Here is a 72,089-nt window from a genome sequence, read left to right on the forward strand (position 1 = left end):
GTTTGTATAGACGTTTTTTTTGACCAATTCAGATAGTGATTAAAGCCCATCAGTTAAATATTCATGAACCTAAAACTTTTTTTCTTCTATTTACAATTTATGAATTCATCTTTCTCTACACCAGTATCTACAAGTTTTCATACACATACACGCCTACCAATTTACTATGGACAATTTCTTTAACTACCACCCCCCCCCTCCCCTCTTCTTCCATCAGTGGCCCAGCCTTGTCATTAATTGTGTCAAAACACGATGCGAAAATGTCACATTTTTCTGCTCCTCTTTCTCCCGAGTCTCAAAACTTATATGATTTACACGTCTGTCTGTCTGTCAATGTGCTTTACTTTTATAATATATTTTATAATTCTTAATCTCTTTCAGTTTATGCACATTTACCTCTCTCCATCAGTTTGTCTATCTTTCTATCTCTGTCTGTTATCTATCATCCTCCCTCCCTCTCTCTTTCTGCAACATCGGAGATATACAAACAAAGATATTATGAGGATCAAGACGATTACGTAATCCCACATACAGTCTTTACTGCTGAGATGGGCATCAATTAAAAAAAAAACGACGACGTCTGCAATAAGGTATTGCATAGGTTTAGCAAGGATCGAAACACGTTCCATATGCTTACAGTCCATTGATCAATAACTGTTGCGTAATATTAGGCAACTTTCAATGTTCCCCTTACCCCCTCCCGTATACTCCGATTCACCCATCCATGGAGGGATACACTGTGGATCTTTCTCTGTTTATACATCATTACGACGGCAGAAAAGGGCCCTAAAGTCCTAAACGCAATTAACGTCTTTATACCAGTTTGAAGTTACAAGCAAATTTGTATAGTAAAAACAACCATCATCGATAGATCACATAAGTCAAAGGAACTTCTTTCAGACTTAATTATGTGGCGTTGTGTATAATGAGTAAAATATGAAACACAAGTCATGTACATAAGAATTTTGCACTACAAAGAACAGCTCGGGTTTCCATTGTTATTCTTTTGTTTTCTATGACCTTGCCTGATATATTAGGTGAAAAATCTATGGCCATCGGCGAACCACATCTGTAGCTAAGAAAAATATTTCGAAGAAGATTGTTTAACAATTATGCGTTAATGCTTTATTTGGTTGTTTGATTGTATGATATTTTATGTTAAAGGTAATACAAAGTTTTGGTATGGGGTCATGAATTTGGTTCAAATAAAAATATTGGAAGCATATGCGATCCGACATATTTAGTGATCATTGTCGCGATTGCAATCGAGTCTAAATTTATGAAAATGTCAATAATCAACTCTTTATGCTGTATAGCACCCTCTCAAGGTCAAGATATAATTAACCTATAAAACAATATTTCTTGACTGAAATTTACCGAGAGCACCGGTAAATTTAATATTCCATTCTTCTCAAAAGCAGAAGTGTTTTAGGGGCTAAAAATTGTTGTGCTTATAATTCATCCACAGGGGCATCCAAATATATAAAAATTGTAAAGAATCACTATCCACCCAATTTTCAAAATTTACCAAAACTTTGTATTACCTTTAATCATGACAATGATGTAGTATGTTGATCGTGGTATATGCCTTGTTCTTTGGAAAACAGACTATGGATAAATTTCATTTGCAGCTACGACGCGACTCTATGAGAAGTCGGATGAAAAAGGAAGATGAAAAGGGGGGGGGGATTTGAAAAAAAAATCATGCTTTTAATTAGTCATGACGTTTGATCGAATAAGATAAATATTTATTATTGGCATCAGCGAGTAATATATAGGCCAAAGTGGGCTAGCAAATTTGTGGTGCATTCTCACTCTATGCGTGGACTTTTGTTTCGAACGTTTGTGAATATTCAAGTTTGATTATTTGTCAAAGTGTTTTATCATTGATTGTTTTAATACGTCGGCCTTTAACGCCACAATGCCACATTTATTTGTAAATAGACCCTTGCAATAGTGGTGTAGCATGTACTAGTTTCTGAACGAGTTTTCATATCTTGCACAAGGTCTATGATAAGACCTATTTTGTTTATTATTATCATTCATTGGTGGACAGAAAATGGAAGGCAATATATTATAGTGACGGGAGGAGAAGGGGAAGTTAAAAATGAATTCAAAATATAAGCACAAAATGAATTCTATAGGATGGAGAACAATGTCGAAATTACGGAAACCTAATCACATGATTAACACCTACTTTTATTTTTGCATAATGTTGTGCGATTACGTAAGAACAGCATTAAAATGTAGGACTTGTTAGAAGCGTTACATAAACTTGAATAACAGCAGTGACGTAATGAATATCAACGACCACTTCCCTTCCAATCAATTATTTTGTAAAGAAAATGTAGATTTTTATCTTGTTAAACAGCCAAACAAAAACACAACCGTCGTTTTCAAAATAGTCTTTTCAGTGTGCCCCCTTTCCCCCTTCTCTTTCTCTTTCTCTCTCTCTCTCTCTCTCTCTGTCTCTCTCTCTCTCTCTGTCTCTCCTTCTTTCTCTTGTTACGAGAATATTCAGTGCACAAAACGATACATTTACTTTTCTACTCTTCAGGTTTTTTTCTCCACATGTATGTATGTTTGTTTTCTACAAAGCAGCGCATTCTGATATCAAATATCCATGGGTCTAAAAGCCAAATATTGTTTATACTAATGTAATGATACAAATCCTTATCTCCATATAACACGATACTTAAATAACAGAGATTGAGCGAAAGTATTTGAGTACAATTATTTGAAATTGGCTTCTGTGGGGCTTGTGACGAAATTTTTCATCCGACTCGCGTCTCGAACATCAACATAACAAAATACACGCTTGTAATTATGTATTCAAACAATATCTTATCCAGTGACTCTTTATCAAAAAATATATTTTCAATGTAAAAACTGTCACAACTTTTGATCATTTGCTCGATCGCAAAATTTAGAACTATGTAAAGGTGATATTTGGGCAAGAGACGTAAGCCCTGAATTTGAATTGTTCTCGTTCACATATGCCTAAGAAAATGTATCTTTCTGCCATAGGACTAACCAATCTGGGTAGACTTTCATGCGATTAAATTGATTAAAACTCTTCATCAATTCAATAATACTGCTACAATACTGTATAGTCATGCGTAATGAAAATTGCTAAGAAAAATGATCGCATCTCTTGGCCACTTTCTCATTACCTGTTTACGCCCTTCCCCTACCCCACGTTAAAGGTCTGAATGTTAATTTTGCTTCTCTATACACCTCGAATGTATGTAGTATGTGAAAAATTGTCGGTATAAAACTGTAAAGCATGTGGTTATTTCATCAACAACAAAAACAATCAAAAGGAGTGCTCCTCGTAAGAAGTACCGCTTACTTTCGTCATTTATCTGCCTTCAATATCACCAACGTTGACAAAGGCTATCAAAAACTTAATAATTTCATTAGCCTTATCTACTCCGTTTTTAAAGCGCTTACATTAGAATGACATATTACGTAATCTGACTGAAGGCAATGCGATGGGCTAATATCTTTAAAATAAGCGCCTTCGTGATCGCGTTTGAAGTATTTTTATTTATTTTGATTGTGCAGTTCTTGATAATATTCGGTCGTTTTCATGTGAATAAGATAAGTAAAAACAGAATAAGAGGCAAACTAGGAACCAGGCCAATGCAATGAATGTTTGAATATCATGATACAATCATATGGTCAGCTGACGGCATTGCCACAGATTTTATTTGATAACAAAATTACTCTATTACGTAATATAACGTAAACCTTTGTCCGATTTGGTAGATAGTAATATATGCTCCTGCTTTCTCAAATAAACGTTTAAACAATTAGAGCGGAATACTCTTCATGATTGTTTAAGTCGATTTAGGGTTGTCACATGTGTTCGACTATATTTCACCCCCCCCCCTCTCTCTCTCTCATATCACACACACACACACACTTTCTCTGCACAAGGCGAATAATATAATATGCACAAAAATAAACATGGGTATCCATATTTTAGTGACCGGATTCAAAGCATATCAGTATTGTTAACATTCGGCATTACCTCAATCCACAATCGTCGTCACCATCATAATCATGACGATCGTCACCACCACATTCATGACGATCGTCACCACCACATTCATGACGATCGTCGTAATCATCATCCTCATCATTCTTAGCATCAACTTCTTTTTCGATATACCACAATGAGCACCACATCCCCACTGGTAATCATCCTTATCCATCATCTACATAACTATTCTCCTTTCCTCATCATTATCACCCTCATCATTTTCGTCGTCGTAGAAAGCATCCATCTTCACCATCACCATGATCGCCCCATCCTAATCATCTTTATTACTCTCCTCCTCCTCATCATCATCATCATTATCATATCCATCACCATCATCATGACCACTATCATTCTTATATCGTCTCACGACTCTCACCATGCATGTCGCGATACTCACGTCACCACCATCACTAAAAACGATGCACTCTAGCAATGGACCCAGTCATCTCTAAACAAAAACATTGTAGATCGTCGTATTTAAATATGCTTTATCTTGATTATTTACGATTTGTGTAATCTACGTACTGTAATACATGTGGTCATCAAGAGAATATACAATGGGTAAACCAGCCCATCCCTTCCCTAATCAACGTCATCAGACCAAAGAGTTATAGGAGAGCTAAGAAGAATTGGAATTTCAACTGATTCTATTGTCTTGTGATGCAGAGTCAAATTGCATCCATTATCATCCTACCAAGTTACGTCACATTACATCAAATCAAACGCGAGAGGGAGAGGAAAAAAAAGTCCCGAAGTCGAGAGACAACTTATTATTTAGCATGCCTATCGACCTTGGACTGGTCTAGCCTAACCTCAATCAACCTCCCTCGTTATCCCTATCACGAGCAAAAGACGCTCAAACTCAAACTACCCTACCCTTGTTACGTAATAGTTTCTTTACTTCTTTGGCCGCAGTGAGAGAGGACAGATACCATTCAAGGGAACATTAGAACTTACATAACATTGCGCAACGCGCGACCAGCGGTTTGTGGATGGGGGACACAATCTTATGTAAGAGTGTAATCATCATCTCTGGAATCCAATAAACCAGGCTTTGTTTTTCCAAGACTTTCCACGTACGTTACAATTCTTTTGTCATGTCGTGGCATTCCATTAGCTATAACGCACAACATTAAACGAACATAGGACATAAACAAAGTAAATTAAAGTCAGACAATCATCACATCCATCTACACACAACCATATAACAGCTACACACAATCAAACAGTACATGATCCTTGACTATTGCAAGTGTGGTACAATAATTATGTCACAAAAAGGAAGATCATTTGCGTAAAGTCACATTCCGAGAGGAATTCATTTTAATCTACAAATCTTGTTTGGTGCCATGAGTGTTTACGAAAATAAAAGATTTACAATGAACAATGCAGAAGCGAATGAAGAATGTTCTTTTCCACAATAATGATAAGTTATCCAAAATCTAGAGCTGCATGTACATTTTATGATTTTCAGTCCACCAATGCACAATAAGAGGCAAAATAGGTTATATCATAGACCTTGTGCAAGACATGAAAACCCGTTCAAAACTAGTAGTACATGTTCAAATCTAAACAAATCAGCCGCAAAGATTAAAAACGTTTATAAGGTTACGATATTCTATAATTACAGTCAGGAGATGGATTTATTCAACTGCTATAGCAATCATCTGAGGAGTTATTTTCCTAGAACTTCAATTTTGCACAATAATCAACTTGTATCTTCAATCAAAATTTGGCACATTCATGATTCAAAAACATGAAACAGAGGCATTCGTTTTAATGAAGCAAATTATGTTCATTGTGTCAAAAGTCTGGATGCTGATCAGTTTTTGCCGGATTACATATTCATCGATGAAGGAAAAAAACTAGATGGAATTTTGACTGCGCGCAGTCGAAAATGATGCCTCCGCCATAGAGCAATTTAAACAAGTTTGGAGTTTAAATCTCCAGTGGTTCTTGAGATATCATGATAACAATCTCAATGTATGGAATTTCATAAGTTGACCTCTGTGACCCTTGACCTTTGACCTACGTGCTCCAAAATCTAATCAGATTGTCTTCCTATGGTGATACACACTATCATTAAGTTTGAAGTTTAAATCTCCAGTGGTTCTTGAGATATTATGATATGGTGATACATACTATCATTAAGTTTGAAGTGAAAATTCTCCAGTGGTTCTTGAGATATCGCGATAACGATCTCAATGTATGGAATTTCATAAGTTGACCTCTGTGACCCTTGACCTACGTGCTCCAAAATCTAATCAGATTGTCTTCCTATGGTGATACACACTATCATTAAGTTTGAAGTTTAAATCTCCAGTGGTTCTTGAGATATTATGATAACAATCTCAATGTATGGAATTTCATAAGTTGACCTCTATGACCCTTGACCTTTGACCTACGTGCTCCAAAATGTAATCAGATTGTTTTCCTATAGTGATACACACTATCACTAAGTTTGAAGTTTAAATCTCCAGTGGTTCTTGAGATATCATGATAACAATCTCAATGTATGGAATTTCATAAGTTGACCTCTGTGACCCTTGACCTTTGACATACGTGCTCCAAAATCTAATCAGATCGTCTTCCTATGGTGATACATACTATCCTTAAGTTTGAAGTTTAAATCTCAAATGGTTCTTGAGATATCGCGCTAACAAACTCAATACAAGGAATTTCATAAGTTGACCTCTGTGACCTGTGACCTTTGACCTACGTACTCCAAAATCTAATCAGATCGTCTTCCTATGGTGATAAATACTATTCTCGAGTCTTAAGTTTAAATCTTAAATGGTTCTTGAGATATTGTGATAACGGTCAAACGGGACGGACGTACGGACGTACGGACGGACAACCCGAAAACATGATGCCTCGGCACCACCTTCGGTGGCGGAGGCATAAAAATCGTCTATATCTCGAAAATTCGAATGATAAAAAGAAGATATACCCAAATTCATGCAGTGTTTCCGATCTGAAATAGTTTGCGGGAATGTAACATTAGACTTGAAAAATTGCAGCTGTATACATACAATATTATTGTTTGAAATTGTTAAAAATAATTTACCTTGTCAAATCATTTAACCAAGTAAAAATGAAATATTATCAAAAAATAATTAAACATTTCTGGGGTACAATGTAGCATTATATTCTGATTTCTCAGTTACCAAAACGGATCTTTCAAAGTACATAATAGTGACTTGAATAATATTATGGACGTAATATCTTTGAATTGTTCAATTTGCTAGGCCATTTCATAGTATTCCAAATAAATAGGAGTAAAAAACGAAATATGAGATAAATAATGCAGTTATGTAACCAATAAGACAGACATATGATGGAAGCCAAGCAAACGTTAACGCAAAACTGCATTACTCTACAATCCTTAATGTTCTAAGAACTCAAGGAATTTGTACGATGACATGGAGTTGACAATGAGCTAATAAAAATAGATATTTACAGATGCACAAGTAAATACATGATGAAGTTCTTGGAGAACATCGCGGAATAAAGATGAGAAAAATGTTATTATTCACAATGACAACAATGATGACAATAACAGTAGCATAGAAAATAGCAAATGAAAATGCCAATAAAAGAGTTCAGTCGGTAAGCTAGCAAACCAACTGAACTAGATGAAGCCCTAAACTATCATGCAAATAATAAACGTTGCTAAAGAGACGTTAACACGAGCAATGTTTGCAGCAATATTACATGATTCAAGGAGTATCTCCCTCTAGCTCTGTCTACATCTAGCCTGGCTCTTGTGCCAGTACTACACATAAGAGAGCAAGTTAAGGCAATAGTTTGTACTATTTACAAAATACAAAAACGTTTCACATCATCACGCTTACTTATATCGTTGATATCGAAACACATGGTGCAGTATAAATTCAGAAATTTAGACTTTGGTTGCGATTTTTAAAAATGTCAACACATTGTCACCTGCCTCACACCATTGGGGTAAAATTCTGAAAAATGTGTAGCAATAAATTTTTCCAAGAGCGGGTTCAATTGATTTAGAAAAAACAAAACAAATGCAGCATTGATAAAAATGTCCCAACAAAGAATGAATCAATTTAATGTTCGCTCGAATGTGATCGTGAAATTTCCATTTAGTTCATGACTCGATCTTTCTTGAACCAAAGCTGAAGGATGGCTAGTTTACAGGAGGATGAACAGTCATGAATATGCAGCGAAGAAGCACAACTATAATATACAAAGTGTTTAACTGTTGTTGTTTGCGTAGAGCATAGATCGAAGTTTAACGGTTTCTTCTTTGAGAGCCGAGACTTCGATTTTGAGGCGAATATTTTCTTGTTCAAGCAGGGCAGCCCTGATGGCGATTTGGTCCTCCTTCGCCCGACGTGCATCACGGGATCGCTTCGCAGCCTCGTTATTTTTCCTTCTCCGCTCCCAGTATGAAATGTCTTTCAGCGTCTCAGGGAGAGTCATCCGCTTTTTCTTGTTTTTTGGTGGGTTCGCGACGGACTGGTGGGCTTCAACGGCTCGCTTCTGAATGAAACTGAAAGTTAGGGGGTCCACGTCCATGTCCATCGCCTTCCCAGCCAGAGTAGGAATTCTGAGAACTTCCCCAGCAAGCAGTGCATTGTCTTCCAAGCCGCTGCTGCTGTAATTGTCGACGGTGTTCGCCTCCATGTCTGAGCCAGCACCCGTGGACGATTCCTCCGAGGCATGCCTCTCCCTTAGGATCTTGTCTGCTTCTGTCGCCAGCGTCATCAGATGAGCATCGGTGGTCGACGAGGTAGTTTTTGCACCCACGGTGGTGGTAGTAGAGGAGGTAGATGAGGTGCACGATGGTGTCGAACCAGCGCCCGTCGAAACAATCGACGAGGCAGCCGAGGTAGTAGAAGAAGGAGATGTACATGGGATCATTGGTACGCCTGATACTAAGGGCAGGGAGGCGAAGGCAAGGGGCGCTGCTCCCGGCACGGCTGTCAGAGCTAAGGGAACGGAATAAGTCGCAAGAGAAGGAGCTCCTTGAGTTGTTATTCCAGAAAGAAGATCACGATTTGAAGTATAAATTTTGAATGGCCGAGCAGATTTTCCTTTGGACGATTGAGGGAAAAGCGGTAGACCTGCGACTGGGCTTAGTGGCTGTCCGTTAGAGTCTATGACGATCTGCTCCTCAGCGTTGCCCTCAATAACTGAGGCTTGATTGCTTGAATGACTTCCTCGTTTGTTCACGCTCATGTCGTCTGCTCCAGTTTGCCGATCTGCTTCACATTCATCACTAGGGGGCGCATTATCGTTTGACAGCTCCTCTTCCCCAACCACGCTACTCATGTTTTCTGAGTTTATTCCCTCGTCGCTATTCCCCACATCGTTATCCTCATCGGGTGGCTCCATTTTGATTTTCTTCATGCTCAGATCGAGGGTCCCATCACTGCTGAGCCTGTCGTCCAAGTCTTCCTCGCCATGGTAGACGGAGTAGCTTGGAACTCGCTCAATCTTGGTGGTATGAGCACATTTCCTCCTGGACGGCATGGTGATGCTGGTATGTGTTGTCTGGCGACCAGGGTTAGATCAAGTGAATGACCGTCTCGTCCTCGCCTGTCTGTCTGCCTGCCTACCCACAGGTCCAACAATCCTCTCAACCAGTCGTGTCCTCGTGGTGTCTCTGTACAACAGGGAGAGCAACAAAATAATACTTGGTCAAATAATGCAGTTGATCCAATTATCAAGTCAGGCACACTTGAACGGCTTTTTCCCCCCTTATGATTTTTAACAAAGACCGATAATATTTTAGGTCGTAACATTTCACTCTCAACCCGCATGAAAATATTTTGTAGAAAATTCAAATTCCTAAATTTAAATTCGGTTGAGGTATAATAAGAGAGAGTAATCCACAGACTTTCATTTTAAATAATTTATAATGGATAATAATATACATAACATCTGTGTGAATCATTATGTGGGCTTCATCAGCAAGTTCATGTATCGTAGTCTAATATAGATAGTCTCCGATTGTAAAGACTTTGAAGACGATCTTGAAAATCAAATACTGAGGCCATTAAAAAAAAATGGTTGTCCATCAAGTTTGAACGTGTGAACATTACAATGAAATGGTATGTAATCCGAACATGATAGCCTATAGAGTAGACACTTATGTTTTGAAACTTTCCCTGAGTTGATTTCTGGGAAGCCCTTGCGTCGTGTACGACCCGGGGGGGGGGGGGTACACACATATTAAGACATACGGGGATGTACTGCTCTATAAAATGGGTCGCTTCTTCACAAAAAAAATCCCTAAACATGGGTTCAATTTTCCACAAAAATATCAGAACATGGGGCTGTTTTTTCCAAAATTGTAAAAAAAAAAAATGGGCCTAAATGTATATTTCTAGAAAAATTTGTCAAAATGACACTTAAACATGGGTAGAGGTTTCGAGGCTTGAGCAGCATTACCCCGTCCAAATAAAATCTGAGTACCCCCGCCCGCCCCCCCCCCCCCCCGTGGAAGACATAATTTTCAAGAATCATTATGTACATGTATGTGAAATGGAACTGAAATATTCTCATAAAACAATTCTTTAACAAACATTTATTTGTTTTAGAACACCACCAAATATCCCAATTTCCAACATATTCTACACAAACACACCAAACTTTTCATACAAAATGAAGTAATGTTACCCAGGGAATTTTTTTTTTTACACGTGGTATGAAAAAAAAAGATGGCTTGAACATTAAACACGATAAATGACGTGGATAATATTCATCAATTGCTACGTGGTTATTCACTTCAATGGAAGATCAATTATGTTCCTACAAAATTATGAATAATTCTTAAAAGAAACAAACAAAGGAAGTTCATGATGTGTAAATACATTACGAGTTCAAAGGTATATGCAACAATTTGTACCGTTATTTGTTTCAATAACAAAAATAATAAAATTCAGGCTTAAACAAATACAACAATATGGGTAACCCTGCTCGTTAGAATTTTATATCCAATATAGATAAAGCTTTTTATATTTTAAAGCCGGGTGTCAAAAGCCAATCAAATAATATATCAGTCGTTTCGATAAGGCTTCAACACAGAAAGACCATCAATAATTTACAGCCATGCATGATGAACATTGTATGGACATCACATATCAGTGTTCAATCAGAGCTAGTATAGCGCCCCCTAGGTACTGACACATTTTAGTGAACCTCAGTACTCCATAATCCCAGGCAGCATAATGGCACTATGTTTGTATTGCATTGCTGCTCGATTGCCCATTGTATGTGACCAGATTTGACTCATTCATTCTCTCTTATCATAAGTGAGTGGGTGAGAGAGAGAGAGAGAGAGAGAGAGAGAGAGAGAGAGAGAGAGAGAGAGAAGGGGTGGGCGGCGGAGGTATGAGCATAACTTACTGTTTTATTTTGTTCTGTAGAAAAAGCCATGCACCAAATAAAATGTCAGTGTAATGAATTAAAACTGCAGTGACTTAGCAAATGGGCGGAATCACCTTATTAAAGTTATAATACATGTAATGATATATGACACCTGTCCAATGTCTACATACGAGCCGTTCTATATTGGTTTTAAAAATAGGTATGATATTCCATTATCGGAGTCCATTCTAATATATAGCTTAGATATTTATTACGTGGATGGTATAAGACCAGTCCAAGTGTTCTGTCGTCATATTATGTACTGATCACGTCTATGTTGTCAGTATCTGCATGATGATTGTATTAATTTGATAGCCGTATTGTAGCTCGAATCACACACACAGCAAATAAAAATTATATTCTAAAGTGAATTTAATGTTCACAATTCCATAATACAATTCAATTATTGGTAATGTATGGGACATTACCGTGGACTTACCCATAACACAAACAAAGAGGGTCAATAATGGTACATTGATTAAAATCCTTTCTAAAAGCAAAGTAACCGAAAATAATACTAATAATAAAACAATTGTTGATCAGGAAGAGAAAAAAAATCAAAAAAGGATATTTCTCTAATACTAAACGCTGAAGATCCGTGATGTGGAGTAAAAAAAAGTTATTTATGAAGGATCTCGTTTAGATGGAAGAAGGTGTTTATGTTTGAAAGGGCCGGGGGGGGGGGGGGGAGAGGATTCAGGAAATAAGCACTCTTTAATATCGTTGTTATTAAAATACATTTTAAAACACAAATGGGACAATCAACAAAATGTATTCCAAGGGTAAAATGGAAAATTTGAATTTCTAATTACATTTCATTTCAACTGCACTATAATGTAAATTGAACAAAGCAATTAAAAATACTGCACACTGTTTTAATTAACCTTGTGTTTGTGCATATACAAGTTTGAAATGTGAAAAACAGTAGGCCGACAGTAATCTGAACACGATTAATGTATGCAATACTGAAAAATAGTCTTCCACAAGAAAGTCTATAATTATAGTTCCATTAACTAGCCATTTTTCTATAGGCTAAACAAATAATTAAGGGACGGATAAAAATGCGTTTCGTTCGTATACATTGTGTTATGCTGGAGCAAAAATAAATGATTCTCTAGACCTCTAAATGATACAAATCGAGTATAGATATTGGCAGTATGTTATGGTTTGTTTTGTTTGTGTGAATAATTATGACCCATTCTGTATAATTACAATTATAGCAATGATAATAATAATAATAATAGTAATAATTATTAATAATGATAAACACTATATGTGTACATCATCATCTGAGACAGCTCTATTGCCACCCCCCCCCCCCCTCTCTCTCTGTCTCTCTGTCTCTCTTCGCTCGGTCCCCTGTCGCTACATCAAAATATTACAAATATCTTGCCATCATTTTTTGGTAACCGTTCCAGGGGCGGATCTAGCCTTTTGCAAAGGGGGGGGGGGGGGGGTGAGACCAAACATGTTTCCAAAAATCGCGCCGTTTTACTGTTTCACTTTTTTTTTCTTTTTCACTTGGCCGCCCAAAAGGGGTTGGGGTGTTTAAACCGCCGAAACAACCCCCCCCCCCCCACCCTCCCAGATCCGCCCCTGCGTTCTTTGATTTGGGTGACGGTCTTGATAATAATGATTGAGCGCAGTGCGATATTTCGAATACCGTTTGCCTCTCCACTGATAACAATTCACAGGATTGCTCTCATTTCTCGATGAGCATCGGGTCATGTTTACAAAAGGTGTCCTTCCACTTTATCAAATGAAGCGAGAAAAGAGTCGTGACCTCACAATGGGTGACCTGAAAATCTATAGCATTTGCAGACAGCAGAGACTAGGGTTGTGTACAAAACATGATATTATTGTTCATTAATAATTCAGTTTGTTCATGAGAGAGAGAGAGAGAGAGAGAGAGAGAGAGGAAAAAAAAACACACAGACATAGAGGGGGGACATGAGCACCCTAAAAAGGTGATTAATGGCAGGATTTTTCGATAGCTGTTTGGCTTCAAGGCCAGGTAAAATTAATTTCTAGTTTCTCGTCCTTTCTTTTTTTTTCGAAAATGAGGAGGAGTTCCAAGGGATTTGATATTTGTCTCTTTTTGGGGGTCAATTTAAACACAAATTTTGTTAACTTCATGTTCCATTTATACAGTCATTTACTACAAAGGCTAAATACAAAAATAAATTGCATTTAATAAATAATTTTGCTGACCCCATTGTCTAGATGTCATCAGATTGTTACTTATTCATTTTCACGATAAAGTTATCAAAGAAAACAGTACTATTATACTAAAAAAAGGTCGAACCGAAAAAAAGGAAAGGGACGGGAAGCTAGTAATTAATTGTATTTGATCGAATGGGTATTCACAAATCAATGTGCAGGTACACCCAAATGTGATCCTATATATCCAAAATCAATATTCAACCCCTTTCCTTTGTTTCTAATATCGCAAAAATATTAATTTGGGGGATTGCCTGCAATATGTTTAGTTCCTATTCACATCTGTGTATCATTATCATTTTTAGGGGGGGGGGGGCATTTGCAGGCCAAAAAATGAAAAGGTTAAATTCCAACGGCATTTGAAAGATAATACTAATTTAGAAATTCCCTGAAAAAGGGGGGGGGGGGGGCTTGAAAATGTCTTTAAGTGGAAAAATAACGACTATTAGTTGTCAAATCGACTTACGAGCTATAGAGCCAGTAAGTAATAGTGTGATTTTCAGACCATAGTACCAAATGGTCGTATACGATATATGCTGCGCAAAGATTCAATCAGTTTAATTTTGGACATTACAATGTAATGCTAATGTACCCTTTACATCTCATTTTATGTATGTTATTCCCAAAGAGAAAAAAAGGCCAGTCAGTCGCTCAATAGTGTCTGACTGTGAAGTCTAGCAAGTAAACGGGTTTCCTTGCATAATTTGAATACTAGGACACTGCTAACGTTTAGATTTCACAGATAGGACATACATTATTATTCATAATTCCTGCAAAGTTCTACAGAATTTGATGTTGGCTGCAAAAGGGACATAGTATCTTTATAAGGTAGTGGAACTCATATTTCACATTTGATGTTGTTTTCACTTAATTTTTCTGTAAAATATAACTGTCCAAGAATTTAATAAATTATTGATTCAATTCAAATGTCATTTGGCCTACTGTCTTTGATCCAGATTGCAATTCGACTTGCCAAACAAATCAAACAATCATCTTTACTTCTGTGGTTGTATGTTTGTTCAAACGTCCCCAAAAGGATGACTGAATAAAACAAGTATGAATTAAAGCAATAAAGGCGTTTTAAAATGATATTGATATCTGAAAGCAACATGCCTCACAGCATGGACCTATATACTAGGTTCATGCTCACAGGCAAAGACTATCAGTCAAAGTGAGTTATTGCGTCCGAAGTATTACTAACACTAACAGTAAGCCTAGTTATGCAATTACATTTTCAATATTATTTCCTCTATTCCACAAAATTCCAACAAATTCCAACAAAATATTACTATTTTTTGTTAGTTGACTGATGAATATCATGTTGTATTTTCTATTTTTTCTTTTCTTTTTTTCCCTCATAACTGCACAACCCTTCAAACTGGGAAATAAAAGTGAACTCAAATTGTTTTCGATTGTTTATTTGCTTTTTAGTGGAGATAATAGCTAATTGCCTATATATATCCACAGATCTACAGCTCTGCCTTCGAATTTCATCAAAAATGTGTGGGCTATAGTTGTCTACGGCTATATACTATGATATGGCTCTGGAAAATCTTTTCAAGTCAGGATGAATATTTTCGTAGAATCTCCTTAACATATTATGCTAAATGATGGCAAAATCCCACTCAAAATATATAGTTATGTAATTGAGTCTTTCCTGAAAAGTCTTTCCTGGTAATGGTATGGCATTTCATAATTTCCAAGTCTTGTCAACATAATAGTTTGCATATGACATCAACGTGAACTTCCCCGCCAAAAAGGAGGGTGATAATATTTTTCCAACAAAGAGATGAAAACGAGACGACTCGGAGAGCCAGTCTCCCAACAAAATGGACGAATGGCGAGTGAGTAATTCACCGCACATTATGTATGCAAATGAGGCAGCTATATGGCTGGTCGCCGCGTACATACGAATACGTGTGTACGTCACCGCACCAAAGTATGGCTACAGCGAATCGCCAATAACGGTACCGACGTATTACACAATGTTACGTAACCCATAATATCGTTCCTTGACCAATTGACCACCAATAAGATTGAAGCAAAGTTACTTGCAGATAAGTTAGCGCGGGAAATTCATGTCGGGCGGCTATGGTTTGGCATTTAGAAAGGGCTAAAATCGACACACCCTTACGTAACTATATGGGTTAAAATATGATTCCCTGTGTGTAGGTATACGTACATGCACAATCATACACACAAAATCCGTTGTGTGTGAATATGATTTCTTACCTCGCGCCGAACAAAGTCTCCCAAACCTGCCAAAGCGATGATTAGTTGAGGATCCCTCTCAATATGTATTTATGGAGAGACAATTTGCAGGAAAAACAGATAATTCCGTAGATTATATCCTGAGGATCGTATAAAAACGATAGATGTGGTAAATCCTTGTTTGACACTCTTTGTAGTAAAGATTGCCTGGTACAGCGTGCGAGCTGTTTAGCCCTTGACACCGTCGACTGAACAACGAGTCTTTTTCCTATTCGATGACCTGAACGTGAACTAGGCTGTATACAAGGACTACGTTGTGGGGGCCTTGAGCTTGACGCGTAGCCAATCGCGGCCATCGTACTAAACGGTCGGGTCTGGCGGTCGTATGTAAGGAGGTAGATCATTGGACATACCAGAGTGATTGCGTAATGTATTTCAGGACAACGATCTGGGGTGACCTAAGGACATGGAGCGTCTCGACGCGACTGTAGGAGCTAACTCGGCTTGTGTTCTGTAATCATACGTAATATACACACAGACTGGGCATATTGTGCCAGTGTGCCTACGTGTACAGTCAATGGTGGCATATTCTTATTACTACATGTATGTACACTCAGTCTCCTCTTGAGTATCGCCCATGGTCGTGGGACGTTTGGACCAGTCATTGGTGATTCAATATTAGAATGAGTAGGCCTATTATGCAATAATGAGTCATTTCTATTAATAATGACTGCACTCATCTGGGCATATCATATTTCTATATGTATTCATTTCACATCATTACCTGATGGAGTAGCTTGTTCAGAATATACAAGGTAAAAATTTACCACAAACTCGAAGAGGAACTCAACTGAAATAAAACGATACTTCATTTACTTTTCTTCATAAAAATAGCTCCGCGTTAACGCATATTACATGTAGGCCTAAATAATGATACACACTTTATACAAGTGACAGAGTCGAATAACTGGCCCAGTGGACCTAATTTTTACACCATAGACCAATACCATCATTATGCACAGAACAGTTCGGGTTTTTTTTTCAAATCAGGGGCTCAATCATAATATATGATGACTTGTATTATTATGATACTAAAATGGAACCTACACTATAGGGTCTACACTATGGTAGACCCTATAGTGTAGGTTCCATTTTAGTGACCACCATCTTTCAAACAATGATGACGAGTCTGCATTTATTATTATTTATGTATGTCAAAAAGAACCTCATGAGAATGCAAGTTGTGTGTCTAAAATCGGTCAACATAGCTGAATATAAAATAGAATGAAAATAAACGTGTAGATCAATGATTAAGATTTCGATATGATTACAAATTTATTTTTTAAGTTCTGTTGTGAATCGCCGTCATAATAGTTCATTATATTTTGATCAAACATGATTGAATTATATTAATCGTTTATGCTGTAAAATGTTGAACGTCAACATCCTGCTTCAAAATGTTGCAGCCCCTTACCCCCCCCCCCCCACTCTCTCTCAAAGCAAAGAACCACAACATGTGACTTTCTCGTAGTAGAACATAAGGCTTATAAAGATTATTTAGACCATATAGGCAAACCTATTTCTGAGAAACGGTGTATTAACATATTGAACTATAGGGCCAATAATTTTTGTTTTGCCCCGAAAATTTGCAAATCGCTCAGTGGGGGGGGGGGGGGGGGGGGGGGGGGGGGGGGGGGGGGGGGGGGGGTAGTGAGCACTAATTTTTTTTCCTCGAAAATTTAAAAATCGTACCCCCCCCCCCTTGAGCACCAGGAGAGGGGGCCCGTCTCCAAAGAAAGGTAACATTACTTGTTTTTACCTGTTTTTTCCCCAGGGGTGGGCCCCCCCCTCCCCTGTATCCGCACAACCCTCCCTTGCATTGCCCCATTTTGACATAAACAGGGGTATACTTTATTTAATTACACAGAGAAAAATATCGTGCCTCCTAGTAAAATCCCTTTCAAATTTTAGACCCAAGGAATTCTGAATTTTTTTTGGTTGACTCCCTGATGAATGATTTTTTTTCCCGGCGGAATTGTTGCCCCATCCCATGAATTGCTGACAATAATAATTGTCCCGAATATTTTCCGCGAACGTCTCATCTTATACGGACTGAAGCCAAAGACTATAATAATCAGGTCAGGTTGGGGTCGAACCGAAGTTTCAAATGACATGCTTGACGTAATATATCCTGCAGTTGAGAACAAGAAATGAAAGTAGTTCAGGGAAGTAGATCACAATTTATTAAAAAGGAAAAAATAAGATGAGAGGAAAATGACCACTTCCCTGGATATGAATTGATTTTCCCGTTGCTTGACTTAAAGGGGTGGATCTTGGTTTTTGTAAAAGGGAAGGGGCACAATGTAAAATTTTGTTTACATTAGTTGGGTGGTGATTTAACACACTCCCACACACATACACAATCTCTGACCAGGCAAGTAAAAAAGAAGGGGGGGGGGGGGTTGGTGAAAGGGGGTGCGATGATTATGTCATCATATTGAAGTGCCTTTTATGGCTCTATCTATCTATGATGTTGTGGTCCAAAATAGTATTGAACAGGGCTACAGGAATGGAGCTAAAGGTTTGACAAATTCGGGCTCTTATTATAATTGCATGCAATACCTTGATATTATTATAATATCATCATCATTTTTTTCTTTACAAAGTCATAATGTTCTTCACCAGACTACTACTATTTCGGTTCATCCCATTTAAGGAGGTTGATCATAGGTGCCATAAAAAATTATGATACCTTCATCGCATTGACCTTATGAATATAATTTTACTAATCATTTATTGTTTTATAATATATACGGGCAGCTTTAAAAAAAAAATCCATCTCCGGCAAGTACTGCAGCTGCGGGCAGGCGCACTCTAAAAGTGGAGTATTTTTCACAACCGCAATCATGCTCTCGACAGATCTGTGTATACGGCCATTGTACGGGCATGGTATGGTATGGACTCAACAACCCGGGTCAGTCTGGTAGCAGGGGATTCGAAATCAGAAAATAGATTGTTGAGGTCAGGGTCATAACACGAGGACAACGGGCATATAAGAAAACCGCAATAAACCCGACCTAAATACACGACCTCTCTCTTTCTCTTTCTGTCTGTCTGTCTCTCACTCTCTCTTTCTCTCTTTCTTTCTCCGAATTCAGTGACTAGTCTAGTTTTCAAACCTGGTTGGTATCGATTAGTGTGTTCGCATGATATAGGGGGGGGGGGGGGGGGGGGGTTGATAAATGAATACCATGACGGAGGTTTATCCAAATTTAATTTTGTAGAGATGATAATGATATGTAAAATTATGTGTATTTATATTATATCACCCCCTTCCTTCTCATTGAGAGAGCCCGGAGAGGATAGGCGGGATTCCCGAAATGAATATGAAAAAAAAAAAAAAAAAATTCGGGAAAAGTTTTGCAACCCCCCCCCCCCCCCCCCCCCCCCCTTTGGCAATCATCGAAACGTTCCTGTGTCCATCTGTATGAACGAATATCCCACTGCTGGAATAATTATGATATTGTGTTCTTGATTAATTTTAATCGGAAAAATAATAGTGAGGGAGGGGGAAGTAAATGAAAATGTTAATTTGAGTTTTTTTTCCGAAATTCCCAATCAGTTTCATCGGAATTTCAAATTGACAATTTGCAGCTCGGTGTATCATGATTTGACCATGAAAACTTAAAACTTAAAAAAGAACATTCTTTTTTACAGTGACCTGTCTAGACCTTGATGAAACCGCAAAACCATTCAACTGCAGTTTGTACGGTTATATTCTTGACGATTAGGGGACTTTGGCTTTGTATAATTCATCATTCAGATTATTTTAATGACCCATGGATTTGGTTACTTTACAGTTTTCATCCGTGTCAAGGGAAATGCGCTCTTTTTGTTGTGCATTATGTAATACCTAGACGCCATTTCTTTACCTTGCCCTGGTGTCTGTTTTGCTCCACCTCGCGAAAAGTGCAATGCTTTGTTCAAATTATTTATTCCCATGGTCATTTGATAACAACGACAAATATTCACTCTCAGTTCAAAACTGTAGGCCTACCCGATAAAGGAAATGCATCTTTATAATTGATGACCACCTTCTGAGGCATAACCTTCGATGCCCCCCCCCCCCTCAAAATCCATTGTTGCACAAAAAAAAAGTAAAATGCGCCACATACATTTATTCTTTAATCCCAGAAGGCACCTGGAAATATATCAACTAATTTCCAATCATTTTTCTGGTTTCTTCTCCCTAGAACTGCATTTGTCTAAGACTCAAAGAAAAGATTTTTTTGTTGTTGTTGAATTTATAGAGGAGTGAATTTTGTAGTAGCAATATTCCTTCGATTGATAGAAAAAAATGTCCCCTCCCCCCCCCCCCCAAAAAAAAAGGTATATAAACAGTAGGCCTATACGAAAATCTAACGGTTCGAAACCAGAAAATGTGTGGAATTTATTCCATTCATACTAAGTTCACCCCTCAAACCTTGAAATCATGATCTAACAGAGTTTATCTTAAACAGCGCCACCGACGGTATTTTTTTTGGTTAATATATTAAAATGAAATATAAAAAAAAGTTCGACTCTCTTGCTGACTTTACTTTAAATTTGTTCTTCTTCATACAATTGTTTGTACTTTCAATTTCTAACTTATTAAACATATAATGTTCTGATTTCTGCTTAGAAATTTCCTAAGGATTTTCATTCAATACCCTTCTAAGAAGTTATTCATATTAACTTATCCACAAAATCCTTTGGTTTCCTCTCTAGATTACATCTTTTAGTCTTTCTCGACATTCTCCATCACTCTTCCTTTCTCTCACTCTGACCTTCTTGTTTGACTTATTGATTCATATTCATTTTTTTAAAATTTAATTTATTATTATATCATTTATATCCATTTATGTGATGTCTGTCATATATTTATTTATGTATCATATCGTTTTTAATTTATCTATTCATCCATTCATTTATTTATCCATTTATCTTTTATGTATTTCTTCATGTATTCTTTAAAAAAAGAAATTATTTATTTGTTTATTCTTTCACTCATTCATTCATTCATTCATTTCTTATTAATCTATCTTTTCATCTATTTATCTATTCATTCGTTTATAAATTGTCTATTTGTTTAATATATCTATTAATTTCTTATATTTTGTAATTGCTGGAATCGTATTCATCACAACTCTAACAACTAATCCGATTGTCAGTATTTTCTTAGTTACAAGTAATAAACTTTACATGTACTTAACAATCTACCATACACGCAGTATGTTCTGGAAGTAATTTATTCATTCATAAAAATGCCATGATACACATCGTACACGACTTATTGCAATACTAGATCATTAATGACAAGAATAATATCACTCAAGTTAGTGGTTCAGTATAATCCTCAAAATCTTTAGGTAACAAACACCATTGCATGATGATAATGTTGTTAATCAAAACTTGCATGAACGGTTTCTTTTTATCACTTATATACGGGTACATATAGTATGTAATGTATGTTACATACACATGTAAACTAACATGTACCCGTATATTAAATTCGTTTTGATATGAAACATAAAAGGCTAAATGAATTGGACAGCTCAAAGGGTCTCAAGCACAGGTTGAATATCTTGTCAGACATATTGAATAATGCCAAGTCTAAACAAAGGACCTGTCTAAACTATTCACTTGCAGTTGAACCATCAAAGAACCATCAAAGAGATGCTATAGTGTCTCATCATTAACTGACAAGAGTACAGTTGAAACATTTTACAAAGCCTTGAATACAACCATCTAAGCTCAGAAATTATTGCTTTCACAACAGAGTTCAATATGACATATGATCAGATCCCTCTTTATATCCACAAAGCAAAACTACTCAAATATTTGTAGGGGGCATTTTTGTTGGAAACAACTTTCGACAGTTTCACACTTCCAGGGTCGCAACCCAACAGAGAACCATCAAAGAACCAAAGAGATGCTGTAGTGTAAATTCAATAGAGCATTGCTATCAGGGCCCCAAAATATCATGTGAAAAAAAATTCTACAGTACATTGAGTTGCCACCCCTCATTATTTTAAGACAAGCTTAATTTACGTATCTTGAACCCGATTTTAATTTGAAGCTTTGTCCGACTATATAATCGGATTTGGGCAGAGCAATTGCAGAAAAAGGAAATAAATACAATGTTTGTATGCGGATCAAAGCCTGTAAAGTACCTCAAAGGCAGCTATTTAGGGCTCATATGCAGAAGTTCAAACTTCAGCTCAATAGCATTTTTTACTCATTGTTAGAGAAGACCGACACAAGTGAGAAAAAAAATATTCTGGCCTCTTTTTAGCTAACACAACAAAGTCTTGGTACACTGAGGAAAGCTGCTTTAACAAATGGTCCTAGCACCAAACCTTGATTCAAAATTAATTCTGAATCATCATACAAAACAAGGACTTTTGAGTCTTGATAGTGATCACACAGCTAAAGCACATCTCACATAATGACGAGCACAATTAGAGAGTATGAGTCGACATCTCTAGACTGATTATCTCATAACATGTCTCCTATACTGGTTTCCATTAAAGATAGGTGAATTGTTCAATTTAATACAGGGATTAATTAATGTCATGTAATTTGTGTCACATTACACTACTCATTCAAACTTCTTGGAATATAGTGTAATTAATAAATTACTAATGCAATTTTTCGAATAAATTTGAAACTACATGTATTCAAATCAGTACAAACATCTTGTCAGGTATGATTGATATTACAAGCGTCATATGATCCATACACACCCTTTATGCCAAGTCTGAGATATAAATATCAAAATGTATCAGTGGTATCAACCCTATTTAGGGCTTGGAGAGCTTAAATTCATGTTCATATGAGAGAGACACTCTGCATGAGGTATACAATTACCCCCAGCCACTTATTGGCATTATTGCCCAAGTGTACCCCTAACGCTTCAACTGCTTGATCTTTCCTTGTCCTTCTGTGCATAGGAAATTTGATCCAACTTTCAACACATTGATACTCTTTCCTTGTGTCCGAACATGCTGTAAAGTCCACTACACTAGATGGTGGATTGTTCATTTCTTCTTGATAACATGTCCACAGTCATACTTTCCCCTGATGACGGTATGTTTGACACCAGGCAAGTCCTGCGTCCTGCCACCTTCCACCAAGACGATGTTGTGTTCCTGGAGGTTATGCCCTTCCCCTGGGATGAAGGCCACCACCTCCCGACCATTGCTTAGCCTCACCTTGGCACACTTCCTGTTGGCAGAGTTAGGCTTTTTGGGCTTGCGGATGAGGGTCTTCAGTACCACCCCCTTCATCTGAGGGCGCTTGTCCATCGCAAAAGTCATATTGGGGTTTGGCTTCCTGCGGAAGGGACCCCGTCTATGAAGCTGATTGATAGTGATACTGCGCACGGACTGAAGTGTGGGCTTGAAGAGGGAGGCCTGTAGTGAGCTGGCCATGGATCCAAAGAAAGAAACTCCTGTAGTATGGTGAAAGATACATGTACAAATGGAATTAACACATGTGGATCTTGTAAGGATACTATTCAATTATTCATATTAGTCCAAACAGTTATGATTATACCAAGGTAAGAAAATCACATCTCATGAAAATTTACTCCTCTAATAACATGAAATATCTGCAGCTTTTGGAAGTAATTCCTTAACTGATTAGGAATTATTTTTTACCTTCAAAATCAAGATCTTTGACAGTTTATTAGCATTTTCTGATATTCTTTCTCTCTTTAAATTCTAAGAGAGAATTTTTGGTGATCATGGTAGTAGGTTTAACCCCTCTCAGGTTAATTGATTCACTTTGTGATATATATTTGTGATTTCTTGTAATTTTCTACTGCTGGTACAGTACTATACTGACTATGTGTTATATAGATTGAACAAACACATTACATATTGCTATTTGACAGTGGCCCATCCAGATACAGAATACTCTCTGTTGTGAAATCTTTTCATGCTTATTTCCCTGAGTTTTGGAGGTACATTACCTTTGACAGCAGAATGGTGATGACACATCCGGCAAGCTGATGACAGAAGGGGTCTCATTCTTGTAAAGATCTCAAACATGATGGAAATCTTTGGTAGAGTCTGTATTAGACCAAAAGAGATTAAAAAAACAAAGAGAACGTTTATGTTTCAAAATATTCATTGTATATAGCAGTGGCAAATCCGGGGGGGGGGGGGGGGGGGGGGGGGGGGGGGGGGGGGGGGGGGGGGGGGGGCACCGAGAACATAGAACACACAACGTGGCAAAAATCATTTTTTGATTTCTGTCTGCTCAGCGAGGAATTGGACCCAAGCGCATGATGAAAGTCATGTCTCATGAGAGAGAGAGTCTGAGATTAGTGAGAGCCAGATGATGATCCGAATACTACATACATGCACTTCGGGTGTCTGAACGAGTTTTCAATTTTCCCTTTGGATTGTTTTTAACCATCATGGTTGGATAATGGAAAAAATCAACTACTCAGAAAAACACATTTCAAATTCCAAGGCTCACCGATGTTTCTATCAAAAGATACAGCCACCCAAAAAATCTAGGCAATATTCTTACAATTTTTGTCCAGAATGGACAAAAAAGTGGTACACGCCCAGTTATAATTTTTGCTCGACAGCTTCACAGCGCGATATGAAAAGCTTGGGGTAATGGTATTTTCAAACTGTAACTGCTCATAATCCGTTGGGACTAGAGAATAAATAAGCGCACTAATATATTCCTTTCAGCTGGCCCAACTTACCCGTCGGGGGCTCAATTCATAAAAAATTGGTAAATCTCCTAGTTACCATGAAACAGGCGCATAGCCAGAGGGGCCGGTGGGGGCGATCGCCCCCCAAAAAAACGCCGGCCAAAAAAAAAAAAAAAAAAAGAGAAAGAAGAAAGGATTAAGAGTCGAGAACGGTACAACGAATCATTTCTTTCTCTAATAATTTAATGAAACGTCAAAGCTTTCGCGCTTCGCGCGGAAGGAGCGGGGGGAAACTGAATTCAGATAAGGATTAAGAGTCGAGAATGGTACAACGAATCGTCTTCTTTCTCTAATAATTTAATGAAACGTCAAAGCTTTCGTGCTACTGTATGCGCGGGAGGAGTGGGGGGAAACTGAATTCAGATAAGGATTAAGAGTCGAGAATGGTACAATGAATCGTCTTCTTTCTCAAATAATTTGATGAAACGTCAAAGCTTCTGCGCAGGGGGGCAAGCTGAATTCAGATAATGATTAAGAGTCGAGAATGGTACAAAGAATCGTCTTCTTTCTTTATTAATTTAATGAAACGTCAGTTACTTCCGCGCTATGCGCGGAGGAAGGGAACTTGATTCAAACAAGGATTAAGATTCGAGAGCGGTACAACGAATCGTTTTTTAATAATTCAATGAACGTCAATAGAAACTGAATTTAGACAAGGATTAAGAGTCAAGAACGGTACAACGAATCGCCTTCTTTCTCTAGTAATCTAATGAAACGTCAAAGCTTTCGCGCTTCACCCCCCCTCCCTGCTACGCACTTGCCATGAAAACAATGTTTAAGCTCACGCACGCCAGCTATACTCCACTCCTGACGACGGATAGTCAACCTTATTCGAAACGTCGAGCCAGTCCTGCCACTCGTCATCTCCAAGCGCTATAGTTCTCCTTAGAACTATAAGGTAAGAAAGATTACCAACAGGCAACAGTCTTTTTTAAGACTACACAAAACAGTCCTTTTCAGGACTACACAATACACATCCTCTCTCTCTCTCTAACATGGTGCACCCGCAAGCCTACTGTATAAATGTTTATATCGCCGTTTTGATCAAGATATTTGTAGAGTTCAGCGTTGAGCCCCTGGAGAAAAAAAGCTGCTCTTTCATATGACACCTCACTTAATGAGTATCCCTTCAAGATCATGTGAGCAGTATTGGTATTGGTCAAACCATGTCATTGACCAATTTGCATGAGCGCCCAATGCAAATGGACTGCATAGGGTTGTGTGCAATCTTTATGGGAAGGATTTTAGCACACAAAACCGGGCCGAGTGCACGATCAGACACCTACATCATGTACATCATGGCTAAAAATTGCTAGTTAGTGTAGTGCTATGAACAAATCCAAAGTCACAAGCAAAAGAGACGCTTTCATATTTTTAAATTAACTTACGCGTGCGGCACACAACCGCGACATATCCTGATATATTACAACGAATCCCGGACAACTCGCCACAAAGACAACCCGCCCCAAGACAACCCGCCACAATACCCTGGACATCCCGCCACAATACCTGGACAACCCGCCACAATACCCTGGACAACTCGCCACAGCCTTTTCGGACAACTCGCCACACTTTTTCCCCTCATGATTTCTAGATCTAAAATCCCTCATCTTAGATGAAATTGTCATTTTTCATGATTTTCGTGCTTTTATAAACACAGTTATGACAGGAAACATGGAAATTGTGAGTATTTTGAGAGCTGTTCTAAAGAATAAAGATGATTTTCCTTGCGCTTGCAACAAGAATCTATTTTGGACGAACCCAAGCCAGGCGTACTACGACTACGAGTTACGACTACGATTTTTAAGTTCATGTCTCAGGAAACTTTTCATGGTAGGAATATGCTGCTATGTATCTTTGGCGTATCTTTACATTCTAATATTACCTCCCCCCCCCCACCCCCCCCCCCCATCAGTACGCCAGTGCTTCCAGTATCCTACCATAAAAAAATTCTGGGACAGAAAAATGCAGCTGTTATAGACCTCTAGATCAAAAGTATATTATTGTTACAAGGGAAATCAACCTTATTCTTTTTAATGACTGTTTATAAAAGCACGAAAATCATGAAAAATGACAATTTCATTTCAATATATATTATTATTACATTAGGGAAATCAACTTTATTCTTTATTCTTTGTAATGACTGTGTTTATAAAAGCACGAAAATCATGAAAAATGACAATTTCATTTCATTTTAGATCTAGAAATCATGATGGGAAAAAGTGTGTGCGCGATTGTCCGAAAAGGCTGTGGCGTTGTCCAGGGTATTGTGGCGGATTGTCCAGGGTATTGTGGCGGGATGTCCAGGGTATTGTGGCGGTTGTCTTGGGGCGGGTTGTCTTGGGGCGGGTTGTCTTTGTGGCGAGTTGTCTGGACCCCATTACAACCCATGAATTGTTGGCCGCGCCGTGGGCTTCAGGCCTCGTCTCTGATGACGGGACCTGCGCTGGCAGAGGCCGGGCAGAGCACCGAGAGGGTTATTACCATACCGTCCCGCTGCGTAGAGAGCATGCCAACTCGTCTATAATTTTGTATAAAGACTAGAATCTACCGGTATATCGGCTATGCCTAAACGGGAGAAATCACCTCACAATCAACAACCACCTCATTTATTCCATAAAACCGTTTTTATTTCGAATAGACTGGAATGAAACGAAAATATATTTACCTTTTTCAACAAAAAGAGAAATCGGTGATCACAGCATTTAAGGTTGCGCTTGCATGTGGCTGAACGATAGATGGCAGTATACCATTTCGGATCTCGACTGAGCATAATCAGAATGCATCACTTGGATAGTTGGAAGTATAGGCATCTATTGCCTCTCGTTGACATTAGGATGAAGAATCCATATTGGGACCAGGGGCGGCGATTTCTTTTCATGACCGGGGGGACGAAATGACAAAAACTTTTTTTTTTTGGGGGGGGGGGGGGGGGGAGTGCCCCAATCTCGAGTGAGTGAGCAAAGTGAATGAGAGGGGTGAAGGTGACGAAAGTGACTACCCACGCACAGGTTTTGAAGTTCTGTTGTATTACAAAATTATATTCCTTAGCAAAACTATAGTATGAAAACAAACAATGTACTTTTTTCACACTTCACTTTTCTTTTCACTTGTACATTTTGAAGGATATTATGCGAAGGAGCATAAGATTTTCGCATTTTATTTGTCTAAAACGCTGCACTTTTGGGCCCTCCAAACCCTAAAAGTGTGTTGCAGTCTATAGTCAGTATTTGCTGTACATTATTTGTTTGCAATTTTTCAAATTTTCCGGGAGGGGGGGGGGGGGGGGGACGATGATCCCCTACAAAAATCGAGGGGGGACGTTTCCCCCCCCCCCCCCCCCCCCCCCCCCCCCCCCCCCCCCCCCCCCACCCCCCCCCCCCCCCCCCCCCCCCCCCCCCCCCCCCCCCCCCCCCCCCCCCCCCCCCCCCCCCCCACCCGCCCCCCCCCCCCCCCCCCCCCCCCCCCCCCCCCCCTCCCCCCCCCCCCCCCCCCCCCCCTGGGATCGCCGCCCTGATTGGGAATCAAAGTTTAGTTGCGCTGTTGACGAACATGGACAAACGAAGGACTCTTCTGGGTCAGATTGATCTTTTCTTGACGACCAAAATTTCAACAAATTGGATTTAAAGCTATGATCTCCCTTGTTCCATTCATTGATACATCTCTGAGAAAAGGAGCCACGTCTAAGCTTTGAGTGGACTTGCTTCTTAGCGATCTTGTTAGCGATAGCCACGGGTTCTACTATCTGTTGGCTGGTCAAAGAAGTGTGCATGCTGGATACAGTTCATCTAGGCCATGCATTAATAAAACAAGTCAAATAAAACAGTGGGGAGGGGCTGCAGCCCGACCCTCCTAGTTCCGCGACCGTTCTATATTATCTGGGCCATACACATATTGTTATCGACCTTGAGAAAAAGGGAGAAAGGGAGAAAAAAGGAGGGGGAAAGAAAAAGGAGATGAAAAGAAAGAAAAGGGAGAGAGAAAGAAGAAGAAAAGAGGGAGGAGGAAAAGGGGGAGGAGAAAGGGAGGGGGAAGGAAGAAAGGGGAAGAGAGAGGAGAGAAAAAGGCGGAAAAGGAAGAAAGGTGGAAGACGGGGAAGCGAAAGGGGAATAATGAGAAGGGAAAAGAAAGAAAGTGGGATGATATTATAAGAAGGTGATTTTTTTATCGGGAAAGGGGCGGGGAAGGGGGCACGCACTTTTGCAGTTTGCATAATATGGGGTCCCTCTTGCTAGGCGTGTTGCCCCTCCCCCCCCCCCCAAAAAAAGGAACAAGAAGAACAACAAAAGAAGAGATGGGAAAAGGGGGAAGGAGAATTTAACAACGAGAGCATGAGGAATTGCATTTATTTTAAAAGAATAATGGGATAACAACCAGGGGGTCGCTAAGGGGGGGGGGGGGGTGGGTGGATGGGGATGCGACGCCCCCACCTGTCAGGATATTGTCGGTAAAATTGCGCTGCTGTCGGGAAAATGAAAAAAAGGGGAAAGGGAAAATGAGTGGGAAAGGGAGAGAAAAGAAAGGAAAAAAGGGAAAAGAAAGGAAAGAAAGGAAAGAGAAGGAAGAAAGAATGAGAAAAAAGAAAAAGAGGAAGGAGAGGAAAGAAAGGAAAAGAAAAAAGAAAGAAAGAAAAGGAACAAAAGAAGAGAAAAAGGAAACAAAAGAAACGGGAGATGAACGAGAGAGAGGGTAAGAGCCTGAGAGAAGAAGGGTGGGAGTAAGAGAGAGAGGGGGATATTGGGTGGAGTCACCACGTCGAGGGGGCAAGAAAAATACGCATAGATAATTATGTTGCTGTGTTGGGTCCGCTGTGTCGGGTAAACTGAATTCAGACATTTAGGATTAAGAGTCAAAAGCGGTACAACGAATCGTCTTCTTTCTGTAATGATTTAATGAAACGTCATAGCTTCTGCGCTTCGCGCGGGAGGGGCGAAAGAAGAATTAAGAGTCGGGAACGGGACAACGAATCGTCTTCTTTCTCTAATAATTTAATGAAGTGTCAAAGCTTCCGCGCTTTGCGCGGGAGGGGAAACACTGAAAAATAACTTAGTTCCTGGCCCAGGCCCATTTTTTCCTATTTGCAAAATTATGAAATTTGGTTGACATGGTTATCGTTATATCATGTATTCATTACATCCATTTTCAGCTATATCTTTTAAACAACCTAAGTGTATTAGTTAAAGAGCAATTGTTAATATGTATATAACAATATTTATTTTGGTATCCCGTGCGTTAAGCTTTATTTAGATTATTAAATGAACGTTTTAAAAATTGTATTTAATTTGAAAAATCCATTTACCTATTTCTTGTAAATGATCAAGGATGATTCTTGAATGATCAGTTATTTCAAGGGGATACCAATTAATTTGTATTTTACCTGTTTATATGCTTGTGTATTTATCTATTTTGTTTTTGATGCTGTTATTTTTTTTATTATTACCAAACAGGGCCTCATTGAAGACCACCAAATTGGTGATATGTGCCACCCTGTATAAATATCAGAAATAAATTTAAAAAAATAAAACAAAAAATTTGTCGGTAATTGGTGGCTAGTTTTGTCGGTAATCGGTGGTTTATACACCCCCCCCCCCGCCACTGAAAAAGGTCTAACGACGCCCCTGATAACAACACAGTTTATATATATACACTAGATAACATTTTCGCAAGTACTGGTGAAGTACCAGACCACCGTCTATATTGTGCATGCAGCAACGCAGCATATACAACGTCTCGCGACGTGACAGATCACTTTTCTCTATCTTCTAACCTATCAGAAGGCCTTGTTTTTTTCCCCAGGAAGTGCCGGTGGACATTGGGGAGGTGGACATTAATGCGCAAAATGTGGTTCTCAAAATTAATGATGCGCCTGAAAATGCGCCTAATGTGGTTCTAAAATTGCAAATGCTTCCTACTCAGGGAGGGGGTTCTGATCCCCTCCCAGACCCACCCCCGCTTAGTCACTCCGTTCCATCGTTTTCCATATATTCAACCCCCATGCAATTTTGTGCCCCCCCCCCCGATAAGAAACTCCTGGATCCGCCACTGGACGTAATTGTTATGATACAGATTTTGAAATCCCTATATATATGGTCTACTCTTAATTTTGCATTCCTTCATGAAATTGTATTTTCAGTTATCATCATCTCCCCCAGAACACACACGCACACATACACATGACAAGTGGAAAAAACGGTGGGAGAAAGATAGGAAGGCAAGTCCAACGGTATGCACCGGCCAGACATTTAAGTAGGCATATTATTATAATGCACTGTCCAATCCAAGTAGGCCTATCATGGAATTATATGAACACAAACCGAAGTAAAGATCAGTTTTATCTGATGTTTTGGCTTCGGATTCAACCTCTAGTAAAAAAGGAAAAAAATATTTGATGGGGGGGGGGGGGGAAAGAGAATGAATGAGGAGTGACGATGAGAGCCTCGGTGAGGCGAAGGAAGTCCTTTTCAGACAAAAATGATGGGGGGGGGGGGTGGAGCGAGAGTCAGTGTTGTTAATATGTTTTCTTCTTTCGGTCATTGAATGAAGGTGGGGTATGGGTTTTAAAAAATAATATAGAATGGAAACACACTACCCGACCCCCCCCCCCACACACACACACAGGGGCGTAGACAACGGGGGGGATGAGGGGGATGCATCCCCCCCACCTCACAAGGTGGGGGGGATGGCATGTACAATCATCCCCCCCAGGTTTTGGGGAATGATATTTGCTTACTTAATAAGTCATAATGATGATAATAATAGTAATAATAATAATGAAAACAATTATAATATTAATAATAATAATAATTATGATGATGATAATAATAATCCTCATCATTATTGTAATTGTGTTTATTGTTATTAGCCGCATTCACACGGTGAAAGCCAATTCAGACGGTAAAAAAAAGAAAATCTTACAAGTATTTTGTGGTTATCTTGTGGTTTGGAAACCACAAGATAACCACAAGATTAAACAGGCGCGGATCTACGGAGGGGGGGGGGGGGGGGGGTTAGGGGGTTTAAACCCCCCCTTGGGCGGACCAAAAAACAAACAAAAAAAAAAAGAAGAAAAAAAAAAGAAAAAAAAAGAAAAAAAAGAACGCACGCTGGAGAGAAACCCTTTCAAGTGCAAATATTGTGAGAAGATATTCAACTCATCTGGTAACTTAACCAAACACATGATAACTCTGGATATAACTGTGTATTTAACTGTTACTTGATTTAAAAAGACGTTATCATGCACTGCTTTTTATGGTCTCCATTGTGTTAATAAATGCCAGGAAAACATCACTTACGGGGTTCAAATAAACACCCCAAAAAAAATCGGCTCGCCGCTTCGCGGCTCGTGGACTGCATCGTCATTATTTTGGTCAACCCCCCCCCCCTTAGCAAAAAGCTAGATCCGCCCCTGAGTCATCCCCCCCAGGTGTACGAACCTGTCTACGCCACTGCACACACACAACTCTACACTCTCTATATAGCGGCCCGCCCCATGAGCTCCTAATTCGATGTTCTTCTACTTTTAGAAAGTACCGCCATCCTTTTCCTCACGAGTGCCCCACGGTCGTGGGATTAGTAGGGATACCATCCCATTATGATTATTACCATTATTTAATCCATTATATCGCCAACGTCGCCATATTTTTCCCATTTGTACCATAATCATCTTGACCATATTCTAGTTCATTTATCCATGATTCACTCATGCATGCATTCATTTATATCATTCATTCATCCCGATCCCCCGTAAGTGAGACGCAGCGAGAGAGACGAGCGGAACTTTGACCTCACTGCACTACACTTGTGCACCATGACAACGTGAAGCCGCGTTCATGCTTTGTTTACAATACCGGGCACAGCTAGTGTTGTATAATATTGGTGAATGTCCGATCAGAGATATTGTGTTATCCTGTGTTACATTTGTTTATATCTCGCATAAATCATGGCAGAAAAGAAGCAGAACGGGACAAGTTACCAAAGGTATTATTACATTTCATGTTTGATAGTGAAAACGTAGGGCTAAATACAAGTACAACCCCAACCGGCCACGGCCACGGACTTTGGAAGTTGGAGGTCGCTCCAACAGCCGGCAGCCACAGGGCTCCGGGAGTTTCCCGTGCACGGCCATGTCCGTGTTCGGTGACTTGGGTCGTTAATCTTACTCTCAGTCTCAGTGTAGAGTCTATGCCTTTGTCTTTTAAGACCTAGACTATGTTAGATAATATAATGAAGGATGGATATCTATGACAGTTAGTTTGGAGCTACTTCAGAAGTGTATCAGTTTTTCTTTTACTTAAAGGTAAAGACCAGTTATGGTCATGCGTTTGCATTGTGAAAGAAACGTTGTGGAATTGATCAGAAAAGGTTGATCATCTAGCATCTAGCATCTGCAAGGTTCTGGAATCATCAAAATGATAAGAAATTTGGCACATTCTTTGTAAAGTTACAAGCACTAACTTATACACAGAAAGATGTATATGGGACTACCCTATATCTCTCACAGACCATGAGAGAAACAAATTTACCAAATATATGAATTAGTAGGCGGTTTCCCGGCAAATTTTTTATCATCATGTATTAGTCAAAACATATTCTTTCACATGATTGGTAATGAGAGCTTCCATTTCATTTTTTGAAATTGGGGCGTTTCCAATACTGGTCTTTACCTTTAATGCATAGATCTAGACCTAGATCTATCTAGATCTAGATCGATCCAGACTACTCTTTCGTTTAAATCCAATGGCAAAAGTTACAACTCTATTTTTGTTATGCACTCCAGGAGGCAGGACATATATTAGATTGTCGTAGTCGAAGTAAATATACACATCTTTCGTTTGTTGATTTTCGAAGGTGTTACCTATTAAACTGGTTTGTGCATAGACTAGGTCTAGATCTAATTCTAGAGATTTTTTTTATATTTCTTGTTGTTCTTATCCAAAAGTATAGTCTAGATCTCGTCCTAGACTCTATACTAAAGATTTATACAATATACTGCTACTATGCTAGTCTATATGGCCATATATTTTGTAGCTAGACTTGGTTTTGCAGGGCTAGGGAAATGTGAGATTTCTCTTATTTCTAATTAATATATTATTAGGGTGTCTGAACGATTTTTCAATTTTCAATTTTGGATCGTTTTTCACCATTTTTGTTTTATATTTGAATTGAAAAATATAATCAGAATAATACATTTCAAATTTCAAGACTCACCGATGTTTCTATCAAAAGATACAGCCCCTCAAAAACTCATAGCATTTTGGTCAGAATGGACAAAAAAGTGGTTCATGCCGAGTTATCATTTTTTGCTCAACAGCTGCATTCTAATGCATTAATTAGGCCTAGAATCTATATGCAAAAAGTGGGGGAAGGGTATTTTCAAACTTAAATCGTACATCATCTACATGATCCCTAGGGGCTAGCAAAAAAAAAGAAAATCAACATATTCCTTAATACTTGAACTAATTATCCCTCGGGGGGTCGATTCTCAAAAGTTGGAAATCTCCCGAGTTGCCATGGAAACACATTTAAATCACTGTTTGACCAAGATATTTTTAGAAATTTGAAATGACCCCCCCTTTAGAAATATGGGAATTAATCTGCCCTTTCATATGACATCTCATTTATTGAGTATCACCTTCAGGATTACAACAGATTAAGGTTTGAATCTCAATTTATTTTTAAAAACTTGACCAATTTTGCAATGCAATAGACTCAATAGGGATGTGTGCAATGTCTATGGGAAGGGTTTTAGCACACAAAACCTGGTGCGCGATCAGACACCCTATTAATATTAGCAAAATAGATAACTGAATATTATTCCTGAAAAACGCGAATTAATTAAGGAAAACTTGAAAAAATGGTAACACCAATATGGTTACAGAATTGTGAATCTTCGGAACTGCAAACCCCTTAGAAGAATAAACCACCTCTGGAATAACAAGTGATAACTTGTAATTTTAATACGGATAATGGGTGGAGTGCAATATTGAGTAATGATTATAGAAACTGACGCACATTTTTTGGACTCAAGTGGAGAAAGTCATATGCAAAGTACAAAATGACGAGATTTTTATGTTTGCTGTCCTTCTCTGTATTCCTGTTATTTTATCCAGCATACCAAGATTTTCAAAGTTGCATCCTGTAATTCCAAGAAGATACGTACCAGAGTGGAAGAATGATATGAAGAACAGAGAGTTACTTGTTAAGGTAAGTGAAATATGGCAGCAAAATCTCTAGATTTACCAATAAAAAACACAAATTCTTATTTAACATTAACATCCTATACTACTTTAAAAACAGATGAGGGGGTCATATTAATTTGATGGCTATGATTAGTGAAGCTTAATTGGCAGTATTAGTGTTGCCCCAAAACAGGCATTCATATTTTTTTAGAAAATGTGTTTGCTAACTGTCATTAGTATGAGAGTTGGTCTATGTCAACTCTAAAGCAGTGTATTGTAAAGTAAAAAATAATTGTTTAATTCTTTATCTGTCTTCAAATTTCATGTCTGTAATATATTTTTATGAACACATTTAACTAAATGCAGTACTTTGCCTATTGCGTTGTCTTACCCCCTTGAAACAGTGTTTCTACATTGTTTTTCAAACATGAATGAAATGAACCGGACCACCTTACCCCCTGACCCTAAAGCAAATAGGACTTTTATTGTCTCTGTTCCATGTTGGTTTTCACTGTTTTTTTTATTTATTTATTTATTAAGTTTTATTTCAGTAGGGTGGTTCCATTCAGTTAATTTATTGTAGATCCATATGTAGTGAATGTAATTCACAACTATTTATCCACTTTATTATACAGAACTGTGAAATGAGTGGCATCATTCCAAAAGGACCTCATGACGAGAGTCTCTTCCTGGACAAGCGAGAACGCATGAACGAAGTAGAACCAAGAGTAAGGGTGGAGGCAAAACATCCAAACTTTGAACGCTACGACGGTCTTAGGCCAGAGTTTCATACCGCTCAGTCCAAGTACCAGAGCAGTCTCATGTTCCGCAAGGACAACACAGTGGGACAGGACTTTCAATGATAAACATTTTTAACCTTGGAAGGACATTTGCACAATGTATAGCAACTTTAACTATCATCACAAGGAGGCTCCATTTGGACACGCTTGCTTTAGTTTGGTCATTTTTCCATATAAATTTGTAGTTATGACATAGAATGGCCAGTAGTCCATGTATATATTTTGTAAGAACCTTAAGAATCTATAGTGAATATGATAAAGATCGTCATCTTTATAAAGTTTTAGCATACATGTACTTGAATTAAGCCTTAACTTCTATGTACATACACCTTTACGATGTTGTTGTTGGGGTTTTTTTTTTGTCCTGGTAAAAACAATATTTATGATATTATGCAACTCTTTCTTTTTGTCTAATTACACATTGAAGTGGACAATGAAAGCCATGTCTTGTAGCATTTAAATGTCATTGAAACACAAAAGAGATGATTTTAATGAATTATTCCTACCCAACACGCACCAAATCATTGAAGTACACAAATGATGGTGGCAATTGTAGACTGGTCCTACAATTAACCCACGTTTCTTTCTTGAGGAAGACAAAATATCTTGCCTTTACTGTACATGTATATATATAGAGAGAGAGAGAGGTGACCGCTAAGACAGGTTTGACTGTATCTCTATATTTCTTGCTCTTATGGGGACTTTATAGCTAAAATCCGTTATGAACAGTTTCTGTGAGGAAGTAAACTCAAATAAATAGAGAGGGTACATGCATATGGCAATGAATTAAGATTATATTGTAAGAAATGCTGATCAACTTAACATGTTATATGTATACAGTAGGCTTGCGAGTGCACCATGTGAGAGAGAGGGAGGATTGAGGAGTCCTGAAAAGGACTCTCTGTAATCTTTCTTGAGGGTTTGTAGTCCTGAAAAGGACTGTTTGGTATAGTCTTGAAAAAGACTGTTGGTTTTCTTTCTTAGCTTATATCTAAGGAGAACTATAGCGCTTGGAGAGGATGAGTGGCTCGACGTTTTGAACAGGTCGACTATCCGTCGTCAGGAGACTGTTATATGTAGTTTTTTATCCTTTGTACCAGGTACTAATAGACCAGTTCACGGTTAGCACCTTACTGCAATGACCCCGAGTATCCACAGAACTTTAAAACATGAAGAGGTCCCAAATTGTACATTTTGAAAAAATCACTCCTACAGTGATGGATGTGCTATATAAATAGCCTTTGTTCCCCCTTTTCAAAGAATACCTCCACCTGTGTACCATGGATTGCACTGAGAGCACGTATCCAGTATTTCGTCTCCGTGTGTTTCAAAATTTGTTCTGCAATGACCTTTATCTGCTCATGCTCAGACTGCAACCGTGAACTGGCTTGTGAGGTACTAAAAACCCTAATCTAGGATAATTCATGGCTAAATGAACCGAACTCATTGAAAATTAAATTCTACACTGTATGTGAAGTAATAAGAAAAATTCATACATCAAACCTATCAACCTCCAAACCAAGGCCTTGTTTATAATAATAATATTCGGTCCTGGAATAGCGCATATGACATTTAAACGTCTCTATGCACTTCCAAATTTGGAAATGATTACCCCGGCTTTAGCCTAGCTGCCATTACGAGGCTCTAGCATTTCAAGGAATTAATTTCTGCCAGGTACCCATTCACCTCACCTGGGTCGAGATAAATTAAATTGTTTAACTGATTATGATATTTGTATATTAGATCATGACTGACATATGCACAATCTATTGTAATTATATTATATGCATAAATAATAACGGAAAAGGACTAAATCATGTGTGTTTTTATATTTTGTATTGTTTCTTTATTATTAGTAGGGCCTACAATCTTTCTATTATAACGCATACTTATCTAAAGTCTATGGCCCGAATTCACAAAGGAGGTTTAAATTTAACCCATGGTTTAAACCCTCATTTCCATAACCCATGATTTTGCGCTTGTTTTAAACCATGGGTTATGTAAATGAGGGTTTAAACCATGGGTTAAATGTAAACCTCCTTTGTGAATTCAGGCCTATGACATTACACATCAGCCCAGAATGAAATGGCAAGATTTCTTTTGAAAAACAAATTGGGTAAAATATTTCTATGAGAAGGTGAAAGATAGAATGCCCAGTTCCACTTTAATGATATTTCTGTGTAAAGGTATTATTTACCAATTTTCTTCTCTAAAGTTTGCAAACCTCTATATAATGTAAAGAGTTATATATAAGGTATGACAAATTAACATAATAATGATATTGCTTGAAATTTTAATATTTGGAATAACAATATATAAAGTGTAACTTTGAAGAAGAAAATTTGTAAATAATACCTTTAATAAAAGGGATAATAATATATGGTGGGAATGGTCGATGTGAAAGAATTCAGTGGGAAGAGAACCAGGAAGAGCCAAGTAATGATATAACGGTCTTTTACATGCATCCTCAACATCAAGACTCTGCACAGTTGAAATTGAAGTCATTCATACCTTATTTTATATTTATTCTATTTACAGGAAGTATCAACAAATCTACACAAATCTTCAATTCTGAGATTAGATAACATATCTTTTCAAAGAAAGTGTAAACAAATAAATGAAAAACAATCTGAAAAGTTGTGAAATGTGGATCAACAGAATGAACATGGATGGAATTTAAAATAAAAACTTATCTTATGTGCTTCTGTTTAAGGTGGTGTTTGTGTGGCAGGGGATTTAGCCTTCTACCCAACAAACATACAGAAGGTTTATACTTCCAAAACAATATCAGGACATGGTTTCAGAAAGCTGTTTAGTATTTTGAAAACTTTTTTTCCCCCTGTCTTTATTACCAGAACAATCATTTTCAAATAGATAGCAGGGGCAATTCAACCATTTACTGTTGATAAAACTATTCCTCTTTCTTACAGAACTATGATAAGCTCTGTTTACACTATCAAAATAATCACATGTGATAAATGGAAGTCCTTTAAAAAAAAAAATGTGAATAACAAAGACTGTCAAGTCCCATGATTTGCATATTCTTCTTTCTTTTTTTAAATTTTTATAGTTATTCTGCCAGACTATATAATGCATATGCATTCTCTTTGTTATCATTAACAGATTAATATCTATTCATCAGTGAAACTTTGAAATACAGCAGGTACAAATTAAAATGTATTTTGTAAGCAGTCAAAGCCATAATTGTATTTACAAATAAGCAACTTTACATGTACAAAATAATATACAAGCAATTAATTAAAATCATAAAAGTAAACAATTAACAAAAATGTTTTGTATATTAGCTCAATGACTAATTAGGATGCATAGTATTGACAAAACATAGCTGAGCTATAAATGTCAAAAACAAAATGCTAGGACGTAAGGGCAAAACAAAATATATACACAAAAAGGCCGACAAATGAGGACAAATCTTAAACTGCTTGGCTTTATGGGTGACTTAATGGGTGACGGCTGAAGCAAATACAATTCCTTCATTCACCAGATGACAATCACTGTTACATGTTTACCCAATGAATGTCACTGTTATATCCCAAATTTAAATATATGTATATTAGGAGGAAAACTATGGAAACATCTCTGATCAAATCTACAATGGCATTACTACATAATACAACTTTATATCACACAGAAACATAGTATGTTCCTACAAACATTCAACGTGGTATTTGTGTAATGTACACAAATGTATTCATGCTTCACCATGGCATTTTTTTTAAATCCGAAATTCTCCAGTTCCAGGTTAAGTTTCTTTCCTTTTTCCCCCAAAGAGAATATAATATTAAAGAATTAAAGTTAGTAAGTCATGAGCACAACACAACAATAATTTAAGTCATCTCTCTCCCATGATCAACAAAAAAGTCTAAAATATCAACATTTTACAGTTTGGAGTAATAGAGTGCACAGTGGATACCAAAATATCAGAATTCTGATTCTTAATTTGCAAATGGCAAACTAGGTTTTTACCAATCTACGATTTATCATATGTATCTCTACATTTAATATCAAATTAATTTCTTATCAAAAGCTAATCAAATGTGTACACCTAATAATAGTAATCATGAATGCCATTTATTTACATAATGCCAAACCTATACATTTATTTACACAGAGATAGATATGATTTTCATATGTTTCATTATCTACATTGGTTATCGATAGAGTACTCTATTCATTCATCTAGTACATAGGTAATGTTTTTTTTTTACATTCACGCCACAAAATACAAAAAGTTAAATACAGTGCAATGTCGGTTCTAATTGACGACATACAATCCCCGGATAAAATCATTAATAGCAGGGTACTTATTGTTTGATTTTTCTTTTTATTCAAACAACATTTATATAGAACCACTACTCTAGCAATGCTGGTTCTTAGCTAAAGTACCTAAATACAGACCCCGATATGGACTTTCACAATGAGTGCATATGAAGGAGCTGTTCAATAGCTTTGGTGATTCTTGTGACGTAACTCCATCCGGGTTGCACTGTGTCAATGGTAGCATTGATGGACTCCTCACTGAAGAATAAAATGAGAGAGAGATATCCTCTTTGACATTGGCAGCCTTTTAATTTTTTTAAATTAATGGTGAGCATCTGCTTTATAGTGATGTAACAGATTCAGAGAGTCTTGACGCAGCATATTGTCATCTCAAATGTACAGTTAGGGGGGGGGGGGTATTCTAATTTTATACAACTTTAAAAATGCCATAAATCATCTTACAAAGATTCTCAAAAATATATGATTTATACTAATCACAAGTGAAGAAGAAGTTATTGTTAAGTATGCATACTGCTTATTTCATCTTAATATGCCATACAGGCATTTTGAGAGGTGGTTTTAGTACTGCCTTACATATATGTGGGAATAAGCCCCTATGTGTAAATCAGCATCAAAAAGATATTTTCTGAATTAAAAGTTATGCATTTGGATGAGCACACATACTTAAGAGACTTAAACAACAATGCTTCTTTCATCCTGAATTTTAAGCTGTCTGTTAGACAACATCAAGCCAAAAACTAATGGGCTATCGCGGTAACGGTGACCCGATCTATTACTAAAATCTGTGATTTTTGCCATGAGAGCAATTTAACGCAAGGAAGGTTTTCATAGTTCAACACTGCAACCACAGTTATTTGGTCAAACTGGTGTGTTCTAATAGTTCTTACCTGATTTTGCCAATCTTGATAACACAGCTGTGTGGAATGGCTGTCAATGGATACTGGCCTGGTACAACGTCCAGGTGGATGCAGAACATAGAATGGGCTTCAATGCTGGAAAACTCAATGGATAGTCTAGGAAAACAAGATGGATCAATAAAGACAGCTCTTGTTATTAATGTCTGTACCTACCGTATACTAGACGGCATCATCACCTAACAATTCACAGATTCACATACCTGACACATCAATGCAGTAAGGTAATCAACAGATTAAAAGATTGACAGACCTGATCTACCCAAGCCATGGGGCCAGTATTTATGCAACATTCTGTTTCTTTCGCAATATTCTATTTAAAAGCACATTTCCTGAAAATGTAAAACCTCATTATTCTTTTGTTTGATTGGAAATAAAACTTCTCTGAGATCCCACAGATAAGTATGTACACAACTATCTGTTAGGGAGACGATTAGCTACTTTAAGGACGAAACATAATGTGCTCTATTTCAAATACTTGATCTCAAAATGATACATTTAGCTGTTACTGCTCTTAGAACCCTTGATTACTCTTACATGAAAGTGATGGAGTATACAAACATTTCAGTGTTGTTTTTACATTGCAGTCGAAACAGAAAGTCAATAGTGATTAATATTTCTTATAGGTTAAATATATACTGTAAGCAGAGTTGCATCAACGTGAATAGACACAGGCAGACAAATCTAACGTAGTCTTACCTGTTATGTGCTGTAGTAACTGGATGCCAGAAATCTATTCTACTGACCTCGGCCTCTAGCAACCTGGCCTGACCAGCCAACTCTGAAAGATGCTGCATCATCTGGAAAAGGTAAAATAGAAGTGATGTAAAGAACACCAGAGTCTTGCAATGCTAGTTTGGAACTTTAATATTGGTCACAAATCAATGTGTTATCGGCATATTCTTCTTTTTTTCCTCCTTTTTTTTGGTGGGAGGGGATTGCTATGATGCAAAATCTACCCAAAAAGTCTTATGAACAACAATTTACTAATAAATACAAACACTGAGTGGATAAAGAATTACCAACATCGACAGTCTTGAAATAATATTACAAACAAAATAACAGCATCTTTTTTATCCAACAAAAGCTTTCATTATTTCACTTATATCTCCATTTTTTGTTCAAGAATTTCATTTTAATTCACCACTTTTATTTCTTACTTGAGATACATTTTACATTTGTGGTGTAAACAGAACCAATATGATTTCTTGGACATGTATGAATGATATTTGTTATAAGAAATGCTGTACTTCTTGGAGAAACATCTAAAAGGTCAAGAGCAACACATACCTGTGGAAGGGCAGCTAATGTAGGATAGAGTGTCTTCAACTTGTCTGCACTTACACTGCTGAAGAAGAGTGAATGGGCTAGTTTGGCTGAGCTACAGGCATCATCTACAAGAATATAAAAACAGGACCATGATACACATCTCAAGAATACATTTTGAATCATTATGCATAACTAACAGCATGGTTAATGTCCAAAACGATTTGTAAAACATTGTTTATGTGACTAACAAAAAAAAAAAAAAAAATTGTACTGCTTTTAGTTGATCTTTAAAATTAGATTTACTCAAGATACTTACCTGCAAGCACACTACGTAATGTGAGATCATTCAACTTGGCACCACTTTCTGTGTCACCTATAAAAGGAAAAAATGGAAGAAAGAAAAAAGACCAATCATATATTTTGTGAAAGTTGTTAAAAGTGAGACTTTACACATGAATCAGTGCTTTCAAACAAAGAATTAATTAAAAAAGGGAACAAACTGTGACAAGATGTAAATATGGTTGATGTGGAAGTCTAGATAAAAAATCATTTTGAGACTCGACATGGCTTCTACTCACCAATAGTTCGGCATGTAGTTTTGATATTTTCTGTTGTTCTATACTATAAGTTGTAGGAAGAGAACCTGGGAATATGGACCAGGATTGTAGGAAAACACACAAACAAACAAACAAACACAAACAAGAACAAGATACAACTTATGGGATATCATCTCACTCTATTACAAGTTACTGAGTGAAATAAAGAAACTCACCAAATTGTATGTTGAGTAGGATTGATTTGTTTAAGAATGAAAACTTGTAGTTGTTCTCAAGGAAAGCTTGTAGTCTCCATTCTTGAAAGCTGTAGAAGAAATGCAGATAATAAAATAAGCAAAGATAAAGATTCAATGTAATCCAAAACAGCCATTTCAATAGACATTCAATTATGCTGTAATCAAACTCTCAAAATGATTCAAATGTACTATTGAAGATTTACAAATAGAAAAAAAAGCCAGTCCAAATGTTAATGCGAAGACCATGGATAGATATAATCTCATGCGGTACTTTTAAAATATTACTCCTCTTACATATGATGATATCTACATATTTTAGTCATTTCCCTTATATAAGTTCTAAAATTTACATCCCCTCTAATGGTTTTATTACATTTCATCTACATAACATGCATGTAAATAACAATAATATCAATCTTTAGGAGTGCTGAAATAAAAAGTAATGTAGTGCTTACAAAATTACAGAGTGTGAAGAGAAAACATAAAATACATAGACTCATGTAAATAGGTAAATCGCATTAAGTTACTACGGGAAGAAGTATGTTTTTAAGGGATCTTTTGAAAGAAGCAGGAAAGGGTTAATTCTCTGATGGAAAGTGGGATATTGTTCCATGAAAATAGGTAAAGTGGGATATTGTTCCATATTGTTCCATGAAACGCAAAAATACAAAAGTGAATATATTACCTGTGGAGAAGGACGATGTCTGACTTCATGTCCTTTAGCTCCAGGTCTGTTTGGCTGATTCCAGTTCCAAGTTTACTCAGTTCTTCTTGCTCTGCCTCCAGCTTGGTTGTGCTTGCCTCTATGCTATTTATCTCTGCTTCTAACCTTTTTCTTTCACTGCAAACATAAATTACATTCATTTAGTTTCCATTCTATCAAGTCAGTTTTACATGGGCAAGGCATAAGTTATTTTTTATTTTTCAAATGTACCAGTCACAAAAAACAAACATATTTTTTGTTTAGTACATTAGGGGCTCCATGTTCTTACTATATTCAAAATATAAGCTTCAAAAAGTATATCTATAAAGAGATATTGCAAATTCAAACACATGCTCATTAAAAAAAAACGTGAATTATGAATGGACAATTCAATGAACCTGTACATGCAAAATGATTTTGGCGTAAATATTCACAACTGAGTGATACACGCCTTAAACCTAAAACAACAACAACATGCTAGCATTGAATAAGGCCTGCATGAAACTCCAGTCCGACATGGGTTCCATGCGTAGGGTTTATGTCATTCTTTATTTTCTTCATACTCCTCATTCGTTAGCCCATAGAATGCCGGGAAAACAAATTTGAGTTGGATTTTATATATTCTAGCTTTACACAAATTATTTCTTTAGGTGGTTGGTACACTTTAATTTCATACATTAAACAGTATAAATCATTCACGAACCAGTATATTCAATATCCATGTTAAAACATTAAAACTAAGCTTTAAACTATCGGTAGTATTAAAGCTAAAATAACTAAACATTGCTCCTTCTAAATGGATTAAAGGGGCTAAATGGGCATGAAGAGAAAATTGTGTATCCATAAATTACAACTGCACGATTGATATCAAATATGAATGAAACATTGAATGCAGTGTAATTAGAGTATATTCAAACTTCAATTAATCCTTTTAATGTACTCTTCTTTACAGATCAATCATAATAGTTGTTTGAGCAACACAAATAGTGATTCCATGTATAACTTAACAGGAATCATTTCAACATATTAGAAATGAACAAACCTTTCGGTCTCTTGTACTGTGCGTTCCTCTTCTCTTAGTTTTGTTTCCATGGATTCCAGTCGCTGTGAGTTTGCAACCCATTCAGATTTCTCTTCCTCAGTAGGTAGTTTTATCTGTTCTAAGCTGTTGATAGCATCATCTAAGGCACTATCCACTGGATTTAGGAAGTAAGCATTTGTATCTTACATTTTTTTCATGATTTTTATTAGATAATATGAATCTTTTTGCATGATTCATATTATCTTTATAAAATGTTATGCTTTATAGAATGTTATGACATTTCAATGCAATTTAATGTTTAATTGTCCGTATATGGGGATTTATCGTTCACATGTATTTAATACAAAAGGTAAATATACAAACAGTTATTACAGTTCCTAATCATCACAAAAATAACATATTTTCATGGAGTTTGTTTAGATCCCAAGAGTTAGTTCTTCATTCTAAAGATGATATATGTGTCATATGAAGCAGGTTCAAGTAGAAGTTTACTGATATTCTAAATATATAAAGGTAATATAATGCATAATTGCAATCAAAAGATGAGAACAAAATGCTCAGGGAAGGAAGGAATTTCAAGATACAATAATCTCTTAATGTTCCAGTATACAAATTGAAGTGTTATGACTATATGAGTATCATATTCAAACATACCGGAGGCTAATTGCTGCAACTGCTCATCAATTGTACATATTGAGCTTGTCAACTTGGCAAGCTTGTTTTCAAGATGGCGGCTTGAATCCTGGCAAATACATATAAAAGGCAGATTTGATTAATCTATTAGTCTACAGAGGGAAAAAACAACACAATATGATTTCCACTGATACATGTATTACAAAATAATGCTTTTAATGTTTTTTTATTCTTCCATATCATTGGGGATTCATACAACCAACCAACGTAGCTATTCATAATTTAATTACTTTTGCAAATTGTTAATCTGAAGATGCATTAACATAAGACTATCTGTATAGCACTGGATACTCATGTCTCTAAATGTTCAAATTTCAAAGTTCAAAAGTCATCATTCACCCCTTTCTTAGTATTGATGTACACACAAACTGTTTACATCATCTCCACTCCCTGGAAACTATCCCTACCAAATAAGCACTTTTAGGGGGGATATGGCATTAAGCATCCTGCTCCTAAAGACTCTCATGGGTGCAGAGTGGTAAATATAGATCAAAGTTTGCCATAGGATTTAAAAATATATAACAAATGCCACAGCTGAAATTTGAACATGGACCATGATGTCATCTGTTTGGAGCAAGAATTGCATTTTTTTAATATACTTTAAAGGGATAGTTGAGTTCTGTTGCAGAGGTCGCTACACAAAATAATTTTTTTGTGAGATAATGAAAAACTGACTGTCAAATTTGAAAGAACATACAATTTAAATGACAAAATCATCTTTGTTTGATCAAAATCAGTTCAGAGACTGCTCAAATATCAATAAATATAGCGATTTCTAATACTTGTGTACCACCACAAATATTAGATAATTTGAAAAACCTGTTGAAAAAAACGAAATAGCGCCTTTTACGTCGTATTTCAGCCAATGCAGATGTTGGCTTTTTTGTTGGCATTTTCATGTTGGTTATATCAAGCACAACCAGCCGGCCCATGTATTGTTATTTTTAATTAAATAATTAATTAACGGTCACCATATTCTTTTGAAAGTGGAGCTGACTTGGTGTGATCGTTTTGGCTAAATTTCATACATTTTGGGGTCTAAAATTACCTTTATAGCAATTTTAGCTTCTAAAAGGGCACTAGAAATGTCATAGATAAGAATAAAAGAATAACCATGCACTTTGAAGGCATTTGCGGTCTGAAAACAGAACTCAACTATCCCTTTAAACTTAAAGTTAATGTCCTTCTGGCTCTGAACAGATGATTTAATCCATAGTCCTTTGACTTATCCATTAGACCATGACAGACACCCCCAGGTTACTTACCTCCATGGCCGCCTTGGTATTGTTGATCATCTGCAGTCTCCATTCTTTCATCTTGGCTTTAGATGACGCTGTGCAATACTTCTGTAGACTCTTGCCCTTCTTCAGGATCTCAGCACACTGGAGGAAAGACATGGCAGCAAGTAACTACTAAACATTCTAAGACATCATTCCTTGACACACATGTAATAATAATATAGTTTTGTTTACCCAGGGAAACTTCTTCAGCATGAGGGTTGTTCTTCCTGAGGGTCCTGCTATTATTATTAGTACCCCAGCAGTTGCCAGATACCCATTTACACCTGTGTGGATATAGTAGCAAATGTGGATTACCTAATGTCTTGCCAGAACATGTGAGTGCTGGGCTGGGATTCAAACCCTCATCCCTTGGATTGGGAGTCAAGTGAATGAAGAATAATACCATGACACCTCCACATGTTTAGAGAGACATTTTATCATCCACTACATGGAGGTAAACAACAGCATTGATCAAACTAATGGATTCTGTGGAAATCATGGTGCATCACTGTTTGTATTGTCTTTACTCTTACTGAGCTGAAGTTAGGAAGTTTTCTACTTTTATTCATTTTGTACCATATGATTTAATATCTGATGATACCAAACTGATATGTTAAGAAAAAGAAGGGAAAACATTTTGTGCTTAGCCTCCTACAGCCTTCAACCTCATAGAAAACCGAGTAAGATCATGCATCCTTTAAGAACCAGCAAGGTGCAAGTTATTCCACCGTACAAGTATTTTCATAAGTTTTATGTGAGATGGCTCTACTGAATCTAAAAGGGCTAATTCTTCTCTGCCCTTTAATATTCACAGAGAATCAAGAAAGATAACACACCCTTTCAGGACCAGCAGACTGCATTTCCTTGATGATGGGAGCACCCTCCTTCAAGTGTTTTGTCTCTTGGGATCTCACTGACTTCCTAAGCCTAGATAAGAGAACATCATGACCATTGTATCATTACAACATTTTAAAATCATTTACCATCATTACTTAGTTACTACCAGTAAATAAATTTTAAGAATATCTGCATTAGGGTTAACTTGGAAGATCTTCAAAACAGCATTCATACCGTATACAAATGAATATACACCATATCCAATTATAAATCAGTGTCACATCACACTTTTTTTTTCTCAGAGATTTTAAGTCGATTTCTATGATTTATTTATACATGCCATAGGAGGTGTCAAGAACAATGTATGCAAATTATGAATTTGTATTACGCGCCATCTCAATAGCAGTAGTGGGAGCTCCAAAATTTTGATGGCAAAATTTCACCTAAATTGTATAATGACGTGAAAGAGGATGTCATTTGACAAAAACTTTTGCAAGGATTTTCAAAACAAATGTGTTTGAAGACGACTGTTGATGAAAGAATACAAAATTTATGTTTTCTGCGTACAACAGTACACCCGAATATGGCATTCTGTCAATAATATTCGTCTTCAAACACATTTGTTTCGAAAATCCTTGCAGAAATGTGTGTTAAATAACATCCCCTTTCACATCATTGTACAATTTAAGTTAATTTTTGCAAAAAACATTTTGGGCCCCCAACACTTTAGAGGGGCTTTAGGCTTACATATTTAGTTTCAATCAGAATAGGAAATGAACACATGATATAACAAGAATGAAACTCACTCCTCTACAGCTGGTGTGAGGAATTTGATGGCCCATTCATACATGTCTGCTTTAGGCTTCACAAGGCATGCATTCTCCAACTGGCTGCTTAGTGTTGTAGGCTCATTGATCTGAAGGGGAGAGGGGAGAGGGGAAAAGGTTTACAAATTTGATGCTATCAATAAAGGGTGACGTACATACTATTATGTAGATACATATAGGTACTGTACATGGATATATGTTGCTCAAGAGACACGGATACAAAATAATTTGCTCACAGACATTCTCTTTGATTCAATCAGGGCCTCGATTGGACCTGAGACAAAGCTGGTTAATATGACAGTTGTACCTGCATAAATGTGGCATCAATACTCAATAACAGAGTTTCTTAGAGACAAAGTCAAGAGTTATTTAAAAGATTTTCAAAAATTAGTTTATTTATAATTCATAACTGGTGGAATATCAACTGGTCTCATCACATACATGCAAAATTTGGGCAAATGTATGTACATGTAGTCCTTCTAAATCTGTAATTTATCACTCTTTCACAAACACGACTCTTTCATACATTGCTTACCAAATAATGATGGTAAAACAGGAACTTAACTATATATGTTTATATATTTAAATCATTATTGCTTAAAATTTGTAGACAAAGATTTCCACAAGGACAGAATGGAAATGTTGTTATTGTCCCCCGAATAGTCGCCATGTAATATTTATATAATATGGACTGGCCTCGAGGGAGATACCACATAATATTTCCCAAACTAGATTCATATTGCCCCCCGAGTCAAAGACGAGGGCAATATGGGGCTTGTGAGGGCAATATATGTGGTATCTCCCGAAAGTTAAGCCAGTCAATATTATTATCCAAATCAGACATCTAGAGCGAATACATACATGACAATCTCAAAGAACTGAAAAAACTTTGTCAAACCAGCTAGCACTGTGCATCCAGTGCTTGACAAAATTTTCCATACACTGCAAACAGTGTGTGCCTTTGGTGTGATTAATACGTCACAATAGAGTGCGCAAAGCAGGTTCTCGTACGCATAATAGATGCGCAATGAAAATGACAAAATACGGCGCGGTTAATATGAGACTTTATTTCCTGCTTTTTTAACACATAAAGCCCATAGGCTTTTTCATGAAAGGTGAATATGGTCCTATATTCACTGATTAGCCCTTTTAGGATTACAAACAAGTGTCATAAATTATGATTTTGTAAAACCACTGCTCAGATGTCTGATACGGGTAATAACAATTTTTAATCAGTACTTGCCATGGAGGGGCACATGATACTGCGTTTTCCTATAGGAAGGTCATTGAACTTGAAGAACATCTGCAAGAAGTCCTCCACTGAACTGGCACCACTCTCAGATGACAGGGGCAGATGGGAAAGGTTAGAGGTCAGATAGGAGGCATCCATATGAGACGAGGTGAAAGCAGCTATCAAGAAAAAAAAAATTAAAGCTAACTTAATGCCCCTAAATCATTATACATGTATTTCACAAAATGAATTGTTACTTTGGCAGCAAAATTTGAAATATCTTTCTTGGGAAAGATTCCTCAAATACTGTCAAATCCCCAAACTTGTGAGGTGATGATTTCAGAGATTTGTAAGGAAAAGATCCCTAAATTTCAAAGGAGCTCAATAAGAGGAAAGACCTCTATTTTATTACCTTTTTCATCATCATTTGTTATAGTGATCACTTTAAAACTCCAATCTTTTGATATGGTCTCTTTCTGTAGTTTTTAAACATTCAAATATTATTTTTCAAAATGAACTTTGTCCCAGTCTATTAAAGTGCAATATGATATAAATGTGGAGATGAAACAAGAAAACATGTTCACAAGAAAGGCAAGCTTACCTTCATCAATTCTAGGTCTTTTTGTCGAAGTCAAGCACAAATCTTCAGTGTTATCATTGTCAATGGGGAGTTCATCCAAGATTCCCTTCTCATCCTCTGCATCGATCCAATCTGGTAAAATGATACTGTCCTTAAAGACAAAGGATGCATGAGATTCCAGGTCGGGTGAGCTGGAAGATCCCTCTCCGTCAGTCTTGGCCTGACCTTCCTCGCTTGAATTAGATGTAGTTCTTGTCGTGTTTGCTTTTGTAAGTGAACTCAATTTCCTCTTCCCTGATCCTGCCAGAGAGGAGGCATTGACGGTGAAGGTGTCCGAGTTGCGGCCCTCTAGGAGCTTCTCTTGCATAGCTAGTTCCTCTCCCAGCTGATGTTCCTCATCCTGTTGGAGAGCAGGGTGACTCAGAGTGTAAGTATCTGTGGTTTTGTCATGTGGGATGTCACCACTGATGTTGATTTCACCATTTTGTTGCTGTGTCCCCTCTTCAAGAACCTGAAACTTTTGCTGTGGCATGGAGTCATCTTCATCTCTTGAAGGGTGTTCAACATTGCTCAAGGCAGCCCCATCAGTAACAAGATTAAAGTGGTGGGTTCTTGTACTCTCGGATTCTCCACCAGCAATAGAGGAAGATTGGGGTACATTCGTTTGCACTCCTTTCATCATTGGAAATGTTACAGCTGAAATGTCAGATTGGGCATGATTCTCCTTTGCTGTATCACCATATGTTGACTTGTTGTAAGGGATGGTTTTACCTAAAGAGTCAGAGGTTAAAGGTTCTCCTGCATGTGCGCTTGTGTCCAAGTTTGAAGTCATTGAAGGGAATGCACCTACACATGCTGTCATTTCCATGTTTGTAGTATCATCAGACTGAGGAATATTTTTTGAACTCTTGTTGATAGTGTCCTTAACTTTTGACAGCAATGGGAGAACATCCCCAGCACATGTCATTTCCATGTTTGCAGTATCCTCACTGAATACATGTGTTTGATCATCTGTAGACACTCTTGCATTGTTCTCCAGAGATGGACCTGACTGTAATGCACCCACACAGGTTGTCATTTCCATGTTACATGTGTCCTCATTCTGGAGAAGCTCATGATCATGCTGTCTCACCATCACCAGTTGAGATCCTCCTGGTTGCTTGTCCAGACATTCAGTCATGTGCATGTCATCACCATTGTCTGCAGTGAAGTAGCATGTTTTCTCACCATTGATGTTTTTGTTGCCCTGGCTGATTTGAGGAAGATCTGCATTCTCGGAATACAAGGTGCTTGGAGGTGCATTTACACATTCAGTCATGGTAATGTGAGCAGTGCCATCAGTCTGTAGGTTGTCCATGCCTTGCTTCTCCCTCTTTCTCCTCATCTGGTATGCCAGTCCTTCTGGTAGTTTTCCTAAGTATGTAGTGGTCTCGAAACGTGTGGTGTCTTCAGTGTGTTTTGTGCTTTCATTGTGCACAAGCTGACTAAAACCTGAAAGAACAGAAAGAGCATGTTCCTTTTCTGAAGAAGGAAGCCCTACAGAGGACAGCATTTTGATTTGGTGCTCATTCTGAAATGAAAATGCAGAGCTATTTGTTCTATCAAGGACACAAGTCATTTCCATTGCTGCAGTGTCTTCAGAATTAGATATTCTGGTTTTGGATTCATTAAATGCTGATGGTGGTACAGCAGTTGAAGCCCCTTTGACCCGGCTGTCTGGGACGAAGGGTTGGTTGATGGCACAGGTCATTTCCATTGCAGCAGTGTCATCAGCCGGTTCAAATACTCTGGTTTTGTCTTCATCCAATGCCGCTGGTGATCTTGAAAGTCCCCCTCTGGCATGACTGTCTGGGACGAATGGTTGGTTGATGGCACAGGTCATTTCCATTGCAGCAGTGTCATCAGCTGGTTCAAATACTCTGGTTTTGTCTTCATCCAATGCCGCTGGCGATCTTGAAAGTCCCCCTCTGGCATGACTGCCTGTGACCAAGGGTTGATCCATGGCACAGGTCATTTCCATTTCAGCTGAATCATCAGCGGCCGGGTCAAATACTCTGGTGTGATCTGTATGATCATCTTTTGTATGAATTGAGAGCGACACCTCTTTGCTTGGGCCTGATAGAGCATTCTCCTTTTCTGCAGAAGGAAGTCTGGTAGACAATGAAGACATCATCTTGCCTCGGTGAACATTCTGAACGGAAAACGCTGAGTTACTTGCTCCACTCACCACACAGGTCATTTCCATCATGGCAGTATCTTCTGTACTGAACACTCTTGTTTTGTCTTCATGAAATGACTCTGGCACCCTTAAAAGTCCATCTTTGGCCTGAAAACCTGTGACAAGGGGTTGAGTAATGGCACAGGTCATTTCCATTTCAGCTGAATCATCAGCAGTTGGGTCAAATACTCTGGTGTGGTCTCCATGACTTCCTTTTGCTGCAACAGAGGATGAAACCACCTTGCTAGGCCTTACAGCAGGTAATGAATTACCAATGGCACTTGTCATTTCCATAGCAGTGGTATCCTCATTATCAGGTGCCCTGGTCTGCTCTTGCTGAACTGGTCTGACCCTCATATCCTTAGTGTAATTACTACATGTGGTGATATCCATTTCATCTTCCTCTGTACAGGCATCAAGTGGAGTAGCTGCAGAAACTGCTGATTTTTCCAAAGAGGTTACATTTAACATCGATGCTGTGGATGAAGAAACCTCTTGAATAGGGTCCAGGACTATCGACTTTCGAGTATTATCTCTTGTGCACTGCAAAACTTTCATGTTACCAGTTTTGCTACTGTCCACGTAGGAGCCTGTTGTTTCGGCCCCACTACAATCACTCCCAGCAATAGCATCGTCTATTCTCTTGAGGAGTCTTGCTGTGGATTCATGAGGCAAGTCAACATAATCGCTTTCTGACATTTTACCAAAAACCTGAGTGAAGTTTAAATTAGTTCCTGTTTGATTCAAAGTCCTCCCAAGGGATCTGCTAGTGTTCGTTCCGCCGAAATCCTTCAGGCACGCTGTCAATTCCATGTTGTCTGTGTTCTCAGAATTGAATATCCTGGTTGATTCTGCTGCCGGTCTATCAAGCTTCTTTTGCAGGGTATCAAAGCCTCCCATGCACGTGGTCATATCCATTCCATTTTCAAATCCATCTCCTTGTCCTCCAAATATTCTTGTGATATCTCCAACTTTTTCTTCCTGTCCTTCATATTCATTTGTAACTTCGCTGGAGTAGACACAATTTGTGAGCTCCATACCAGGATCTGCATTCTGCTGCTCAATGTTGGCTTTTATTGATCCCACGCCTTCAGAGCTAGAGGAGGATGGTCCTGCAGACACAAATGCCTGCAAGAAGCTACTCCTGAAGCTGGACTCTTGAGGTGGGTCTTCTTGACCACCTTGCTGTTGTTGTCCAGAGTTTGGTGGGTAAGACTGAAAGGCAGGTGCTGCAAAAGCATCTAGGTCCGTTGAAAAACTACCTTTACTTCCACATGAATCTGCAGCAATGAAAGATTTCAGGAAACTGCTTTTCACACTTGTTTCATTCACATCATTCTTCCTTTGGTCTAGGTTAGCGCTTTGAGGATACTGACGAAAGTTCTCAGCAGAACTGTCAAAATAAGAATGAAATGAACAGGAGAAAGTACAAAATTTAGGTTACTTCAAAATATTCCATGGAAAACATACCTCACCTTTTACACATTTCAGATATGGTGCTTTTTAGCTTCAATTGTGAATTTTGGAAAACATATAGATTGACAATATTCATTGTTCACATGTATTATATCGTTTATAAAGTACAACCTGGTAATACAAACATACCATCAAATTGTTCAAATTATATACACATGTATGGGGTTCGAGTTACCTTGTACTTTGTACATTGGTGTGAGATGCTCCATAAGGATCTTGCCCGGTTGAGGTCATTGAATGTGCTTCCTGTTTGATGGGTCCAGACAAGAGAGTCTCCAAACCTTAACATACAAAATAATGAAAACAAAGTGTAAAAAAGGTACAAACGACTTTGTAAATTCAAATCAAACATTGTACATCAACACACATTGGCTTGATCAAAGAAATATCAATTTACACACTTTATATCACTTATGGAGGTGTCATGGTATAGTGGGTCATTCACTTTACTCTCAACCCAAGACTTGAGGGTTTGAATCCCAGCCTAGCTTGCACAAACATCATGTGGTAAGACATTAATCCATATTTGCTACTCTTCATGCAGGTGTTAAATGGGTACCCGGAACGATGCGAAAGTCACTGTAGTATGCTAAGCATTGTGAGCATCTGTAAAATGGTACCTGGCTGGAATGCTCCCCGGGGAGTAGAGAATAAGCATACATTGTGTGTGGACAAGCATGAATTTGATGACAGGGGTAATAATATTTGATTAAAGTGCTATAAATAGGCATTGTTGATGTATCAGTCCCTATATAGACTCCGCCCTTCAGGTGATCTGAGCCTGCAGATTGGAAACGCCACTGTTGATCCATCAACAACTGTTAAAAATCTTGGTGTTTATTTTGACCAGACTTTGTCAATGTCGGAACATGTTCGTAGAGTGTGCCAGGTGGCCAATTTCCATATGAGAAACATATGTCATGTGAGAAAGTATATTGCAGGTGAAGCTTGTAGTCATGCAGTACGTTCTCTAGTTTTGAGCAGGCTTGATTACGGTAATTCCCTTCTGGCAAATGTGAATGCCGGGGATTTAAAAAGACTGCAAAAAATCCAAAATCGAGCGGCTCGTCTGGTGCTTGGTGCAAAGAAAAGAGAGCCAAGTGCTCCTCTGTTGAAGCAACTACACTGGCTTCCCATCAAACAGCGAATTGAATTCAAACTAGCACTTTTAGGGTACAAGTGCTTAATGCATTCTGCTCCACACTATCTGTCTATCATGCTTACTACTCCTCCAGTTTTCAGATACCATCTGCGTTCACAGAACGATCAGACACTATTACTGATCCCACGCACCAATACCAAGGCAGCCGAACGCTCATTCTCTTATGCTGGACCATCCACCTGGAACACTCTACTACAACACCTCCGCCTATGTAGTACAGAAGACACTTTCAAAAAGAAACTTAAAACCCAACTCTTTCCATCTTGAATCCATAATGTACATTTTGAGTAGCTAAATTTTCTTTTCGTTCATAATATCTTAATTACTGTTCCTTGTTTAATTGTTATGATTTGTATGTTTCTTTGATGTTGTATAGCGCTCTGATCAGTTTGTCTGTAGTAGCGCTCAATAAGAATCAATTATTATTATTATTATTATTATATAAACCCAGAATATTAACATTGTAGGTAACTGAATTGTATGAATAACATAAAATTTGTTAAAATTTTCACTGATGTATAAAATATAGTGTCAACCATGTTATCAACCACTCATTCATTCATACATTTAAGATGAAGTATCTAGATTCCAAAAACAATCTTCTCAACAAACATGAAAGTAAATTAATAATCACATTACAACCTATCAAAGGTTGTATTTACCGGTAATATTGGATAAAATAATTTGTAATAGATGGTGAAATCAAGAGTGAAATTAAAGACTTATCGATTTACCTGTAATTTGATGAGCTGGTTCAAGATGACTATCACTGGGCCCAGCATGATCAGATGGATTGTTTGCTCTATAGAAGCAAAGCACAAAGAAACATTATCATAACATAAATCTGTGATTGTCTTTGTCTCACACCGAGGGGACTTGCATACATAGAAAAGTAAAAATGCAGTGAGTGAAAAAATGTGAAACGAAACTTTGCACTAATTTGACAATATTGACAGTGGGACAAAATGTCTGTACCACATTATCATTTTCACTGAGTAAATGTTACATAATCAGAAACATGGTTATATTTAGAATGCAAGAGAAATGGCTCCCAAGCCTCCCATATATTCAACAACATAAAGTAAAAATGCTGACAAAGACTGAGCAAGCACTTCTTCATTTGGGGTATTTTTTATACTGAACTAAAGCAGTCACATGTAAATTGTATGCATGGGAAGCTGCACTTGGAAATGCATTTATGAACCAAAGCATCTTGGATACCTCAACTATTTTTTATATGAATAACCTCCATTACAGAATGTCTTTAATTTCGTAGAGGAATATGTGCATTACAGATAACAACAGTTTTCTGTTTTAATTGCGGCCATCAATTTAACGCTCTATCCACTTCGAACAAGATAAACTGCTCTCAATTTAAGTTATAAGTAATCAGCTTTCACTTGTAATGTAAAATGAACTCAAAAATTAATTCTCACATACTTGGTAATAATAATGTAGCTTAATTTACTGTCCAATTACTTACTTTTCAAGGTCAGGTAATTCCTGATGCGTTGTGCCGTCTTGAGAATCGTCCCACAAGCCTAACTCTTTTCTGTCAGAATCTTTCATAAATTCTCTGGAAATATGAACAAGCAAGAAATAAAGAAGTATTCACTATGAAAGAAACAATCTGATCGAAGCCGTATATGCCTTTGATTCCCGGGTGAAATATGAATGTACAATTTGCATTATAATAATAATAATAATTCCGCTTTTATATAGCTCTTAATACATCTATGATGTCTCTATTAGCGCTTTACCCCGGTCATTGGATTCAATACTCCACTCCCTGGGGAGCATTCCAGCCAGACGTTACTTGACGCTCATAAACTGTTTGACCAACAATGACTGTCGCATCCTACCGGGTACCCATTTAACACCTGGGTGGAGAGTAGCAAGTGCAGGTAAATATCTTGCCAAAGGATATTAGTGATGTATCTGACCTGGTAGAAAAAGTACACACATGTACATAAAATATATTGATAAACAAAGAGCTGGGCTGTATGCAGAAGTAATTCATCAAGATACTATTGCTTCCATCCACTCTATCATGTCCCACCAAATTGGTAAATGTGGGTTCTCAAAATCATTTAAAATTTCTACTAAAATCAGAATTTAGGCAAGGCTTAATAAATGTTATGATTATAATATGTAATTAAAGTATCAATCTATGCTTGCCAGAAAAAGGAGTACCGGTATGTGACTCCATAAGCTAGCATCAGGACTTACTTGACTTGGTAGGTCTCTGCAAAACTCACTCTCCTGGAAGACCTGCGCTGCTTTTTCTTTGTCCTGAAGAGAATTACAAATCATCAAATAACACACTCTTTAGCACATGTAGAAGAAAAAAGTATAACATTGTGGGGACTGGAAGTAAGCAAGAGTCTTATCTCGATACCATTCAAACTTTCAAAAGATTTACTGGTAACTCTCCTTTTCTTTAGTCTTGTCTATAAATAAGGACATGTCACTGATAACGGGGTATTGTGGCGTGCGCTTGTAATCCAGAGCTCTAACAATGGAAGTAACAAACTGATTCAGCCGAGGACGTAGGTTCAAAACTGAGTCACGTCTTTCGGATGGTGACGTTAAAGATAATCATATCTGATTGATACACATCTGTAAAAACACAATTACACACACACACCGATGTCATTAATTTACCTCAAAACTGTATCCCCCCCCCCCCCCTGCTCCTTACATTTCATATTCAGATAACTTGTACAATCTAGTTTGTTAAGAATTCATTAACTGGTTATATATTTTTTATTGAGATATTAGGCTGTAAACTTACACATCCAAATGTGTTGTTTCATCACTTGGTGGTCCATTCAGGTTTGGGTTCAAATCCAATAATGCAGTTCTAGATGGGGACTGGGCCTTCAGTATCTAGATGTAGTAAAGAACAGAATGGAATAAAATAATAAGCATTCCAGGACTATATGCCTTAATAAAAGTCAGATATGCATACGAGCCTGCATTTTACATCTATAGATAATCATTTAGTCTCATGATAAACATACTGTCCGATTATCAGTCACAGCTGTTATATAAAATGTTTAGCTCAAAGCTCATGTCAATATTTCTCAAATTTAAGAATAAAATAATTGCAATTATATAAAGAGAACAGAGCATTGCAGAGGTGGGGAAATGTATGCCATAGCAATGATAGAACAAAAGTGTGGGTTGTAGTAAGTGAATGTCTAAGTCTGTGAATTCTAGTCCAAATCTGGCACTATAATCCATCCCACAAACTCTACCAATAATTCAAAAAATAATATTTGTTTGTATTAACAACTTAAAATAAATGCAAGTGTTGTTTAACTTTAACAATTTAATTTGTGGATTGACATCTATGAACATGTACTGTAACAAGAAAAGGGGGAAACGGTTTTCAATCTGGATGGCTGAAGAATAAAGAGATTAGTTTAGATCTATGACTATGCAGCATATTTACATATTTCTTTTATTTTAATTGAATGGCAAAATCTGTGAAGAAGAAAAAAAGAAGTGAATCATAAACTTACAGAAGACAAAGACTTCCTTTTCCTACTTGTCATTGTGCTGTAAAGAAAACAACATAAACGAATCAAGATGAATAAAACTTAGAAGTGATCAGAAAACTGAAGTTTTGATAATGACCCTGATGACATTTTTTGGCAGACGATATCTGAATTTCAAAGAGAAAATCACATTTCTAGAAAGTTGAGTTTCAAATGACACCTTAATCAGGAAAAACGAGCTAGGAATAACAAAGTTCTGTTTGTTACTTAAAAGTAGTGCTTGCATTTCCATAATTTTATTAAACGAATTTGTTTTCACTGGCTGCCTGCCGTATCAACAAACGAAATTAACAAAAGACTTAACTCCGTTTCGTTGACAATCAGCCATAGACGAAAGACTTCATGCACGGCCGATTGTCAACGAAATGGAGTTCTTGTCTGTTGTCAATTCTGCTTTTTGCCCAAGCAGGCAGCCAGTGAAAACGAATTTGTTTGCTAAAATTATGAAAATGTAAGGGCTACTTTAAACAAACAGAAATTTGTCATTCCTTACTCATTTTTCCTGATTGAGGTGTCATATGAAAGGGCAAAAACCCAACTTTCTAGAAATGTGATTTTCTCTTTGAAATTCAGATATCGTCCCTAATCATATGAGTTGCATCAAATGCAAGAGGACGATCTAAGCTTTCTAAATATGTGTCATTTATTAATTATAAACGTGATTAAGTTATGATAGAACATCGATAATTCTCGGTTTCGTTTTTTTCTGGGACGCACTGTCATGTCACTACTTTACACACACACAAAAAGCGACGGATGGGACAACAAAAACGTCGTTTATTCGGCAGTAACGGCTAACTCTGTGCTTGAAAACTCATATTATAAGAATTTTAATCCCATTTATATAACAAAATGCAATTTAAAACTTTAAAATTACTCATCTGAATTATCTTAAGAACTTAAAAATGGTAATTACGAGTAAAATGTTCGCTAAATCTAACTTACATTGAATGTTCCTAACCGTCAACGTTCAAAACATCCGCCGGTTGTCGCTTCTTTCTCAACTGCGCATGCGCGGGTAGTAGCAAGAGCGATACTTGCAAGCATTTTCAAGTGTAGAGTTCGATGCTTTCATGCAAACTGCCCTTCCAAGACGAGCATAACTGACATTTTTTTGCAAAATTTAGTTTTTTTATTGTGGGTGACTCAGAACATCGAGTTACAAAGGCTAAACTAAAATTTAGGGTTTAAAAAATACTGTAATTACCTATTTCAAAAAGTCAACACTAAATAAAAAAAAAATAATAACTCGGTAACATTCTTGAAGGTTGATTAAAAAAACTGCCTAATTTTGTGTGTGAAATGTTACTAATTATATGCCTTTCAATCTACTTACCTTCTAACATGCAAAAAATCCTGAAAAAATTCTCAAACCACAAAGATGTTTATATTTTCTTTGAAGGCGTCACTGTTCGACCGAGGAGGATATATTTGGTCCGACATAATTATAGCATCGAGATGAAAAGAGAGGAAAAGGACAACATTTGTGAATCACTGGTATCGAATTAATAATAAACAACATTTGAATGTTATTTGGGGGGTCAACTGCCCCACCTCCTCCATTAGTACGCCAGTGTTCATCCCTGAAACTAGAACAAGCCCCCCCCCCCCCCCAGTACAAAATAAAGTGATGAATTTCAAACTTGTTTTCAGATATGAGTAGTGACATGCCGATAGGTATAGTGGAAAATATTAAAGTGGGTGAAATCATTGTTTTTGGCTTTGCTCACAGTCGTACAAATAAAAAAAAAATTATTTTTTGTACCAAAGGGTGACCCTCAAAAGTGACCTTACCCCCCCCCCCCCCCTCCCCACCCTGAGTCGTTGCGAAAAATGTTGGGACAAAAAAAAAAAAAAAAAAAAAAAAAAAAAACGCTTATTCAGCGGCTGGCTGAGTCGTTGCGAAAATTTTGGGACCCCCCTCCCACCAAAAAAAATGTACTCTTACCCCCCACCCCGCTTATTCAGCGGCTGGCTGAGGCGTTGCGAAATTTCGCCCCGATTTAAAAATGTTAACCCCCCTCCCCCCCCCCCCCTTGAAAATATCCTGCGTACGCCACTGAGTCGGGGGCAGGGTGGTGGGGCGAGATTTCAAACAAGGAGGACAAATTACGATAGGATTTATATATGTGTTTATGTTTGTTTTTTTAATTTCGGCACCATAGGAGCGGGGGATGTCTCTTTATAATTATCAAAGTTAAAAGATAAAAAATACCAACTGTAAAAAAAAGACAAATATTGAGGGCCATGTGTCGCCCCTCCCCCACAGCTACTCCATAGCCGTAAGGGTGTCCTCCATACAATATTTCCAATTGTTATTAACATTTTGTTGATTGCTTAGGCATATTTGATATTTTAAGACTTGAAGACTTCGTGTGGGAGTGTATTTGGAAATAGAATTGCTCGGAACTGGTATGTAGGGGAAATAAGAGAGTAAACTGATGTACTAGGGGTGTACTAGTTACAGAATTTTAAAGATAATCCTCTTCTCAACTGGCAACCAATGAAGAGAACGGAGAATTGGTGATATGGAATCAGATTTTTTAGTGAATGTTAATAAAAAAATTAATAGGCATGCTGCAGAATTTTGAAGTCGTTGAAGTTTTGTGACATCTTTTTTTGAACAACGAATTTGCAAAATCTAAACGAGAAGAAATTAAGGCAGGAATCAAGAGAACCACATTTGGCGCATTAATGTCCACCGGCACTTCCTGGAAAAACACGAGGCCTTCTGATTGGTTAGAAGGTAGAGAAGTGATCTGTCACGTCGCGAGACGTATATGCTTCGTTGCTGCACAATGCACAAAGACGGTGGTCTAGTACTTCACCAGTAGTAGGCCTACTTTTTTGTTTTGTAGCATTTTTTTATTGTATTCATTCAGTACAAAATATATAACAAACAAACATACAGCTTCATTGATTTACATATCATATCAAAATATAAGGAAAATTGTACATCTCTCCAAAAAAAAAATACATAAGATAGTTTAATACACAGTACATAATGTTTTCAAATTAATTATACTGAACGAATATTATAAATCAAAGAGTTACCTACAGACAGACAGACACACCACATACGCTCACATACTCAGACACACATACAAAGCTTCATATCCCCCTCCCCCCTTCATTCCAAAGCTCAACAAATCCCCCCTCCCTTCCCGAGCATTCACATCTACATATTTGTTGGAAATCCTGTCTCTTCCTTTTACTTAAGACCAAATTATATATATATTTTTTTAAATGTCTGAGTCTGAGAAAGAAGTATTTGCCTCGCCGTCCTTAACGGTGGAAGTTGTCCCATTTTCTGAAGTGAAGTGTTAAAGTGCCCCTCTACCCCGCAAACAAGTCATAATCTCGAGTGTATAAACTGTGTCGTTTCATTAAATTATTACTCTTAATCCTTGTCTGAATTCATTTTCGCCCATGCAGCGCGAAACGCGGAAGCTTTCACGTTTCATTAAATTATAAGAAAAAGAAGACGATTCGTTGTATCGTGTTCTTGTCTGAATTCAGTTTACCCCTCCCGCGCAAAACGCGGAAGCTTTGATGTTTCATTAAATAATTAGAGAAAGAAGACGATTCGTTGTTCTGTTTCGACTCTTGAAGTTTGAAGTTTTGTTTATTCCACATCTTACATAGAAAAACAGTTTATATTCTTTAAATTAAAAAAAAATTATACAGGCGTTTATTATTATAAGAGTAGATTTCACACAAGAAGAAAAAAAAATATAAAAGATTTCAAATAAAATATAATGTACGGAAAATAAGTACGAAATCCTTGTCTGAATTCAGTTTTCACCCCCCCCCCCCCCTCCCGCGCAAAGTGCGGAAGCTTTCACGTTTCATTAAATTATCAGAGAGAGAGAAGACGATTCGTTGTACCGTTCTTTACTCTTACTCCTTGTCTGAATTCAGTTTCCCTCCTCCCGCGGAAGCTTTGATGTTTCATTAAATCATAAGAGATTGATGCAAATACATGATATTTATTCTCTTGAGAACATAAATGTCACAACTAGCACCCGTGTTACTGATACCTCATCTAGCCTAATAGATTTGATGGTTACTAACAGGATTGATCAAATTAAGTTATCTGGTGTTATCAATATTGGATTAAGTGACCATTCACTGAATTATGTTGTTTGGGGACTACCTTGTACTCACCATGTTCCTCGTACTATAACGTATAGAAAAATGAAAGGTATTGATATTGTACATTTTTGTGAGCAGCTTGATAATCAACCCTGGGAGAATGTTTACTTAGCTCAAGATATTGATGAAGCAGTTCAGTTGTGGGAGAATTACTTGATGGAAGTTGTCAATACTTTTATGCCCTCTAAATCCAGGAGAATAAAAAATAAAATTTCTCCATGGATGACTTCTGAAATCATGAATTTGATAAAGGAACGTGATAAAGCCAAAAGAAAAGTACGGAAAAGCAAAAATAACGATGCTATGAATGCTTATCGTAAGTTAAGGAATAAAGTAACTTTTGAAATAAGAAAAAGTAAAAGACAATATTATGTTAATAAACATACTGTCCTCTGCTATGGGGAGATCTACTGAGGTTTGGAAGGTTTTGAAGACTGTTTTGCCAACATCTCGTACTAATAGTACTGAAGCCCATGTAAATGATTCTGATATGAGATCTAATGAGTTTAATCTATTTTTTTCTTCTATCGGTGCAGAGTTAGCCTCTAATTTTCATGATCCTCCACATTCAATAAATGATGATGAAGTTCGTGTTAAGAATGATGCTAAGTTTACGTTTCATTTAGTCACTGAAAATGATGTTCGAAAAGAACTAATGAAATTGAAAGATAATACTTCTGTGGGTTTAGATGGGATTTCTTCCAAAATTTTGAAAATGTGTGCTCCTGTTATTGTTCCATATCTTACTCACATAATTAATAGATCATTCCTCGAGTATAAGTTTCCAAATCAATGGAAGAGGTCAAAAGTCATTCCCATTCATAAATCTGGCAACAAAAATTCGCCAAATAACTTTCGTCCTATCTCAATTCTACCTACGGTATCAAAATTGCTGGAAAGATTTGTTCAGCGGCAATTAGTATCTTTTTTTAGAAGAAAACAAACTTTTATCAGCAGAACAATTTGGCTTTAGAAGTAAACACTCAACAATAACGTCTTTGGTTAAAATTACAGATAGATGGATGAACGCTGTTGATCAGGGAAAATATACAGGAGCAGTATTTATTGATCTAAAAAAAGCTTTCGATTGCGTTGATCCTGACTTGCTCCTCGAAAAGCTACGTAATATTGGTATAGCTGAAGAATGTTTGCCATGGTTTCATGATTATTTACATAACAGGTTTATTTCCACTTATTTTGGTTCAACTCTTTCATCTCATTTGCCCATTTCTTTTGGTGTACCGCAGGGTTCCATTTTGGGGCCTTTGCTTTTCATTATTTTCGTCAACGATTTAACTCAATATACACATTATTGTTCCATTCAGCTTTACGCTGACGATACTGTTCTTTATTTTTCAGATTTTAATGTGGAAAGTGTTCAAAATAAACTAAATCATGACTTGTCATATATTTATAAATGGATGTGCAATAATAAGTTAACACTGAATTTTGATAAGACTGTATCCTTACTCATAGGCTCTAGACATATGTTAAGTAAATGTAATAAACTAAATGTATATATAAATAATATTGCAATACAACAGACTGACAGTGTAAAATATCTCGGGTTCATTATCGACAGCAAACTTAAGTGGGATGTCCATATAGATAAATTATGTAAGAGGGTTGGAAACCTAGTAAAATATTTGGCTAGACTACGTTATTTTATTAATGAGACGAATTTGAACTTGATCTATAAAGCAATTATTTTACCCCTTTTTGACTATGCAGACATTTTAATCGATTCATGTGATAAAAAATATATTAAGAAACTGCAAACTCTACAAAATCGCGCGGGCAGAATAATAATGAAAGTTAATCCATATGAACACATCTCTAACGCACAAATTCATTCACTTTTAAAATGGTCATCTCTCGAATCCAGGCGTAAGAAAAATCTAAATGTATTTGTCTATAAATCAGTCCATAATATGTTATCTCCCAGTATGAATGAAATGTTTCAACCCCCTTCTCATATTTATTCCCTCCGCAATTCCGGTAACTTTGTTCTCCCTAAACCTAGAACTGAATATTGTCGCAGAACTACCCAATACAGAAGCTCAATTCAATATAATACTCTTCCTCCTACCACTAAATTACTTCAAACTGTTTACACATTTAAAAAGCATTTAAACAATACTATTCCAGACTTCTTGTAGCTGCATCTTTTTTTTTTTTTTAATTTAAAAAAAAAAAATAATAATTTACTTGTCTAGCTTTCTCTCTTGTATATATATCGTAAATATTTCTCTCCTGTTTCTTGTTTTACTCGAATTTGCTCCTATCATTATTGTAAGTTCTTATTTTGCTATACTGGTTTTCCTTACTTTTGTAATATCTATTTTCATATTTTCTATGTCTATAGGGACCCCTCTGTAAACCAGCATTGTTATGCTAGCAACGCTGAGTAGGGCCATCCCTCCGTCTTTCTTTTTTTATAACTGTGTTTTTTTATGATTGTAAATATATATATATATATGTTGATGTATTTTTTTAAATGACGGAAAATAAATACAATACAATACAATACAATACAACAAGAGAAAGAAGACGATTCGTTTTACCGGCTCCTGATCATTGTCTGAATTTTTTTTAATGTTTTTTTTTCCGATAAAAAGTCACAGTTCGTAGGGGAAAAAAGAATTGCCGGCCGACCGAAATAATACATCTCACCGACTTCAAACTTCTGCATTGAAATAGTACACTAGGATCGAGCAAGAATACTGACACAGCGGACCCGACACAGTGTCTTTCTTGCCCCCTCGATGTGGTGACTTCACCCAACATCCCGCTCTCTCTTCCTTACTCCCACCCCACTTCTCTCAGGCTCTTATCCCACTCTCTCTCTCTCTCTCTCTCTCTCTCTCTTCTCTTTCATCCCCGTTTCTTTTGTTTCCTTTTTCTTTTCTTTCTTTTCCTTTTCTTTTTGTCTTTTCTTTCCCTTTCCTTTTCATTTTCCCACTCCCCCTTTCCTCATTTTCCCAAGCAGCAGCGTAATTTTACGGCCAATATCCTGACAGGTGCGGGGGGTGGGGGGTCGCACCCCATGACCCCCTTTAGTGACGACCCTGATTGTTATCCCATTATTTCTTTTTAAAGAAATGCAATTCCTCATGCTCTCGCACCTCTGCTCTATCGTGGTTTAATTCTCTTTCATTTGAAAAATCCTTTCTCCTTTAACTCTCCGCAAAAATGCTCTCTTTACCCTTTTTTCCGTCTCTTTTTGTTGTTCTTCTTGTGCTTTTTTTTTTTTTTTGGGGGGGGGCTACACGCCTGGCAAGAGGGACCCCATATTATGCACACTGCAGAATTGCAACCCCCGCCCCTTTCCCGGTAAACAACTCCTTCTTATAATATCATCCCCATTTCTTTCTTTTCCCTTCTCATTATTCTCCTTTTCCCCTTTTCTCTCCTTCCGTCTTTCCCTTTCTTCCTTTCCCACCTTTTCTCTCCTCTCTCTTCCCCTTTCATCCTTTCCTCCTCCCTTTTCTTCTCTCCCCTTTTCTCTCCCCCTCTTTTGTTCTTCTTTCTCTCTTCCCTTTTCTTACTTTTTCCCCTCCTTTTTCTTTCCCCCTCCTTTTTCTCTTTTTCTCCCTTTTTCTATCCCCCCTTTTTTACCGGGGGGAGGGCTACATGCCCCCTGTGCCCCCTGAAACAGCCACTGGCTTTAATATTCGTGAAATAGTTGTTTTATGGGCTCTAGGGGATGTTGCATCTTGCTATCACCTCTCGGCACGCCTCGAGGTGATATCAGGATGCAACATCCCCTTGAGCCTATAAAACAACCATTCCTCTCATTGCAGTCATTATATCTATATTATGAAACGGGACTCTGGAGTAATAACCGGCTCATTATATAGTAAGGATACATGCATACAGAAATGTCAGCAATGTAGGATAACTGCAAAAAATCTAGAGTTAATTTTAATAGAATTCGTTCAAACATTTACACTAATATTTTACCACCTCCCAATACAGTCCCTATTCACCTATTTCCACTTGTTTTCGTTGTACATTTTACCCCCTAATAATCTGTAACCCCTTTAAAACATATACCTAATGAAGTAGATGGCCCATGTTCATGTGAAATATATTGACCTCCTTGCTTGCACAATTACATAAATCTTTTAATGTCATTTTACCAGGAAAAAACAGTGTACGAGACCAATTGACCACTTTCCATCCAATTCGCAGTATTCTTTTCACTACAAAGCATGCCATAAAGCGAAAAATGTAGACTACCCCCCAAAAAAAATTTCTTTACAAATTATAACAAGATTGATAAAAATGCGTTTTATTTATACCTTGTCTTTGTTTTCTCCATTATCTATAAGTTGTTCATCTATTTCTCTTTGCCTATACCTTTCTCCTTCTATTCCCCCTGTAGCAAAACACACACACAAAGAAGTGAAAAGTAGGCTTCTTTGATACATCTTGTGTCAAAAGAGTAGCTCCAAATTGTTGAATAATAAATGAACTGCTCTTATCTTTGTAGCCATGGGTGTCGATCCCGGGGGGGGGGGGGATGGCCTGTACAATCATCCCCCCCCCAATAATTCACCCTAAAAAATAAAAAAAATAAGAGAAAAATTAATGATGAGAGCCTGATGAGAGTAGTTAATGGTTATTACTCGCAAGATGACCATCAATATACACATTTTGCTATCTCATTTTCATAATACATACATATACGAAGTAAATGAGACAACTGTATATGAGACAAGAATAAATTTAATTCTCGATCATACGGCTTCATCAGGAATTGATGAATTAATTCACTTTGTTAAATTGACAGCAGCATAGAAATGCAGTGCGCCAAAAAGCAACGAGCTAAATGTTAAGCGCGAAGCGCAAAAGTAGCAATCTGCAACATCAGACCATCCTTATTTTTGTTTTATTGAAAAGCTGATGTAGGTCTATGTCACTGGCGTACTGGTTGGTTCAACCCTCCAATAAAATCAATCCATGAATTATTCTCAATTTCATACAAGTGATTAATAAATGTTCGTGATATCACATGATTTTCAAAAAAATTCGCGTTTCTTCATTTCTGTTGCAAACTGTCACATTCCCAAATAGCCAGGAAGAGCATGTATTTTGTATATAAGAGGACACTTTTTTAGGTCAGCCATTAGTTTTTATCCAAAATACACACATACAAAATACCAAAGGGGGGGGGGGGGGGTTCAACCCCAACCCCCCCCCCCTGCGTACGCACCTGTGTAGGTTTACTGCAATCATCACCATAATTATAAAATTTACTTCTTTAATAACTTTGAATGTCATTAATGTTTAATATTTTACCCTTTCTGGGAAAAGGCTGCAAACGACCTCTATCATTATCGTTAAACACTGTTCAAGTAGATTACACATTTTAAAGAAAATTGGTGTAAACTGTTTTTAAATGTAATACTATTTAAAGGGGGAAAAGATGTGTTATGTTAATGTATTAACTTAAGTCATAATGTTTATACTTATTTTAGTAAGAGGCGTCATGGGGGCACGGTAGTTTGTTGATGAAGGGGTGCGCCCCTACCCCCTCCTTCCCGTCGGGGTTCCCCCTTCGCCTGATAATCACGCGCATGCGCAGAAAAATTATAATCACATTTCTCACAACTGATCAAAATTTGACCAGGATATAGACCTATGTTCGATGTATTTGTTATCATCTCGATTTTTACGTGTGTGTAGTACTAGTACACTACGTAACGTTGGTTGTTCTCACATAAAATCTGGTCATCCCGTTCAATCATCCTCTCGTTGTCGACGTTTCTGGAGATTAAGACACAGCGCGTGCGTCTGCAGCTCTACCACTACCAGGTACCCTTTTGGTAGCATATTAGACGCCAGCAGTTCCGGTCTGATTGAAACCTCGTATTGGCCTGTCGTCCGTGGCTCTAGCAATAGCATCCAGTACCGCTATACCGGTACCTTTCCATCTGCCGTTCTCCAGTGTGAAAGAAAAATGGCAGCTTCACAGTTCATCATTCCAAATGAAGTGCCTATTGTGAATCTGGAATGCAAGGCGGCATTCGACTGTCTCTCGAGCAAGGAGAAAAAATATGCCCACTACATTGGAAAGGCAGCGTGGAGTGGAGGCTTGATTTGTCTGTTCCAAACCAGCCCAGAATCTCCACTGATTTTTCTGCTCTTGCAAAAACTGTTCAAAGGGCAATCAGTAGAGGAGTTTAAGTCAGCTGCCATTGAGAAAGGGACCGCAGAGGATGAAGTCCAGGTACAGGATTCTAGCATTTATATTTTATGGAGAATTAAAGTGGTCTTAATAATATTCAGAATTAGATCTACTCTGTACTATAGCATGGTGTGTGATAATTCAGGGGCCTAAATTAATCTTTACATTCCATCCATTGTAACTATGACATTTGTTATCCTTTGCAGGCCGTCCTGACCTATGCTGCAGCCTTCTACTCTAATCTTGGTAACTACAAGTCATTTGGAGACACAAAGTTTGTGCCTAATCTTCCTCAGGTATGTCTGGAGTGTTGTCTTACTCAAAACAATTATAGTCTATGCAACAAAATAGAAAAACTTGCTTACTATACCCAGTAATCAAATTTCAAAGAATTTACTGGTAGACTAGTTTATTTTCTTATATTATTTTTCTTTTGATATGGAACAAACTATTCTCTAATGAACAATTGTAGCCCCCTCTCAAGACTGATATAACTTAAGCTTTAGAACAATGTTTCTTGACTACAATCAACCGATTTGTTATTTTCGTTTGGAAATTATATATCAGAACTGCATATTCTGAGATTTTCATGATCGCAGCTACCATGGAATAGGCTTACAGTGTAGGCGCTATTTGAAATATTTGAAATTTACCTGGAGCACCGGTAAGTTTAATTTTCACTTGAAAGCAGGGGCATCCAAATATATCCACATTTTAAAAAATTCAACTATCCATCCAATTTTCAAAATCTCCCAAAACTTAGCATTACCTTTAACACTGGACCTATTTCTAAAAATCAAGAAAAATTTAGCTAGTAGACCCAACCATACTATATTTTAATCTTTCTGTCTAATGACTATAAACTGCTTTTTTTTCTAGGATAAGTTTGAAGCAGTTATCCATGCCAGCAAGGCTTATACTGAGGATCCAAAGAGTATACAGACACAGTGGCATCAATGTAAGCATGCATTATACTCCGTAGAGAAAAGAGAACAACAACTTGGACTTGGGGAGGAGGTAAGGCTCAGACAATGTAATTCAGATGTTCGCTCCTGTGAGAAATATTCATAAATATAATGATAATTGTAAAAATAGTTGGATTTACATTTTGAAGCTATTTTTTTTCTTAGCATACAAAAAACTGAATAGTTTTCTGACTGTATTATTAGCAGAGCTGTTATGTTGAAGTACAATTAAATCATTACAAGATTTCCTTCCAACTGGGCAGGAGGGTACACATTTACTTCTGGGTGGATAGTGGCAAGTGTAAATTAATATATTGTCAATGCCATGGATGTTAAGGCTGTGGCAGGAACTTCAAAACCATCAAAAGCAAGCAGTAAACAAATAACAAACTAAACTTTTCTGAATAAAGAAGGATTGAAATCATGCAGAAGAGGTATCGTTGATTTGTTAGGGTTGGTAAAATATTTCTTGCAGGAAACTCGACAACAACAATCATTTTGTTGATTGAACAAGACCTGTTTTTTGTATATGATGAGTAGGATATCAAGGATTTCTCTTTCACTGTTTGAGTGAGTCATATTTAAAGCCGTCTATTAAGATCCTATTCAAGTGAAACTTACTGTGCTCTCTTGTTACAGACATGACACATTGTTAAGTACTTCTGTTGTAAATATAGAACCTCCTCTCCTCTCATGTTAATCACTATAAATTCATCAATTTCATTTGTGTATTTTTTATGTGTGTGTGTTTTAGGGGATTACTACTTACTTCTCGGACAACTGCACTCAAGCCGATGCAGAACTTGCAAAGAAATTCATGTTTGGAAAGGTATGATTTCATTGCTTAAATTATGAATTTAAAATTTAGTTTGAGATTTAGAGCCTTTATTTTCATAAGTATTTAGGCTCGCCTGCGTAGCAAAAAGCGAGACATAGGCACCGTCAATTTTTTTTGGAATATTTAATATAATAAGTATAAGTTATTATTCAATGAAACTTATAACTAAAGGGTTATCAAGTATCCCCAATCATGTGAGTAGAATTTCAGGTCACTAAGTCAAAGTCAAAGGTCATTGATGGTCAACAAACTTAGACTATGTTTTGGCATTGGGTTAAGATTTTGAATTTGTATTATTATTTTGAAAGTATACATTCCTTTTCCATGAAACTTGAACATTTATAAGGGTTATCAAGTATACCAATCATGTGGTTAGTCTTTAGGTGATAAAGTCAAGGTCAAATGTCATTTCAGGTTTGCAAACTTAGACTTTGTTGTGGCATCAAGATTTTGATTTTGAATTTTTAGCGTAATTTCAAATGTGTTGGTTCAAATTCCATGAAGCTTGTACCCAAGGGTAATCAAGTATCACAAATCATGACACAAATTCCGGTTATAAAGTCAAGGTCAAGGTCATTTTAGGTCAGTAGACTTGGATGTTTTCACAACTTAATACAAGAATTAAATCAATTTTTGTTATTGTTCTTCTTCCAGTGTAAGTGCTGCGTTAAGGTGATGAAGATAAACGCACTGTTATTTGTTCATATTTCATGAAAGTTATCAATCTTGGTACAAATAATAGTAAATAATTCTTCTGATGATTCTTAGTCAATATTCACTTCAAAATGCTGATTATATTCAAAGGATTTCATTTTTTGAGGCCTGCTAATGGGCCACCCTGCCTGTAAATAATGTCCCAACCTCAATTTGTCATCATATCGAATTGTGTAATGCAGGCGAGACAGCCAAGAGCGTTTCCCTTGTATATATTCTACATTATATTTGTTTTCATGGAATAAATTTTCTTTCTGTGAAATCCATTTGCTGTAAAAAAAAATTGTGAAATTATTTGAAAAAAATATTTGTGTCAATTCCAGATTTGCTTTAGTGTATGGTGAATGTTAAGTTATATTGTAATGACAGGAAGAAAATATTTTGTAATGGTTAGCATGAATTTAGCATTTTTATAAGTAAGTATAAGAAAAGGTCATTTTTTAAGGTTATAGTTAATTTGAGTATATCTTGTTTTTATTATATTCAAGTTATGACCAATTCTTATGTACTGTCTTAAATAGGACATCAGCGCCTACAACACACGTCTGATGAAAACTGTTGATGACAAACAAAAGGTCACTTATGAGGTCAGGTTAGCCTCGGCAAAAGCCACATCTGAAGGTGAGTATTGCATTCCTTTATTTTTTGTAGGAAAAAATGAAATTAAAGGCTACTGTATATGTCTAATTGTGTTTAA

At 37.2% G+C, this 72,089-nt stretch overlaps 5 protein-coding genes across 5 annotated transcripts in view; 2 read left to right on the forward strand and 3 right to left on the reverse strand.

Annotated features, from left to right (window-relative positions):
* Nucleotides 1-7,054: 7,054 nt before the first annotated feature.
* Nucleotides 7,055-16,147, reverse strand: LOC105444027 (protein giant). The gene is made up of 2 exons (XM_011677781.2): nt 15,908-16,147; nt 7,055-9,689 (listed from the first exon to the last, which is right to left on the reverse strand). Exon 2 carries the CDS (start codon nt 9,554-9,556, stop codon nt 8,276-8,278), a length of 1,281 nt encoding a protein of 426 aa, XP_011676083.1. The 5' UTR covers nt 9,557-9,689; nt 15,908-16,147; the 3' UTR covers nt 7,055-8,275.
* Nucleotides 16,148-21,156: 5,009 nt separating this feature from the next.
* LOC591130 (28S ribosomal protein S12, mitochondrial) lies at nt 21,157-27,381 on the reverse strand. Its single transcript, XM_030999494.1, has 3 exons — nt 27,328-27,381; nt 23,901-24,000; nt 21,157-23,378 (listed from the first exon to the last, which is right to left on the reverse strand). Exons 2-3 carry the CDS (start codon nt 23,977-23,979, stop codon nt 22,966-22,968), a joined length of 492 nt encoding a protein of 163 aa, XP_030855354.1. The 5' UTR covers nt 23,980-24,000; nt 27,328-27,381; the 3' UTR covers nt 21,157-22,965.
* Nucleotides 27,382-32,524: 5,143 nt separating this feature from the next.
* LOC754355 (testis-expressed protein 43-like) lies at nt 32,525-36,411 on the forward strand. The gene is made up of 3 exons (XM_001178789.4): nt 32,525-32,636; nt 34,769-34,862; nt 35,473-36,411. The coding sequence occupies exons 1-3, from the start codon at nt 32,599-32,601 to the stop codon at nt 35,698-35,700; spliced, it is 360 nt and encodes a 119-aa protein (XP_001178789.2). The 5' UTR covers nt 32,525-32,598; the 3' UTR covers nt 35,701-36,411.
* A 1,721-nt stretch (nt 36,412-38,132) lies between these two features.
* Nucleotides 38,133-59,539, reverse strand: LOC587735. Its single transcript, XM_030998344.1, has 21 exons — nt 59,473-59,539; nt 58,492-58,528; nt 57,759-57,853; nt 57,194-57,256; nt 56,448-56,540; nt 55,699-55,766; nt 53,978-54,083; nt 50,130-53,719; nt 49,541-49,707; nt 48,277-48,386; nt 47,470-47,560; nt 46,619-46,735; nt 45,315-45,402; nt 44,661-44,814; nt 43,601-43,756; nt 42,895-42,983; nt 42,439-42,495; nt 42,144-42,247; nt 41,553-41,653; nt 40,827-40,952; nt 38,133-40,176 (listed from the first exon to the last, which is right to left on the reverse strand). The coding sequence occupies exons 2-21, from the start codon at nt 58,522-58,524 to the stop codon at nt 40,071-40,073; spliced, it is 5,514 nt and encodes a 1,837-aa protein (XP_030854204.1). The 5' UTR covers nt 58,525-58,528; nt 59,473-59,539; the 3' UTR covers nt 38,133-40,070.
* An 8,739-nt stretch (nt 59,540-68,278) lies between these two features.
* LOC582874 (dipeptidyl peptidase 3) overlaps nt 68,279-72,089 on the forward strand; it is a 16,239-nt gene continuing 12,428 nt past the window's right edge. Inside the window, exons 1-5 of the mRNA XM_011672450.2 lie at nt 68,279-68,917; nt 69,082-69,171; nt 69,755-69,892; nt 70,595-70,669; nt 71,914-72,013. Of these exons, the coding sequence (XP_011670752.1) occupies nt 68,336-68,917; nt 69,082-69,171; nt 69,755-69,892; nt 70,595-70,669; nt 71,914-72,013 (985 nt within the window). The 5' untranslated portion in view covers nt 68,279-68,335. The remainder of the gene's footprint in view (nt 68,918-69,081; nt 69,172-69,754; nt 69,893-70,594; nt 70,670-71,913; nt 72,014-72,089) is intronic.

Source organism: Strongylocentrotus purpuratus, unplaced genomic scaffold (genome assembly GCF_000002235.5).
Source record: "Strongylocentrotus purpuratus isolate Spur 01 unplaced genomic scaffold, Spur_5.0 spur5_scaffold_5, whole genome shotgun sequence".
NCBI lineage: Eukaryota > Metazoa > Echinodermata > Echinoidea > Camarodonta > Strongylocentrotidae > Strongylocentrotus > Strongylocentrotus purpuratus.

What these genes read in the sequence shown, in the direction of transcription:
- LOC105444027 (XM_011677781.2), bottom strand. Translation starts at nt 9,556, where the DNA reads ATGCCGTCCAGGAGGAAATGTGCTCATACCACCAAGATTGAGCGAGTT.
- LOC591130 (XM_030999494.1), bottom strand. Translation starts at nt 23,979, where the DNA reads ATGTTTGAGATCTTTACAAGAATGAGACCCCTTCTGTCATCAGCTTGC. An exon ending in TCACCATTCTGCTGTCAAAG is followed by an intron (nt 23,379 to 23,900) that starts GTAATGTACCTC and finishes ACCATACTACAG; the next exon opens with GAGTTTCTTTCTTTGGATCC.
- LOC587735 (XM_030998344.1), bottom strand. Translation starts at nt 58,524, where the DNA reads ATGACAAGTAGGAAAAGGAAGTCTTTGTCTTCT. An exon ending in AAGACCTAGAATTGATGAAG is followed by an intron (nt 49,708 to 50,129) that starts GTAAGCTTGCCT and finishes TTTTCTTGATAG; the next exon opens with CTGCTTTCACCTCGTCTCAT. An exon ending in AGTCTGCTGGTCCTGAAAGG is followed by an intron (nt 46,736 to 47,469) that starts GTGTGTTATCTT and finishes TCTTTCCTCCAG; the next exon opens with TGTGCTGAGATCCTGAAGAA.
- LOC754355 (XM_001178789.4), top strand. Translation starts at nt 32,599, where the DNA reads ATGGCAGAAAAGAAGCAGAACGGGACAAGTTACCAAAG. An exon ending in AACGGGACAAGTTACCAAAG is followed by an intron (nt 32,637 to 34,768) that starts GTATTATTACAT and finishes TATTTTATCCAG; the next exon opens with CATACCAAGATTTTCAAAGT. An exon ending in ACAGAGAGTTACTTGTTAAG is followed by an intron (nt 34,863 to 35,472) that starts GTAAGTGAAATA and finishes TTTATTATACAG; the next exon opens with AACTGTGAAATGAGTGGCAT.